Source organism: Castanea sativa, chromosome 5 (assembly GCF_040712315.1).
Source record: "Castanea sativa cultivar Marrone di Chiusa Pesio chromosome 5, ASM4071231v1".
NCBI classification, from domain to species: Eukaryota; Viridiplantae; Streptophyta; class Magnoliopsida; order Fagales; family Fagaceae; genus Castanea; species Castanea sativa.
This window is the reverse complement of record NC_134017.1, coordinates 7,735,221-7,807,309: the sequence shown is the minus strand read 5'-3', so window position 1 is coordinate 7,807,309 and position 72,089 is coordinate 7,735,221. Positions and strand designations below refer to the sequence as shown.

The 72,089-nt window shown below is 35.3% G+C and overlaps 2 protein-coding genes and 1 long non-coding RNA gene across 7 annotated transcripts; 2 read left to right on the top strand and 1 right to left on the bottom strand.

Annotated features, from left to right (window-relative positions):
* Positions 1–24,912: 24,912 nt before the first annotated feature.
* LOC142634661 (uncharacterized) lies at positions 24,913–27,363 on the bottom strand. Its single transcript, XM_075808950.1, has 2 exons — positions 25,834–27,363; positions 24,913–25,629 (listed from the first exon to the last, which is right to left on the bottom strand). Exons 1-2 carry the CDS (start codon positions 27,361–27,363, stop codon positions 24,913–24,915), a joined length of 2,247 nt encoding a protein of 748 aa, XP_075665065.1.
* A 2,077-nt stretch (positions 27,364–29,440) lies between these two features.
* LOC142633440 (uncharacterized) lies at positions 29,441–50,659 on the top strand. 3 transcript variants are annotated; one of them, XR_012843912.1, is made up of 8 exons: positions 29,441–29,650; positions 45,628–45,730; positions 49,088–49,156; positions 49,319–49,425; positions 49,561–49,657; positions 49,750–49,848; positions 50,185–50,262; positions 50,341–50,659. It is a non-coding gene; the product is annotated as an uncharacterized LOC142633440 (long non-coding RNA). The 3 variants fall into 3 exon arrangements; XR_012843911.1 differs by lacking the exon at positions 49,088–49,156; XR_012843913.1 differs by lacking the exon at positions 49,088–49,156 and having other exon boundaries at positions 49,747–49,848.
* Positions 50,660–58,432: 7,773 nt separating this feature from the next.
* Positions 58,433–68,930, top strand: LOC142634162 (receptor-like protein EIX2). Of its 3 annotated transcripts, XR_012844062.1 has the most exons (7): positions 61,144–61,168; positions 61,591–61,661; positions 62,691–62,949; positions 63,807–64,152; positions 65,179–65,240; positions 66,186–66,445; positions 67,883–68,930. XR_012844062.1 is itself a non-coding variant. In XM_075808448.1 (2 exons), exon 1 carries the CDS (start codon positions 58,468–58,470, stop codon positions 61,144–61,146), a length of 2,679 nt encoding a protein of 892 aa, XP_075664563.1. In that variant the 5' UTR covers positions 58,433–58,467; the 3' UTR covers positions 61,147–61,168; positions 61,591–61,958. The 3 variants fall into 3 exon arrangements, 1 of the variants encoding a protein (XP_075664563.1); XR_012844061.1 differs by lacking the exon at positions 65,179–65,240; XM_075808448.1 differs by lacking the exons at positions 62,691–62,949; positions 63,807–64,152; positions 65,179–65,240; positions 66,186–66,445; positions 67,883–68,930 and having other exon boundaries at positions 58,433–61,168; positions 61,591–61,958.
* The last annotated feature ends 3,159 nt before the right edge of the window (positions 68,931–72,089 follow it).

Here is a 72,089-nt window from a genome sequence, read left to right as displayed (position 1 = left end):
TTGGCTTAAAGCCTATGTTATCACTAAGTCAATCATGTAATTAAGAGTGCAAACTCATGATATTTTACTCAATCATGACTTCCACGCATGCAAATGTCCACGACATGAATCTTTGGCCTTACATGAAAATTATGCGACACTGTGGAAAATATGGCATAATGAATTAATAATTTAATGGTCAACAAGTCACCCAACAAAGAAACCAAATATGTCAGTAAATCAATTCTTGATTATTCTAATATTGATGAAAAATATCTATGCAGTTTCATGAAAGATGGTCATCAAATGAACCTATCACTACACCCCAACTCTTGTGTGTGGTGATATCTTAGTCAATTGTAAGCCTTAATTTCCACAAATATGCACAACGTGAATTTTTGACGTGTATTTCCTGTATGATCTCATTTTCTGACCTTTTAACAAGGCTCATTGCCTAATTATTGTATGAACAGCACTGTAAGGAAAATAGTTCCCCAAAAACCCAACCTTTATGTTAACTCCACCATCAGATCACAGGTTTTTTTTGAAAAACTGATTTTTCAATAAACTAACAAGAAATACATGGTCAATATGGATAAGGATCAACCTTTCTTTGATGGTCATGCAAACATCCAAAGACCATTGCTTATGTTCTAAACTATTGTAACAACAGCTTGCTTCTTTTCATGCCTGCCGAAAAATATAGTTCCTTCATATTCTTGCGTTTGTCGTATGAGGTCTAAGAATGTTCAAATTATCACAACCTGATAGATTGAGGCAGCCATTCCTCTTCAGTGGTGCCATGTACAAGCTGTCTTGAGCTGTTGGAGCCGAAATGTATAAACATTTTTAAAATTAAAGAACTCCATTCTCATAACGTACATAATCTCCACTTGCCTCTAGTTTTGCAAGATCTTGAGGATCCAAATTACACGTTGTAAAGACATAAAGGAAAATGGAGGGATGGAAGACAAGGGGGATTCCTTCTGGGGGATGGAATCCCCAAAGCAATGGTGTTGGTGCTGTTGAAATGCCGATACAGGTGTGGCAACAATAGCAGTAATTGGTTGGTCTGGAATATTATGGTTATCAGGAGAACTTTCTCACTGCTGGAAGTATTGGCCGTCTTTGATCCATTTAAACTTAGGGAGCAATAATCTAGTAGGTAGAATTCCCTACTCCATAGGAGCTTTAGTTAACTTCCAATCATTGCGTTTACAAAACAATAGCATCTATGGAAATATTCCTTCATCGTTGAAAAAATGCTCAAATCTGAGGCTTATTGATATGGGTGATAATCATTTGTCCATCGTACCACTATGGATTGGAGAAATGACAAATCTTTTAGTTCTCCGTCTAAGATCAAGTGAATTCAAGGGTTATATACCTCACCAAATATGCCAACTTTCTTCTGTTAGAGTATTGGATCTTGCCAATAATAGCCTATCAGGATCCATACCAAACTGCTTGAAAAATATTAGCGCCATGGCATTCCCAGATTTCTATGATATTTCATTTTTTTTCTATGTCTTTCTCATATTTATATATTTCTTTATTCTATGTTGAGAATGTTCAGTCGGTTCCCAAAGGGAAAGAAATGGAATACAAAGAGAACCTTAAATTACTTAGGCTCATAGACCTTTCAAGTAACAACTTGTCTGGATCAATCCCTATTGAGATTTCAGATCTTTTCAAATTACATTTTTTGAATTTATCTCGAAATCATTTGATGGGAAAGATACCAGAAAAAATTAGGAGTATGAAAGAGTTAGAGTCAGTTGATCTCTCATGAAATCATTTATCGGGTGAAATTCCTCCAAGCATGTCTAATTTGACATTTCTTAGTCTCTTGGACTTGTCATACAACAACCTCTCGAGTAGAATTCATTCAAGCACCCAGCTTCAATCATTTGATGCCCTTAGGTACATTGGAAATCCTCAGTTATGTGGTGATTCTCTTCCAAAAAGCTGCACAATTGAGGAACAATCTTTGAATAAATCACCAATTGGCATTGTTGAAGATGATTCTGAAAACTCCAGCTTTTACATTGGTATGGGAGTTGGATTTGCAACTGGCTTTTGGGCAATTTGTGGAGCTCTCTTTCTTTAATAGGACTTGGAGGCATGCTTATTTTAGATTTACAGATGAAATAAAAGATTGGATTTATGTGACTACAATGATAAAGATGAATTTACTAGAAAAGCTAAGAGTCTGCCTTAGTAAGTGAGGCATTGTTATCTAGCCAAAAGGTATTGCTTCAAGTTATATGTCCTTAATATTGTTTCTTTCATGCTAATGTTGTAGTCAGCTACTTTGAATATACAATTTATTTCATAGCTAAATGTGATAGTCTTTTGGATTTTTTTTCACAAATATGACATAACTTTGGCCTTGGTTTATGACATAACAGTTTTACTAATAATACTGTTCCCTATTTCAAAAATGGGTTTCTCATTTTGGAACCAACAAACTCTACTCAATTGAGCCAAAACTATGACTTTTATTGAATTGAGTTGGGTTTTTTATAACAATATTAGTCATAAAGATTAAAACTTTCTTTCATTTGTGCTATGCTTTTTTTTTTCGTGCATTTGTATGACCCTTTGCTCTTTTGCAAAAAATATTCAAGGGCTGTGAAAACTCTTGCAATCCAAGACAATTACAATTTGAAGCAAAAACAAATAAATTGTTTCTATATACTAGGTCAATGTAACTATGACTTTGTTGTCTAAATTATCTTGTTTGTTACCTCTGCATATGAACTGTATGCGGCAATTGGTATTGGCTAGTTTCACTAAGGATGTTTGTAGTGCTAGTCATTTAAAGAATAATTATTTCTCCATCAGCATAAATTCAGAGTTCAGGTCACTGAACAAAAAATAGTGCTTCCTGGACTTATTGATTTATTTCACAATAACTTTTCTATTCCACAAATTCCAAGAGGCCCCCCCCCCTCTCTCTCTCTCTCTCTCGTTTTTGTTTTACAGTTTTACTAAAAATACTATTCCCTATTTAAAAAATGGGTTTCCCATTTTGGAACCAACAAACTCTACTCAATTGAGCTAAATCTATGACTGTTAATGAATTGAGTTGGGTTTTTGATAACAATATTAGTCATAAGGATTAAAACTATCTTTCATTTATGCTATGTTTGCAATTTTGCTTTTTTTATTTATTTTTTATTCCTCGTGCTTTTGTATGACCCTTTTGCTCTTTTGCAAATGATATTCACAGGCTGTGAAAACTCTTGCATTCCAAGACAATTACAAATTGAAGCAAACATAAATAAATTGTTTCTATATACCAGGTCAGTGTAACTATGACTTTGTCATCTGAATTATCTATTTTGATACCTCTGCATATGAACTATATGTGGCTATTGCCCATTGGTACCGGCCAATTTCACTAAGGATGTTGTTTGTGTTAATGTTCTAAGATAGGGACCATATCAGTAGTGTAGACCATTAGATTGGTTTTTATTGACCTCTTGAATTAATTTTTTACCCAATTATGTTGATATACATGCTTATGTTTGATTCAAAACTTACTGAAGCATAATATGAAAATAATAATAATAATGAAAAAAAAGAATAGATGCTATGGTTCAACCCTATCAATTTCCATATAGTGTGTCAGATCTATTTGTAATAAGTGAATGCATTAGTTAAGGATTTTTATTTTATTTTATTTTATTTATTTATTTTAAATTTACTTAAAAAGAAGTGGTAAATTATCATTGAGATTGTGTTTGGATGACCTTCTTTTGATTGTCTTACTTTGTTTAAAAATACGATTGTGATTAAAAAAAATTGAGGCTTTAAAAGATTTACGTGAGTTGTTGGTGAAATTAAATTGACATTTTAATCTAAAACAAACAGAACCTTAGCATATAAAGTTCATGTTACGCATCGACTATTTTCTAGTTTCGGTCTCTATAGTATTTAAAGATAGAAGTGAATGTAGTATTATAATAATTGAGAAATTTAGGTTGAATCACCACTATTAAGTATACATTTTGTGCCTATTTTAGTTTCAAGACTTCTTAAATCATAATTACTGAAAAAGTTGTATTACTTGCATAGTGATTAAGCCAAAATTGAACTTATAAATCATGGTATTGCATTTTGAGTAGATGTTATTTTGTTTGTTCTCTCTACTTTACCACTTGGCTTCATGTGAATTTATGCTACCTTTGTCATCTAGTGTACTACTTCATTGGTTGTCCTTTAATCTCAATTTTTTTTCTCATGAACCGTTTGGGAAGGGATGCTGATGAGGCAAAAGCAAAGGAGTTCAATGAAATGGCTTGTAAAGCCTCTTTTGCTGATCAACAGAAGCAGCTCCAAGAAAACATTCATGCTCAGATTAAAAGTTTCTCCATGTGTATAAATGAAATTCTCCTACCTTATACTAAAAGGGTAGTTGAGGCACAAGAACTGCCTCCACAACCAATAGCTACTCCTTGCTTGAGTGGCCTTGGTTTTGATATTGGCAGGAATGGCCAACTTACAGACCGTCCTGGTAAGATTCTGTTTGTAAAAAAAAAAACCTTTTCCAATGTTGCATTATGAGCTTGAAGTTGTGTGAGTGCAGCTTGAGATGTTTGGGATCTTTGAATTTTCTTGTGACTCATCCTTGAAGTAGGGGGATTATCTTGATTCAAAGGAATGATCTTTTGATTTGTCCATTGATTACCCTAACTTCTTTAATTGTTTCCTTAAACAGATTTAGTTGTTTAAAATATTTAAAAGTTATTCAAGTAGAGTTGAAGTCAACATCCAATCATTTTTGAACTGAAGTGTCAACAAAAGAAGTCTACATTTAGGCAGCGAAGTGGAGGGGAAGATGCCTTGGGGATACTTAACTTGATTTTATTGAAGGCATCTTCAATGAGTATTTAATTACTGTTTCCAGAATACTCGTTTGGAGTTTGTTGGTGTATCTAATGCTCTATCTGTTATATCTAGCTTCTATAAGGTCTTTCTAGAAATCATATTTTTGTGTTTGTGATGTGATTCATAGGTAGTTCTATACTTTTTAACCTTTGTACTTCTAAATTAATATTCTTAGATGAACGGTTGATTATATATTTATTGGAATGATAATATGCTCTAGTTGTTAGATTTCTTGCAAACATCAATGTTGCGAATGAGTATTTTCCCCTGTTTTAAGAACAATGTGGCAGGTGAGATTGAGGGTTCAAGACCCGCCCATATGTGCAACTTACCAATAAAACAAAAAGATTACTTTCAAGCTTTGATAATATTAATACATTATAGAATATCTCTTGGCTTCTTTTTATTGAAGTTAAAGCTCTAAAATAGTATTCATTCTTTTTTGAATGCCATTCTTATTACAGCTAAACAAGAAATTCAACCAGTTTGTAACCTAAAACATGACATTATTTGGGTTGAAACCTTGGAAATCAAATTGATTATAAAGAATATGTGAAGTTCTCAGTTTTGATTGACATTCGTCAGGGCCTTGGTTGGAAGTGTATTGGAGGTAACACATATAGAGGTCCAGATTATTTTACAGCAAGAAAGTGCTAGATTGTGATCAATTCTCACTTTAGTAGTTGGATGGCATGTTGCTGGCTAACAATTACATGGATATGTGGGAAAAAAAAAGGGGATCAATATCTCTTGAAGTACAAGGATGTCCTCCAAGCTGGACTAATGCCCTCCAGTTTAATCTCCTTAAGTGGTTAGAACTAATTGTTTTTCTTTTAATTATATGGTTAATGTTTCAAACTTTTTCCTGAATATATTTCCCAATAACATCAAATCAACCCTTGCCGCATCATAGGTTGGATGAGAGGGTTCAACTGGGTGCTTGTTCCGTAATACATAGCTGTCAAATATGTTTGAATGTTACAAAATTCATTACAAGTGCGCATACAAGCAGTACCCCATATCATAGTCTCTGTACTGGAATCAAATTAGAATGTTTAAGCACTCAGATTTGATTACAAGACTATCAGTTTTTGCTTAATGTACTAGACTATATGTATTTGTTGAGCTTGGACATGATCATCTATCGCCACACTCTTCTGCATCTTGTGGTGCAGAGGCTCTCAACATTTCCATCATCTAACAGTTTCATTTGATTTTTCTTGTTGAACTTGCTGTCTTCAATAATTATTGAACTGCTCCTCATATTTAATATGTTTTTTTTTTTCTTATCAAATTGTCAACAATGAACTGTTTTTACTAATGCCACTATTAACATAGCTAAACAATGCCCTTTTTGGCCTACATGTAGAAAACACATGAAGTTAGAATGCAATTTATGTCATTTTAATTTTTACAATAAAACTTATGAATTTGTGAAGAGAATGGTTTATATGTACAACGCATATTTTTTTGACCACAATTGCACTATTTGGGATTTAAGTACCTATCTTCTGTTTAGGTACAGAAGAAGTCTCAATTAATTATTACAAAATTTCCACATTTGGTTCTGATTACTTAAGAGCTTGTGGGTGTGTCATGTGTGTTCTAGTTCTCTCATTAAAGTATCAATTACTAATGATTTGTCTGCATATCGTTGAATTGTGTTGAACTCCCTGACAGACTAAAGGACCTCATTGTTTACAAGCTTGATGGTGAAATACTTCACAAGGAAGCCAGCCAAGGTATATGTTTGGATGGTGTCATAGCCTTCTAGCCTGGTGTAACTTTGAGAATAACCCATTTTTAATAATCAAAATCATAAGCTCTTTTTGTCATAAGTGAATAAATTAGTTTTAAGGCCTTTGTTTTAATATAAATTATGTTTACAAAGTTAAAATTAAATAAATTTTCACGATTGTGTTTGGATGAGCTTATTTTGACTGCCTTGCTTTGATAAAAAATAAGCTGCAGAACAGTACAACTATTCTTAAGAAATTAATACAACTTTTGTTTGTTCCCTACTTTGCCACTTGGCTTCATGTGAATTTATGCTACCTTTGTTGCTCAGGGTATGACTTCATAGGGTGTGCTTTAATCACAATTTTTTTCTCATGACAGACTTGAACATCCAGCTACAACCATTTGGGAAGGAATGCTGAAGAGGCATATGCAGAGGAGATCATAGAATGGCTAGTAAAGCCTCTCTTGTTGATCAACAGAGCCAAGTCCAAGAAAATGTCCATGCTCAGGTTAAAATTTTCGCCATGTCTATGGATGAAATTCTTATTCCTGATAATAAAAGGACAGGTGATGCACATGAATTGCCTCCACAAGCAGCAGCTGCTCCTCGTTGGAATGGGGAACCTACTGACCGTCCTGGTAAGGTTCTATTTGCAATTTGGAAAGTTTTTCCAATGCTGCATTATGAGCTTGAAGTTGTGTGAGTGCAGCATGAGATGTTCAGGATCTTAGAATTTTCTTGTGACCCATCCTTTCTATGTTTGAAGTAGTGGGACTATCTTGATTCAAGGGAAAGATCTTTTTTTATATTTTTTGTTGATTACCTTAACTTCTTGACTAGTTTTCTTGAACAAATTTAATTATTTAAAAAGTTTAAAGTTATTCAAGTAGAGTTAATGTTAACATCCAATCACTTTTGAATTGAAGTGTTGGCAACAGTAATCTACAATTGGGCAGCAAAGTGTGGGAACTATTTCTTGGGGATGCTTAAATTGATTTTATGGAAGGCATATCAAGGAAAACTATTTCTTGGGGATACTTAAATTGATTTTATGCTAGGTAGTGCTAAAGATGACTGTAAAAATTCCAGCTTCTATATAGGTATGGGAGTTGGATTCACAACTGGCTTTTGGGCAATTTGTGGAGCTCTCTTCTTCAATAGGACTTGGAGGCATGCTTTTTTCAAATTTGCTGATGACATAAAAGATCGAATGCATGTGACTACAGTGATAAAGATGAATTGGTTATCTAAAAAGGCAAGAGTCTGCCTGAGTATGTGAAAGGCATCATTATCTACCTAAAGGTATTATTTCAAGTATTATGTCCTTAATATTGGTTGGTTCATGTTAATGTAGCTTTGAATATATGATTTAATTCGTAGCTAATGTTATAGTAATTTGGATTTTATTTCACAAATATAGATTATCTATAACTTTAGTCTATATTTGTTGTTAGCCCATTGCGTTTGAAATAAAGTTCATTTATGAATTTATACTTTGATAGGTAGATAGTGGAGGAGGGGAAGATGAGTTTCAACTATAGATGAATCATGCACCATAAAGGATACCATTACCACTATGCTACTATTGGACTTTGTCTAGAGATATTTGAAGTGGACAAAGAGGGAACTCATTGGAATACCCTCAATAGAACGAAAGCTGTACTATGACAGTAGAAATTGTTTCTCATATACATAATGCATCAAATAGGTGGTCTAGAGATATTTTTCTTAGTTGTTTTTTCTGTTGGGTTAGAAGAGACTGTAATGCAGTAACCCATAATGCTGCCAGGCTCTCCCTTTTGTATTATTAATAAAAAAAAACACTAAGAAAAATTAAATTTTGTTTTTAACAATTCCTAAGGACACAAGTCTTTTTTTTTTTTTTTGTGTAGATAACCGCTCACAAGTCTTAAACAATATGTTTAGAAAGGTTTTTTCTATTTTTATTTTTTTCTTCAAGTTTTAGTTTAAATTAGAAACTGGACTTTCTATATTTTACCCAAAAATTAATTCAGTTTTTTAGCCTTAGATTAAGTAAGTCCTACGCCTTTCGATTTATTTATTTTAATGTAGTCATTTTGTTTAGAGAAATGGTATGTTCACAATATTTTCATAACAAATCTTAAATGGTAGGTTGTTAATAGTTGTAATGGGCGGACAAAAAAGTAATTTCAATTTTGAACTCAAATTAGAACAAATAACAATGTACCATCTATAATTTGTTGTGAAATTATTATGAAAAACTATTGTGGATATAACACTTATCTTTTGTTTACTTCCTTTAAAGTGGTTGTCATTAAGGGTCCGTTTGGATAGAACTTATTGCTGAAAACTGAAAACTGAAAATTGAAAACACTGTAGCAAAATAATTTTTAAATGTGTGAATAGTGCCGTGGGACCCATTTTTAATGAAAAAGTTGCTGAAAAGTGAAATTTGTGGGTCTATGAACAGTGCACGGATGCATTGTTCATGAGGAATTAGTCAACAACTACGGCTTGAAAAAAAAAAAAAAAAAAAAAAATGAAAACGCGGGGCTTCAAAACGCAACGTGAAAACGTTGAATCCAAACGGGCAATAAGTATCCCAAAACAACATAATTTAGGTATTTTGAATTTCTAAAACAACGTCATTTTAGAATACTTAATGGCACAATGCCATGGAATTTGATGGAAGGAAAGTTATAAACATGAAATAAATAAATAAAAAATTACAAGATTGAATTGAACTATAAATAAAGTTAAATGGTGAAATTTATAATCTAGTTTTTTTTTTTCAATAAAAAAATCAATAATTTCAATATATTCTTTCATATTCTTGTTTTAGATCTTCAAGTTTTCAACTCATAAAATGCTGAAACTAATATAAATTGTATTATAAAATATTTACAAATTGACAAAAAAAATGATTAGTGAATTTAAAAAACATAATTAATGAATGACTGATTTATTTTTTATAATTAGTGATACATTAGTTTGTAAAAATTATATAGTAAAGTTTGTAGTATCTTTAAAGTTACTCTTTCAAGTTTTCAAAAAAATCATTTTCTTGAATGTAAATTTCTTTTAATATTGAATCTCAAGGATAAAAAAAAAAAAAAAAAAAAAAAAAAAAGTTTAGTTACTAAAGAATAATTATTATAAAGAATCTTGCTTATATAATAAAGGATAAAAGAAAATTATTGATGTCTTGAATAATTGCTAAAGAATAGTACTATTATAGAAAGGATGCCATAAGTTCCAATTCTATGGATATATAAATAACATTGTGTCATGTTTGAAATAAGTTGGTTTAATTACAAATCTAGCTCATCTTCTAACTACATTTATGCATGTTTCACTACCTTGATTGTTTCCTTTATTCCCTTCTTCCCTATGTGCATGGTTTACACGCCATTTCCTAAACTTCCTCAAATCATCTTTCTTTCTTTTTTATTTTATTTTATTTATTTTAATTTTTAAAATCAATAATGTGGCTCACACTTAACTAATTTTTGTATTCTTTAAATTAATTAAGATTAAACAAACACAATGCTCCACTAATTTCTTTTTTAAGGAAAATTATGGCCAAGATGTTGACAAGAACCTCTTAGTAAATATGCTCTTCTTATTTCTTATTTCATCTCAATAATTAAGATGAAAAAATGAAACGTTTTCCCACAGCTTAGGATCAGAAAGAAGATTATTTAAGTTAATACGAATTTTCTTAAAAAATGAATTTTGCATTACAAGTGATTTTATTATAAGAAATTTGTTTGTAGTGCTAGCAAAAGAATAAAGAGTAAACTATAAGTTCATTCAGTATATTCAACTTAGTTATTCAACTGTTACATTAATCATGTTTTACAAAGTATTCCGGTATTAATTTGTGCATATGCGTGTGTAAAAAATGTATCAAATAAATTCAACTAATTCAGCTAAAGACTATAGTAAACACTAAATAGACTTCTATTTTGAAAATGTGTGTTTTTAGAAAAAAAATAATGATTTTAAAATATGCCTTTTGAAAAGAAAATTTGAAAAATCACAATTATACATTTGACTTGGGCTTTTGGGATAATTTGCATTTGTTTGGGCAATTTTTGAGAAATGCTATGTCCACAAAATTTTCATAATACTTTTATAACAAATCCTAAATGGTAAGTTGTTATTCATTCTAACTGGAACCTACCAATGAAATTATCTTTTTTGTTCACTATAAATAGCCGCCAATAACAACCTGTCACTTAGGATTTATTTGTGAAATTGCTACAAACATAACATTTCTCACAATTTTTTGGTTCAATCTTCAATGAACCAAACTCTTGGAGTGATCAAATTTTTTTTTAATGGGCTCAAATTTTTATTTAGGGTGTTCAAGTCTTTTTTAGAGTGGTTTGGAATTTTTTCTAAGGTAGTCAACAACAACACATATTAATTTAAAATTTAATTTTTTTTAAGGTATATATAAAAATAATTTCAAGTCAAAGTGGTCATGTGACCACCCTAGTTAACAAGTATAGTCGCCTTTGACAGTGGAAAATATTGCATAATGGATTAATAGTCAACTAGTCCCCAAAAAAAAAAAAGATTCAAATTCTAGATGATTCTAAAATTGATGAACAATCTCTACACGGTTACTTGAAGGATGGTTGACAAATGAACTTAACGCAACATCTCATCACTTGTGTGTGGTGAGCATTGATCTTTGGAGGTTTTGCTTAAAGCCTTGTTATCACTAATTTAATCATGTTATTAAGAGCACGCACACATGATATTTTACTCCATCATGAACATTAGAATCCAAACAAATGTACTCAGCATGAACTTATGGTCTTAGATAAAAATTAATGGTCAACAAGTCACCCAACCAAAAAACAAAAGATGTCAATAAGTCAAATTCTTGATAATTTTGATATTGATAAAAAATCTCTACGCAGTTATGTGAGAGACGGTCGTCAAATTAACCTAACACTACATCTCATCACTTGTGTGTGGTGAGCATTGATCTTTGGGAGTTGGGCTTAAAGCCAATATTATCACTAATTTAATCATGTCATTAAGAGCACATTCACATGATATTCTACTCAATCATAAGGCTTAAAGTTCATGAATTTTCGGCCTTACATTACATGAAATTATGTCACATGGTGGAAAATATTGCATAATGGATTAATTGTCAACAAGTCATCTACACGATTACATGAAAGATGATTGTTGAATGAACCTAACACTAAATCTTATCACTTGTGTGTGGTGAGCATTGATCTCTAGGGGTTTGGCTTAAAGCATATATTATCACTAATTTAATCATGTCATTAAGAACATGTTCATGGTATTCTACTCAATCATGAGCCTTTAGTTCTTGACAAATTTTCTCAACACGAATTTATGGCCTTAGATCAAAATTATGCCACTTTGTAATTATTTAACTTTAGTATTTTTATGTAATTTTTGTTATTTTAGGTTTAGGTGATTTATTTCCTTATTTTAGGTGATTTAATGTTTTTTTTTAGTCAAATTAGGGTTTTATATACTTTCGTAGCCGCCTTAGGGTTTGCTAGCCGTCTTAGGGTTTCTAGCCACCCTAGGTTTTCTTTTTTGAAGAAAAAAAAATCTGGTTTTGCATCTCATGCAAAACCCACAGCGGAAGCGGCGAACAAGGATCTATTTCATTCATGATTGATAACGTGCACTACATAAATTTCAGAATTTAAGAACAAGATAGCGTACCTTGGTGTGGAGAAATTCAAAACAAAGACTATAAGCACTTGGGAACACTTTTAATCTTCACTCCAATTCCACTTTACGCCCAAGATGTGTGGTCTCTCAATCAGTTTTCAAGGGAGAATGAAAATGTGTCTCACACTCTCTCACACACAGTTTTTTTTTCTTTTCTAATCTCTTCTCCTAAAAATTCTGTATGTTTCTCCCTTTATAACTAACTGATTATCTAATTGGGTTGGCCTATTGGGCCTTTCCAATTGGGCTTTAGTGTGTGGCTTGAAGTGGGACCAAAAGGGACCAATGAGACACTAGCTCCAATGGGCCTTGGGCTTTTCCGTCAACTCTTAACAAGTCCAAAGTTACCATTAATTATATTTAATACCACTATATAAATATAATTGCACTCTAGGCCTTATTAATAAATTATATCCCAAGACTTTATTATACACGTAACCCCTTCATAAAATATTCGTAGTAACACAAAGTCATAAATGTAGACTGCCACTTTGTAAATTACTACATCTTATCCTTGAGTACCTGGTTTAATTCTTTAAAGTTATTCATTATATATTTATGAAATCCAATTTCATAAATATATACTTTAGCGATTTCTTACTAAAGTGGTTAGGCCTAACTCTCTGAATAACTGAAACCATTAAACTTATCTCAAGGGAATATTTTATATCTCTATCAAGAGACTATGAATTCCATCTTGAGAATATATGTTCCATCAACACTAAATGTGGCTGCCCAACATACTGAGGTTTTGACCGTCACTTCAGATCTCACTCCTGATATATCAAAGCAACCTACACTTCATGATCAGGTCCATTATTCTCTCAGGATTAAGAGTTCATGCAAATAGAAGTCATGAGATTTATTATTCATTTGACAGTCGTTAGAAGAATAGTAAATCTCACAGCAGTCCAGTTCAATATGTTTCAACTCTTAAAATATATCAACATATCAACTAGAAGTTTCCACTTCCATGATCAAGACAAATCATCTTAGTTGACATGTTATAGTCTTCGCAGAGGAAATGCCCAATTTCATCACCGATTACGAACTATAAATTCTGAGTTTACAAAGAACTTGTGATTTACATCTTCTGTGACTTTTCACATAAATCACATACAATGCATCTCATGGACTATATGATAATATCCCATATTCATGTTACCATTATTTTAGATAATAATAAAATAACTTTATCAACCACAATATTAAGTCATACATCATGTCTTACATAATATCATACATAGCATCATACAATAGGATTTAAGGGCACTAATCCTAACATTTTTACTATTTAAATTCATTGTAGCCTCCAAAGACAATTAATTTTTGACACTATTTTTCAATAAACACAGACTTTTGTTAAATTCTTTCTTTGGTAGATTCCAGTTTATCTCCTTGTGGATTTAGGGAAAACCCTCGTGGATTTGAGGTTTACTACCGAAAGCTAATAGTTTAGTTTCTTTTTCATCAAGAGAGCATCGTGTGTGCTTTCTTCAAGCTTCTGCGACATCACAGTGGATTATATTGCTTAATGGATTAATGGTCAATAAGTCACTCAACCAAAAAACAAAAGATATCAATAAGTCAAATAATTAATGATTCTAATATTGATGAAAAATCTCTACGAGGTTACGTGAAAGACCAACACTACATTTCATCAGTTGTGTATGGTGAGCATTAACCGATGGGGTTTTGGCTTAAAGCCTACATTATCACTAATTTAATTGTGTCATTCAGAGCACATACACATGATATTCTACTTAATAATGAGACTTAAGTTTCAAAAAAAATTCCTCAACATGAATTTTTGACCATGCATCAAAATCATGTCACATGGTGGAAAAATATTGCATAATGGCTTAATGGTCAACAAGTCACCCAACCAAAATTTTTTTTTAATAATTCAAATTCTTGGTGATTATGATATTGATGGAAAATCTCTATTTTGTTATGTGAAAGACAGACATCAAATGAACCGAACACCAAATCTCATCACTTGTGTGGTTAGCATTGATCCTTGTGGGCATTGCCACAGTTTGAAGTGCCCAAATTTGGCTCATGAGTAGATCTAAAATAAAAATTAGCACAGAACTCTCTCCAATTAATATCCAACAGCTAAATTTAAATACATCTTACTATTTATATTTACTACTAGTAAACTGAGCAGAAGAATCTATCTTGAAACAGTAATGAGCCTGCAATGCAATCATGTCATTAACGCCCCTAAACATATATGCATATGCATAACAGAGGAATATAAGAACACATGCACGAGATTTAACTTGATCATGGGCATTACTTTTGTGCAAAATAGTATGTGAAAACGAAAGAAGAGACCAAAGTGCGGATGGTTAGAAGTTAGAACAAAGCCATATCTGATCAAGGGAAAAAAGCCTATCTTGGTACAATTATCAAACAATTTACAGGCAAACATAGGTATAATTGGCAAACAAGTCTCCGAACGAACAAAAGTATTCAACAATTCGAATTTTGGATATAACTATCACTCCGTGGTTACGCGAGAGATAGGCATTGGTCTTTGTCGTTTGGCTTTAAGTCAACAAGTCAAAGTCTTCATAAAAAATAAAAAAAAAAGTGACCCTTTAAGAATCACTTATCACAAGCTCTATAAATCTCCAATTGAATCACCACCACTACTGACACTCAGCTTCTTTTCCTTCAAAGTTCTCTTTCAACCCTTTCTCTTATCTAAATTCAGGAAAAAAAAAAAAACATTCTCTTCTCTTCCACTGTTCTTGCTCTATCATGGTTGCCTCTTCTGCAATTCATGTGCATTTCTTACCATTGTTCTTTGTCATAACCTTCAGTTTATGTTTCTTCAAAGCAGAGTCAAACGTTTCTTGTTGTGAAAAAGAGAAAAACACACTTCTAGGCTTCCAACGAGGTTTAACTGATCCTTATAAACTGAGCCTAGTCTCGTCCTGGTCTGACCAAGAAGATTGCTGCAGGTGGGAAGGAGTTCACTGTGACAACAAAACTGCTCAAAGTCACAGAGCTATCAGTAAAATATGTAGGCGGTAAGATTAATCCTTCATTGGTTGAGTTAGAATTTTTGAATTACTTGGACTTGAGCGAGAATTTCTTTAATTGTACTTCTATTTCAAGTTTCCTTGGATCAATGGTCAGTTTGACACATCTTGACCTCAATGATGCCCAATTTTGTGGACACATTCCTCATCAGCGTGGGAACCTTTCAAGCCTTCTCTATCTAAATCTTAAAGAAAATAATGGCCTTTATGTTGATAACCTTCATTGGATGTTTCATCTCTCTTCCATGCAACACCTTGATCTAAGCCACACCGACCCTCATTGAGAGGTTGATTGGCTTCAAATTGTAAGTTCACTCTCATCTCTTTTGGAGCTAATCTTAAACAATTGTCAACTTGATAGTTTAACTCCATCGGTTGGAATTGTCAATTCCACGTCTCTTCGGGTCCTTGATCTTTCTGAAAATCTTTTCAATCAAGAGATACCTAGTTGGTTCTCTAATCGTAGTACAAGTCTCTTAGAATATCTCGATCTTAGGGATAATTCTTTGAGCGGAAAAATTCTAGATTTGCTAGGGCAGCTTAAGCATCTAACGGATCTCGATCTTAGCGATAATTCTTCAAGTGGTCCTATTAATCCTTCATCCCTTGGGAATTAATCTCAAATGCAAGCCTTACTCCTTGGTGTAAATAAATTAAATGGCACCATTCCAAAGAGTCTTGGACTTCTCTCAAATCTATTTGCGGTATCTATTTCACATAATTTCTTTACAGGCAGTCTTGATGAAGCACATTTCTCCAAATTAGGGAAATTAAAAGAACTGGAAATCTCTTATACACCTTTGTTCTTTAACGTGAATTCCAATTGGGTTCCTCCTTTTCAACTTGAATATGTTTCCATGATCTCCTGCAAGATAGGTCCCAACAAATTATATATATTTACTTTAAGCATGCTACAAAGTATTATTATATTTGAAATGTAATCAAACATTAAAGGAAAATTAAACAATTGTATACAATTATTGCAAAATATGTAGATGAACAAAAAATATATAATAAATGAATGCTTCCTCTGTACAAATCTTGATAGACAAATATATCATTATTTTTATGAGTATTACTATAATGTATGTAGTTCGTAAAACCTAACAAAATCCACATGACAATTGTTTCTTCTTTCAAAAACCATAATCTCATCGTATTTTGTGATTTTCCTTTTACTAAGGCATATTCAGAAACAATAAAACTTAAAGGGAGAAGGCAATGAAGATTCAGGTTCAAACAGATCTGACTATGGTTGCAAGGTATATCTAAGGCATAGGAAGATTGCTATTTCAAGCAATTCATGCAAATTTGACCATTAGAGAAAACTTACCATTATAATAGTGCATTCTTTTGCATCCTTCTGCTTTTCTAGTTACATCAATAGAGTCAATCTCTATTTCATGCAACTCAGCCTCAACATTGCAAGTAAAGATGTTGCCCACCCTCAGAAGATATTTCTGCAAGAGCAAGGGAATCGATTAAGATAGACGGTTCAATTGCACACATCCACACACACTACTGTCTCTGCATATTTGTAGATGTGATTTGCAGACATATAAATGTTCAACTTGTAGTATATTTATAACTATTCTGCATTTTAATCTTTCTGAACAAAATATAAAAGCAAGTGATGGTTCAATATTAATGGTTTGAAAGTATATTTACGTTTTCGGTGGCCTAACAATAAAAAAGTAGATAAAGGCTAGGTTGCACTGACACGCCATTTTTGGCGTCGTGTCGGACATCGGAACCTGTACGACTCGCCGGACTCCGGTATCCAAGCAGTGTCTCTTCTTTTTTTTTTTTGCATCTCCGACACGACTCCGACACGTCTGACATGCCAGCAATGAAAAAAAGAAGAAGAAGAAAATCACAGATTTTGAAACCCACATCTCAAATTCTCAACCCACCCTCCCTCTAACCTATGCCCGCTGCCGCTGGCCTCTGTCCCTCGCTGAAGCTAGATCGGGCCGATTGGCGAGCTCCATAGACGTTGATGCCGCCCTTGTCCCTTTCGATCTCTCTCTCTCTCTTCGCGTGGACAATAGGTTTGACAACTTCTCTTCTCTCTCTCTGTTTTTTTTTTCTTTCTTTCAGATATTTGGGTGAATCAGAATGGGTTACTATTTACTAACGTGTTTTGTGTTATAACTTATAACGCGTTTTGTGTGTGTGTGTGTGTGTGTGTGTTTTTTAATCCCACATATAAGTCACTATGTTATACTTATTATTATGATTTTTTTTTTCTTCACTCAACCTTTTATTTTTCCTTATAAATTATAATGTTTATAATGAATTTAGTGATTTTTTTTTTGTGTAGTCCTTACATAATTTAAATTCTAGACATAAACATATTTTTTGTCTAAAAATATTTAAAAATATGCATAAATATAAAATTTAATTAATTTTGTCGTGTCCACGCCGTTTCCTATCCTTATTTTTCAAAAATTGCCAAATCCCCGTGTCCGTGTCCATGTCTATGCATCATAGGATGAAGGTAATCACATGTCACATATCGATCTCTAGCATGCCAATATAGGCTCTAGTAGCGAAGCTTCTTGAATGGCAAATTGTCCACTTTGTAAATTGTAATGAATCAAATGTTGGCTTTGCAAACTAACCCACAATTCAACCAACCTGTAAAAACAACTATAATACAAAACTCACAACCCAAATCCAATACCCAAAAGTTTGAATTTTTGGGACCGTGAGAAGTGCTTTCGCAATGAAGAGAGACAAATCTAAATTAGACAAAAGAAAGAGCGGAGAGGAAGTGTTTTATCGACTATGAATTATATTAACAAACAAACACAATCTAATTTACAAATTTTTTGGGTGCATATCACACTCTTTAAATCCAAATTGACTTTAGAAATCAATAATACTCAAACTAAAAGTCAATTGACAACAGTTAATAAATTAAAATTGAAACTAAAACTAAACTGAATAAAAGTTAAAACGATTTACAAATATCTAATGTGTTGAACCTGTCGTGTTGTTCTAGCCTTGCAATTGCCATTATTTTTTTTTTTTTTCAAATAGAAGGCAATGCGCTGAGTAATTGAATTATCAAAAACCACTCTACCTCATTAATCTCTAGTAATTATTCAAAATAAAAGCACCCCCAAACGTGACCCTAAATTAAAATCAAGCCAATTGAAATGCCAAAAGCCTAAATCATATTTAACTGGAAGTAAAAACAAAAACAAAAAACAAAATTGGAAACATTACTGGTAAAGCTTTTGGAGAAAGACCGGTCTGATCATGGTAAACATGTTCTTGACATCAAACTATAAGGAAGTGACTTTGAAAAGATGGTAGTAGGACGCTATACAATGGGAGGAAGCAGTCCTAATGGTGAACTACAGTCCGATAAGCAAAGAGGAAAGCTTTTTGTGAGAAGTCAGCCTGATTTTTAGGGACCTAAGAAGACATGGATGCACCAGTTCAAAAAAAAAGAGCTAGATAGTGCTATGATTAGCAGACTTGATCACTTTCATACTATGATGCACGGACACGGGGATTCGGCAATTTTTGAAAAATAAGGATACGACACGGAGTGGATACTACAATTAAATAATTAATTAAATTTTATATTTATGCATATTTTTTAATATTTTTAGACAAAAAATATGTTTATGTCTAGAATTTAAATTATGTAAGGACTACACACAAAAAAATCACTAAATTCATAATAAACATTATAATTTATAAGGAAAAATAAAAGGCTGAGTGAAGAAACAAAAAAAATTTTAAAAAAAATTCATAATAATAAGTATATTACAGTGACTTATACGTGGGATTAAAAAAAAAAAAAAACACACACACACACACACACACACAAAACGCATTATAAGTTATAACACAAAACACATTAGTAAATAGTAACTCATTCAGATTCACCCAAATATCTGAAAGAAAGAAAAAACAGAGAGAGAGAAGAGAAGTGGTCGGACCTGTTGTCCACGCCGAGAGAGAGAGAAAGAGAGATCGGAAGGGACAAGGGCGGCGTCGACGTCTATGGAGCTCGCCGATCGGCCCGATCTAGCTCTAGCGAGGGACAGAGGCCAGCGGCAGCAGGCAGAGGTTAGAGGGAGGGTGGGTTGAGAATTTGAGATGTGGGTTTCAAAATCTGTGATTTTCTTCTTTTCTTTTTTTTCATTGTTGGCGTGTCAGATGTGTTGAAGCCGTGTTGGAGATGTGAAAAAAGAAAAGTAAAAAAAAGACACTGCTTGGACACCGAAGTCTGACGAGTCGTATCGGTTCCGGTGTCCGACACGTGTCGAACACCGACACGATGCCAAAAATGGCGTCTCAGTGCAACCTAGCTTTCATAAGCCATTACGAACAAAATATTGGGCGAGTTAACATGATTACAAAACTTGTGTAAAAAACTATATTGGCCAATCAAAAATTTCATTAGACTTCTAATACTTGTTTGAGCAAGAAAATAAACACATAAGGATGAAAACCAAGGTTTAAACCCTCCTATCATTGGCCTTGTCAACCAAAATTCCCAAAAAAGAAACAGTACTCAAGGCAGTTTCATACCCTTAAACACTTCTACCTTCTGCATAACATTATTTTTTTTTCTTTTTTGCTACTAAGCATGGTGCTCAAAAACTTTCAAAAACTACAACATGGCCGTACAACTGAACTGCAAGCAGTAGGAAAGGGCAATCACAAATTTAAAAATAGTTGATTTCTAAGGACCATGCTATCAACAACTTATCAAGGAAAACTCATAACAAAATGAATTGCATGGTTAACATTGGGAATAAGGGCCAAATCTAACACTAACCCTGGTCCCATAGGCCATAAATTCAATCATGCAGGCCATACTCTGTAATTATTGAATCAACACATGTAGCTGATTACATACATACTTTTAGATCAATCCTTACGTGTCGCAATTATACAATTATAAATAACCATATATCTTAGGCTACAAACTTAAGTGGACCTCGAGGCAACTTGTACAAAACTTGAACTTAAGGCCATTCTTAGGACCTAGCAGTTGCCATGCAAAAATGCCTATGTTGGATTATGTTGGATAAGTTTGATTGGATCAATTTCAATCTTAGCTTTTGTTCCAATTAAACACTAATAATCTATTATTAACCCAATAAGTAAGCAATTCATGCACATGCTAATCTGATTTCAAAAAAAGTTCTAGAGAATTACTACAATAAGTAAACCATTTAGCAAAATATTCTCAGATAATATAATCTTTTCGAGGCATTTTATCAAACACACATCATGCATTATTGTTGCAACAACTGCTGCATATAATCTTATCAAAGAACTACCCACAAATACATTCAAATCAAAACCCAGCAACTAAATCCTTTGATAGACTAAGTTTTCCAAACTCTTTCGCAATACCCAACTCCAAAAATTTTCTAGAAACAGCATTAGCTTAACTCTTCCCGTATTCTAATCAAAAGTGAATCAACCAAGTAAAAACTATAAGGTAGCTTATCAAAATCATAACTCAGCCCACTTCATGATTATTAAAAAATCTAAGAAAAAAAAAACCCAATCTTGGAGTGCCTGACTTGACCTTGTTACCAGAGCATAGTCGGGAATGGAGGAGTATACTCGTTGCCGTAGAGGAAAAAGTCGCAATATTAGGAGAGGAAGGAAGTGAGAATTGGCGAGAGACATTTGTGGGTCTGCGTTTGATAGTAATATATCAAAAAGCACTCGAATGGTTTGGTTTGGCTTATGAGGGACAGAGAGGTTATCGGGTTTTGTTTGTAAATTAGAGAAAAGAAAGAGAGGGGAGAAGCAGATTCGGTGAGGGTAGCAAATTGATGACTGAATGCAGTAACAGGGGAGGGTTGGTGGAAACGATGGAGACTGGATAAATATTGGGGGTCGAAGGTTGAGAAAAGGAGAAAAATTTGTTATTAAAAGAGAGTCAAATAAGAGTGGCTTTTTATCATAAATATATATAAATGAATGTTGCGAAGCCGAAAGAGAGAGCGAAAGCAAGCCTGCCTTAAAGAACAGTAATAAAACCACCCTTTCGTAAACAAAAAGACCGGCAAAGGTAGAAGTTTTGGAGATAGCAACTGGATGGAGAGAGAAGAGAGCAATTGAGCAATAGGGTTTTTCAGTCGAGAGAACCTTCGGTCAGGAGTTGGCATAAAGAGCCTTCTTTATGCCACCAATGAATAAATACCACATCATATTTCTATTGAAAACGCAATACACTCCAGCACACATAATTATAACTCAATTAAACTCAAAATCCTCAAACACAATCAGGCCTAAAGAACTAAATAGCTCTAACGTCTAAACCCATTTCATCTCCTCCTCTCCTCTCCTTGTTAGGAACCTAGAGGTTCCTAATGGGGATGAGTATGAATTGTAGGGGGATTGATGAGAATTGTAGGGAAATTGACTTAATTCGAGGTAGTCACCTGCCATAAAGAAATAGAGAGATTAAAAGAAAGAGAGAGATGCACTAATACACTAAGAAGTTGGTTTGTTCTTCAATTGATATCTCATATTGGATTACAATCATGTATTTATAGGAGATTATCTCTAATCTCATTGGCCCACATGGCCTCATTCTATTGGTTCTATTATTCCCCATGTGCATTAATAATTCCAACATGTGCTAAATGTGATTAACATTGGTTCTATTATTTCCCATGTGTATTAATAATTCGAACATGTGCTATATGTGATTAACATGCTTGGAATTGTAACTAACTAACTAACTAAATCTCCATACACTCCTTACAATCTTATATTTGCTTTGTGGGCTATATACCAAGCAACATAAAGCAAATAAAACACCCACAACAAAAAATAGAAAAGCCACAAAATAGGAAAGAAAGACTCAAAATTTTCCCCTTCTATTCTAGATAACACACTCATATAATACATTCATGTCAAAACAAGAACAAGTAGTCAATATATGACCAAGAATCGCCCAAAATCAAGAACCATATTGCCAAACCAGCATCGTAGGTAGAGAAACAAGCCCTAAAGTAAACAAAAAGAACAATCACAAATTGATAACAAATATACACCCACATTAGAAATCAACGTTTAGAAGAGAAAAATCAATAACTAATCAATACCCAGATGAGAAAAAGGCAAACCTATAATGTTAACAACAAGTATAGAGCCAAAAGAATCAAAATAACGAAGACCCATTAAGTAAGAAACCTTGAACGACGAGGTGGAGCTCCGGTGCGGCGGTGCTAGCTCCTAACCAACATGTGCGGCAGCTTCAACGGCGGGGTGGAGGTCCGATGGTATAAGGAGAGGAGGTGGAATGGGTTTAGGCGTTGGAGCTGTTTAGTTCTTCAGGTCTAATACATGTTTGAGATTGGGTTATAATTGTGTGTGTTCGAGTGCATTGGGTTTTCAATAGAAATATGATGTGGCGTTTATTCATTGGTGGCGTAAAGAAGGCTCTTTACGCTAGCTCCTTACCGAAGGTTTTCTCTTTTCAGTTTGGGGGTTTTATGCATATTGGTGTTGTAGCCAGGTTTTTTCCAGAGTGTTTGAGGATTTTAGTTTTTTTTTTTTTAAGCTATAGAAATTTTTTTGGGTCAGGCATAATAAGTTTTTTTAAATAATACTGATTTGTAAAAATGTGGAAGTTAAAATTAAAAAAAGAAGAAGTCAAAACTAAGTCAAAGCCTTAAGTTATATAATAATAATAATAATAATAATAATAATAATAATAATCTATATATATATATATCTATATATATATATATAATCGAAACCTCTGAAACTCTCACAATTTTTCACGTCAGTATAATATTTAAATAAAATTATCATTTTATTTAAATAAAATCATTATTTTTTAAATAAAATTATTATTTTTAGTTTAAAATTAACCAGGAATGAAACTCTATTTCTTTAATAAGCCCAACTTAAACTCAAACTCAACATTATCATTTTTTTAAATAAAATTATTTTTGTTTAATAAAAACTTAAAAATGAGTGAAACTCTATCTTAAACGTTGATAATCTATATAAAAACAAAAATTATGATAGGACTCAACAAAAAAGAAAAAAGACTAACTTTGAAAAAAAAAAAAAAAGACTCACGTTAATAATCGGGGGTTGGGTTTTTGGGTTGAAATTTCTACTAATTATTTTTTTTTATTGTACATAGCAGATAGCCTAAGGAACAATAAATTTTTATTGGGTATGTTAGACTCACGTTGATAATCGTGGGTTTGGTTTTTGAGTTGAAATTTCTACTAATTATTTTTTTTTAATTATACATGGCAGATAAAGCATCTCTATTTTTTGGAGAATGGATAATTACACTTTACTCACCTGTGGTTTGCCTTTAATTTGATGTGTTTACCCGTGGTTTAAATTTTGACACTTTACCCACCTGTGATTCCCACCGTTATTGTGCCATAACTCACCTCTCCCTCAGCCGTTACTCTAACACTGAATATGTAAAAAACAAAAGCCCAAACAGATCAAAACACACTCACTCCCATCCAACCCAACTTACTCACCAAACGAAGATCCTACACAATGCAATGCGCTTCGCTTGAGACTCTAGACCGAGAACCATCTGGGCTTTGATTGTGCAAGTAACCCGAGGAAGAAAGAGCTTTGATTATGGGTTCATCTGTTGCTTAGGTGAGCTTCAAGTTTTGCTTTTTTACTTTCATATGCTCTGTTCATCTGATTTTTTGAAACCTAGGGTTTAAAAAAAAATTTTGAAATTGGGTTGTTGCAAGGATGATTTAAATGCAAAGCTATGTTTTTTTTTTTTTTTTGTATTCATCAATGTGAGACTGCTGGACCCTTCCTTCATCAATGTGGGGCTGCATGAACCTAAGTCTCTTTATCTTGTACTTGTACTGTGAGGGAACTTGTTTTAGTTAAAGTTAATACCTTTGCTATTTTAGTTGGGATTATCCTTCCTTCTAAGAGGTAATGATGCAGGTTACATACCACTTTCATAAATAGTGACTGGAAGATCCTTTTGAGCATGATTAATTGATGATGAAGAGAACCAATTTGCCCTAGATCTAGTTGGAGGTTGAGTTGTTGCCTCAGATCTATTGTTTGGTGCAGGTTGAGATGCAGTTTGACCAAAAGCTCTGTATGCAAGCTGAGATCTAGTACTTGGTGGCTGAGATGCAGTTTGAGATGTTGCAGTCTGCTTTGTTTTTATAGATTTACTGCCTTGTGCCTACAAAGAGGGTTGTACAAGTTACATACACATGAAATACTTGAGGAAATAAATATAGTTCAAAGCATGGAAATACTTACAACTTTTGATTTAGTAAGTCTATCTCTTCTCTGCCATGGAGTTTCACCAGTAATGTTTGCCTTGCACTCTCTTGCATTATGTCCTTCTTTCTAGCACTTCCCACGCTTGATTGTCTTGTTCATCCTAGAAACTCTATAAGGGTTCCTTGGCTCTCCAAGATCTCTTTTTCTTTGCTTTGGTGGTTTGCCAGGTGGCTTATACACATGAGGAGCAACAGGAGCAGATTGGTTAGTCTCAACCCACTCAGATTAGCCAGACATTGGCTGTATTATCTCTTTGTAAGTTTCAACAAATGTCTCTTTCAAGTAACAAGGATGCACATAGTTCTCCACTTTCTCCAGGTTCTTAACAATAGTAGAGATCCTATGTTTGCAAGGGAGTCCTGTCAAATCCCAAATCCTACAGCTGCATGCTTTCCTAGCCAAGTCAACCACATGTCTCTCACGACCATTATCAACCTCATACATGAAGCTACCTACTGGAGTAGCACTGAAAGGTATAGATTCATGTTTTAACTTCTCTAATTTGTCTTGAAGATTAGGACACACATTTCTAGTGTATTTTGCTATACCTTTCATCTTTTTGTATTGTTTGGTCATGAGCCTAACTCTGATCCACTCCAACATTGCTAACATTGGCTTATCCCTAGCTTCTAAGATCATGGCATTAAAAGACTCACTTAAGTTATTAGGTAAATAGTCACACAAAGCTCCACTACTAAAGTGAGGCTTAGACCATTGTGCAGGGTTGATGTCAGCAAGATACTCCCATGCCTTGACATCCAAATCCTTCAGTTCCTGCATTCTTCTCTCAAACTCCCTGATTGTTGTGGCTCCAGCACATCTCCATAGTGCATCCTTCAACTCCAAGCCCTTATAATTCACTTTAAAATTATTATAGATATGCTTCACACAATACCTATGTTCACAAGTTGGGAACAACATCTCAATTGCAGGTATAAGGCCCTAATTTATATACAAAATAGATCAAGTAAATATGTTAGTTAAACATATTGAAATGAACTGAGGCATGTATTATTGAACTTTAAATATATGGGTTAAATATGTTAGTACAATTGTAGGTCATACCTTTTGTCTATCAATGATGAAGACCAGATTAAGTTGCTTTGGATTCCCAATGTCATCTGAAAACTACTGCAGAAACCATACCCATGAATCTTTGTTCTCTTGCTCAACAACAGCAAATGCAACTGGAAAAATGTTATCATTTTCATCTCTAGCTATGGCAGAAAGTATATGCCCCTCAAATCTCTCTTTCAGGTGGCACCCATCTAAACCAATGATTAGTCTACAGCCTCCCAAAAAACCAACTTTTTGTGCATTATACTTGATATACATTCTCTTAAATTTGGGCTGTGCATTTTCATCTTTCATTTCAATTTGCAAAATAACCCTACTTCTTTTATCATTCAATGTTATCATCTCTGCATAATCCCTAAGCTTCCTATATTGTAGCTGTTCATCCCCAGTAATCAAGTCAGTAGCTTTCCTTTTTGCCTTATACACCTGATTGTAACTTATGTCAATTTCAAGTGCTTGCTTCACATGATGTTGAATACCAGCCACTTTCCAATTGAGATTTTTTTCAAACTCCTGCATAAACTTCTTTGCAACATAACTTGAAGTCATTTGGCTGTGTTTGAAGGATCTAGGGTAGGTGCACTCTAGATTGAATGTTTTTATTTGGAATGTCAACTCCCCAGATAGTTGAGATGCATAACACCTCCATCCACATTCATTTATGCAATAAACTGATATCTTCTTCTTCTCATTCAGCTTGAACTTGATATCTACTGGCTTCTTTATAGCATATTCCCTCAATGCCTCCCTAAATACCTCAGAGTTTGGAAATTTCATTCCTTTCTTTAACTTTGGTTTTCTCATGTCAGTTTGGACATTAAACTCAGGTTCTTTTGCAGCAGTTGGTGCTGGTTGATCATCATCAAACCCTACTGGACTTTCCATGTCATTTTCAAGAGGTGGGTCATTGTTAGCTGCAGTAGTCCTATGTGGGGCTGCATACACAGGTAGATCCTCATGTGTAGATGGCCCATCATCTCCCTCAGAGGGCCTATGTAGGGCTGCTGCATTGACACTAACTCCATTACGTGTAGATGACCCATCATCTACATTTCCAAATACATCATCATCAAAATCTAACCCCTCAAACCCTTCCTCCAACCAATCAAAATCTTGTCCACCATCTCCTTCAGCATCCACATTAGCTCCCTTATGCATCTCATGCACATCATCATCATTCTGACCCACCTCATGCACATCATCACCATTTTGAGGTGCCTCATGCACATCATCATCATTTGCTACTTCCTCATTACCAAATGGTTGTTCAACTGCAGGTGGCTCCTCACCACCCTCAACATATAGTGTTATCTTATCTGTAGGGCATGCAGCATGACTCTCACACATATAAACTACATTATCATCTCCATTTATAAGCCTTAACCCTTGCTCCAAATTACCTCTAGGAATAAGATAATGAAATCTACTTGTATTAACTGCCCCCACATAAGAACAAATAGCTTGTATTTTAAAATAACTAAGTTTATCTGAGTCAACATTATCAATAAAAGAAGTACTACCTCCTAAATATACCAAATCTGGGTTCCACACAAACTGGCCACCATGATGAATCTCAAAATTGAATGTCAAGTTAGCCATTTGCATATAAAATACAATAGAATAAAGTATGAGATGGGCTTGCATGTGGAAAAGTATCTTGTGGTCCTGTGGTCCACACAAAGCACAACACAGAAACAGACAATATTATTAAAAGTTTTTGTTCTGTTCTTGGGAGACAAACCCATGGAAAGGGAAAGCAGAAAAGCAATAATCAATACTATGGTCCAGCAGCTCCACATTGAAGAATAGAAGCAAAAACCCAATTTCATGAGAAAACATAGCTTAGAATTGAACCTATCTGCATTGCCCCTTTTTTTTCTCTTTTTAAAATTTTTTTTTTTATGACAAACATATTCCTTTGCTGGTGGCTCAAAATGGATGTTATTGGCACAGAACATATTTTTATGACAAGCATATTCCTTTTTTTCACATTTGGTTTGAAAATCAGAGTATATATGTTGGCACAGAACATATTCATAGTATGTAAAACATAGTAATCCTCAGGTTTAATAGAACAAAAAGCTTGTACTTTAGGAAGCAAAAACCCAGTTTGATGAAATTGAAACATAGTTGTTCAACAAGCACTACTAGTTCAATCACAGCACTACCAATTAGATCACAAGCAGTACTAGTTCCATGGTTAAGCAAAAACCCAATTTGGAAGAAAGAATTTTAAAACCCAATTTAAAACCCTAGGTTTCAAAAATTAAAAAGTAATAATCCTGATCTACCTGCAACAACTGAACAGAGGAGCAACTGTGTGTCCTTCTTCCTCGGCTCAGTTTGCATGCACGATCAAACCCCAGTTATCTCAAGCGAAGCAAAGCACATTGCATTGTCTTAGGTGATTCTGATCTACCTGCCACAGTTGAACAAAGGAGCAACTGTGTCTTCTTCTTCCTCGACTCGATTTGCATGCACGATCAAAACCCAATTATCTCAAGCGAAGCCCATTGTAGGATCTTAGTTTGGTGAGCAAGCCGGATGGGAGTGAGTGAGTTTTGATTTGTTTGGGCTTTTGTTTTTTACATATTTGTGTTAGAGTAATGGCAAAGTGAGAGGTGAGTTACGGCACAGTAACGGTGAGAATCACAAATGGGTAAAGTATCAAAATTTAAACCATGGGTAGACACATCAAATTAGAGGCAAACTACAGATAGATAAAGTGCAATTATCCAAAAAACTAAAGATGCAATATGTCTTCCAACTTAAGGAAAAATAAATTTTTATTGAGAATGACCGTAGGTACCATATTAGTAGCTGCGTTTATAAAACATGGCCATAGGCCTTATCTGGAAAAAGGGGAAAAAAAGAATTTGCCTATAGCTGCTATAGGATTGGCATAAATATAAAATAAAAAACTGATCCTTTTTTATTTTTGTTCACCATCAATCTCTTGCTATAGTCACGCTCGTGCTTCTCTAAACAGTCACCAAAACACGCGACAACACTCTCATCCGATCTCCGATCTCTTCACGCCTCGAGCATCCGATCTCCGATCCATGCCGTCGAGTACTGCAAGAAGCACGTCGAGGCCGCCGACCTATTGTATACAGCCTGGGTAAGAAAATGTCATTTAAAAAATCTCCCCCAAAATCAAAGCCCAGCCCAGCCCATTAAAAACTTAAAAGCCCAGCCCATTAAAAACTTAAAAATGTCATTTAAAATCTCCCCCAAAATCAAAGCCCCTAGTCTGAAATTTTCTCGATACAGAAACAGAGAGACTCGCCGTGTAAAAAAATAGTAGACTATAATAAGAAACCCTTGAGCTAAATAACAGAAAGGAGTTTAAAACTTGAGAAAAATAGCCTTTTAAATTTTTGCATATTTTTCCTGTAAACTTATGAGACTTCTGATGTGTGCTAAACTTGACAAATTTAAACTTTTAGGTTTTGGCTTTCTCCTATTGTGGTTGTTGAACCTTTTGTCTTCTTACTAATCATGATATACGCGATCAAGCATGTATTGCTAGTTTGCTTATGTGTTTCGTTTTTAAATTAAAATTATAATTGAGTATTGTTTTAATTACCATAACAATGATTGCAGCTTTTGAAGCCTGCTTTCGCATTTATATGAGATAAAGACTCAAAATGGTTCCTTCTATTGATTCGTGGTACTCATAGCATTAAAGATACACTAACAGCAGCAACTGGAGCGGTGGTCCCTTTTCACCACTCAGTTTTACATGATCGTGGAATAAGCAATTTAGTTTTAGCATATGCTCATTGTGGAATGGTAATGGTTGCTGCTGCTCGTTGGATTGCAAAGCTTAGCGCTCCTTTTTCTGCTCAAAGCTCTTGATAAATATCCTGACTACAAAGTTAAGGTATGGGCTGTTAGTTATAATTTGATATTATAAATCACTATTTAATTGTGCTAATTCTGCTGATAACTTTTCTTTCTGTCAAACAAATTAAAACGGCATACTTTTTGACTTCTTTGTCCTCCTTTGCATGAAGAAGCTTTATTTATACTGTTTTTTCTTACTTTTCAAAAAATAAAATAGAATAAAATGGCATCTTGTGGTAGATCTTAATCTTTTCTTTTTGGATGGATAATAAAGGGATAAAAAGCATAAATTAATTTCTTGATGTTTTCCTATTAAAAATTTCATTTTTATTTTTTCATGTTTCTGCTTGTATTTCCGTGAATATTACATTCAATATTATCTTTTCTAGTTCAACCTATGAAGGAATCTCGTGTTACCAAGCATCTTATGATTGTATGATTGTTGGGTAGAGAAGAATAAGTTGCAGATTGCTATTATCTGTGATTAGTTTCATGGAACTCGTGTGATACATGAATCAAACTGACTAAATTTTTTTTCTTTGGAGTACTTCAGTAAGGTAGATTTATGGGGGGTTTTCACAATTTCGTCATCGAATCCAAGTTTTTTCAATTAGTTGTAGAGGAAGGGGGGCGTTATTTCTTGTTACAGATTTATGAGAGGGGCAAATATTCTATGAGATCAGTCTTCAAGGGTAAGAATGCAGCACTATGGCTGATGAAGAATATTGAACACACTGTTGTTGGGACAAGCTCTCAACAGTTCTTTACATTCAGGGACGGTGACACTGCTTATACTCTCCAGCGTAGCACCAACTCCTTTGGTCAGTTTTTACTTCTGATTGAACTAAAAGTTGGCGGGTGTAGGAGGTCGATCATTATCCCTGAAGGCAAAGAGAGATATGGTTGGAGGGCTTTTGGCCTTGAACTAAGAGAGGTGTTGTACCCCTCCCAATATGCAGTGGGTGGAACGGGTCTTCCAACTCTTATTCCTCAGGTGCATAGGCAATATCTGGAGACTCAACACCCTAGAACTTTTGCTGAAGCTGTGCAAGGCATTCATGGAAGAGTAGAGGATAGAAAGCAGCCAAAGCAGGTAGGTTCCATTGCCAAGGGGATGAAGATGCATTTAGGAGGGGAGAAGATGGAGGGAAACCGGATTTTCACAGGTGCTAAGGTGGGAGTTTTTCCGGTAGGTAAGTCTGATAAGATGGTGGTGGGAGGAGGTGATAGGAGGAGAAGTGCATTAATGAGAAGTCAGTGGTAGAAAGTAGGATACACTTCCCAAGTTTCAGTTTGAATGCAAAAGCCTATGACAATAGGAAAAGGAGTGATGTAAGGAGACCATGCTGGACAGGGAGAAGTCTTATCGTGGAGGTTGATGTGATGGGGAGGAGGCGGGTTTCCTGGGATAGGAAGAAAGGGAGAGATCAGAAGCACAGATGGGTTTCACGGGCTGGTAAGGAGTTGCCTCAGGGTAAGTTGGGTCTGGGTTTGGGCCCAAACAAGATGGTAGCCCAAATGACAGTTAGTGAGAATTGTTTAGGCCCACAGCTCACAAGCCCATTATCCTTTGAGCCTGGGGAGTGTTCTGATAAGTGGGTTGAGCCCTTACCCTCAGCCGATAATCACGAGAAGACTGGGGAATGTCTAGGGGTGAGGCCGACGTGTTTTGAGACGCCATCGTAGGTGGCCAGAGGTCGTGTGTGGTCTCCGAAGGTACGGGCTCAGGCCGATAAGGGTGGCCTGTGCCTCTCGGTGTCTCAAGAGTCTCCGACGAGCCCTGCTTTGCTGTTACTGGCGACGCGGCGCATCGGGGATCTGGTGGGTTCGCCTCATCGGCGTCGCGCGCCACCGGTAGGGGTGGCGGAGTGTGCCTAGTCCCCTCCGGCGATGGTTTTCAGGCTGAGCTGTGGTCGGAATTACTTTTTCGGTTCCACTTCACACTCGAGGGGGTTGTTTTTTGAAGGTACGAGGTTAGTGAATCTCAATTTTGTGCCACGGTCGTTAGGACCTTTTCTCCCTGACCTCTTTCTGGAGTTGGTGCGAGCTGGACCAAGGGGCTTGGGGGTAGTGGGTCAAGAGGTTAATTCTTTTTATGGTAAGGAAATTTGCCTTCCAGGGAAGGTTATGATTGTGGAGGAAGCAGCTGTTGTGGGTGAGGTTGCCTTTCCTCTGCAAATCTTTGATCTGAGTGGTTCAACAACCTTGGCAGAGTTGGAGGACGTTGATGAGGTTTTTAGTATTGAAACTAACATAGATATTTCTGGGTGGGTGAAACACAAAATTCCTGGCTTTAGTAAATTGGTTGGTTTATCTATGACTCGACATGAGAAATTGTGCATTGCTCTCTTACAGAGGCTTGAATCAGAGATGGAGGTAGCCAATGTGTTACACAGGAAAGTAATGGGCAGCAATAAGGTGGTTAAGTCCAAAAATAAGGGTTGCAGAGAGCTGCAAAACTTGTTTTCTTCGGTGAATTATGACAGAAGATAGAGGGTGGTCTCGTGATGGTGTTTGTAGTTGGGGATATTTTAGTTTTTATGAAGATAAAAATGATTTCGTGGAATGTTAGAGGTTTCAATGACCCTCGGAAACGTCTTGTGGTGAAGAACTTGTTGCGGGATTAGAAGTGTGATGTTGTTTGTTTACAAGAGACAAAGATAGCTAGTATGAATAGATAGCTGGTTTGTAGTTTGTGGGGTTGCCCATATGTGGACTGTGCTGTCTTGGAGGCTGATCAGACTGCTGGTGGTATTTTGCTTATGTGGGACAAAAGGGTTTTGGATAAGGTGGAGATTATGGTTGGTTTATTCTCAGTGTCGGTAAAGTGAAAAGGGGTGGGGGATGGGTTTATTTGGGCTTGCTCTGGCGTTTATGGCCCAAATGAGAATGTTGAGAGGGGTCTCATGTGGGATGAGCTAGTGGGAGTTCAGCAGTGTTGGAGGATTCCATGGTGTTGCTTTGGGGACTTTAATATAGTTCGCTTTCCTAGCGAGCGTAGGGGAGAGACTCGTTTGTCCACGGCTATGGAAAAATTTTCTGAATTTGTTGAGAATCTCAATTTGGTTGATTTGCCTTTGGAAGGAGGTAGCTTTACTTGGTCCAATGGTTCTGATCAACCAATGATGTCTAAGATTGATAGAGCTTTGGTCACTCCTGATTGGGAGGATCATTTCCCAGATGTTACTCAAAGGATCTTACCCCCTACGGTCTCAGATCACAGTCCAATTCTCTTGGAGGCAGGGGGAATGGCAAGGGGGAAGAGTCCATTCAGATTTGAAAATATGTGGTTGAAGTCGGAGGGATTTGTGGATAGAGTTCAAACCTGGTGGAATCGACATTCCTTTGTAGGTACTCCTAGTTTTGTGCTTGCGAAAAAATTAAAGGCTCTAAAAGAGGACATTGTGCAATGGAATCGCCGAGAGTTTGGTAATGTAGTGCGTCAAAAGAAGCAATTACTGGAGGAGTTGATAACCCTAGACGCTAAGGAGGGGGATTTAGGTCTCTCTGATGGGGAGATAGTTCATAGGGTTGGTTTGAGATCCCAAGTGGAGCATCTTCTTTCCTTAGAAGAAATTTCTTGGAGACAAAAGTTTAGGATGTTATGTGTCAAGGAAGGGGATAATAACACCAAGTTTTTTCACAAAATGGCTAACTCCCATAGATGTTCTAATCATCTAAGGACCTTGGAGGTGGATGGGGTGGTCTTTGAAGAGGCCTCTGAGATAACTTTTCAAGTTGTACAATTTTATAAAAATTTGTACAAGGAGACTGAGGAGTGGAGGCCTTTTGTGGAGGGTTTGGAGTTTGATCGCATTGAGAACAGGGAAAGGGTTTGGCTTGAAAGCAAGTTTGAGAGAGAGGAGATTCTTTAAGTTGTTGGGGATCTGGAAGGGGACAAAGCTCCAGGTCCGGATGGGTTCACTAAGGCGTTCTATCATCATTGCTGGAAGGTAGTGGAGAAAGATGTCCTAGCGGTCTTTGAAGAGTTTTTCCATCATTGCAAGTTTGAAAAATCCCTTAATGCGACTTTTATTGCTTTAATTCCTAAAAGGAATGATGCTTCCAATATTAGAGATTTTCGTCCTATTAGTTTGGTGGGGAGTGTGTATAAAATCCTGGCTAAGGTCTTGGCTAATTGCTTGAGAGTGGTTTTAGATCAATTGATTTCTGAGAATCAGAATAGCTTTGTGGGTGGGAGACAAATCCTTGACTCGGTTCTCATTGCGAATGAGTGTGTGGATAGTCGTGGGAAGAGTAGGGTTCCTGGAGTCATTTGTAAGCTCGATATGGAGAAAGCCTACGATCATGTGAATTGGGAGGCTTTGTTGTATCTTCTAAATAGGATGGGTTTTGAAGTGAAGTGGTGTAAGTGGATCCGTTCTTGTGTATCTACAATTCAGTTCTCTGTTTTGATTAATGGGTCCCCAGCTGATTTCTTTGGCAGCTCAAGGGGTTTAAGACAAGGAGATCCGCTATCTCCTATGCTGTTTTTGATCTTGATGGAAGTGCTTAGTAGGATGTTGAGAAGAATGGAGGGAGCTGGCTTGATTCGAGGTTTTAATTTTGAGGGTAGGAGGGATGGTGGGGAACGTGTTTCACATCTATTATTTGCAGATGATACTATCCTCTTTTGTGATGCAGATGTAGAGCAAATTCTTCATATTCGGTTGTTGCTCCTTAGTTTTCAGGCGGTAACAGGTTTGAAGGTCAATGTGCATAAGAGCGAAATGGTTCCTATAGGGGAGGTTGGTGATGTGCATGCTCTGGCGGATATATTGGGCTGCAGAGTTGGATCTTTACCTATGTTGTATCTTGGCATGCCGCTGGGGGCTCCTCACAACTCCCCTTCAATCTGGAATACAATTTTGGAAAATATTAACCGGAAATTATCTGGATGGAAGAAGTTGTACTTGTCTAAGGGGGGTCGTTTGATGTTACTCAAGAGTACGCTTTCTAGTCTTCCGACTTACTTTCGATCGTTGTTCTCAATTCCTACTCATGTGGCTAATAAAATTGAAAAGATGCAAAGGGATTTCCTGTGAGGAGATAGCAAGATTCATTTGGTAGGATGGGACAAAGTTTGTGCGCCTATAGCCAATGGTGGCTTAGGGATAAGGAAACTTACTACCTTTAATAAGGCTTTGTTGGGAAAATGGTTGTGGTGGTTTGGTAAGGAAGAGGGTCGTTTATGGAGGCGGGTAGTAGCTTCAAAATATGGGGAAGATTGGGGTGGATGGACCTCAAAGCTGGGTAGGGGAGCTCATGGGTGTGGTTTGTGGAGAAGCATCCGTATGGGTTGGGAGGATTTCAGCAAAAATTGTCAGTTTGTGGTTGGGTTGGGGAATAGGGTGAGGTTTTGGCAGGATGGGTGGTATGGGGATCAACCTTTTCAATTGGCTTTTCCTAGGCTGTATGGCATTGCCATTGATAAGGAGGCTTCTGTTGAAGCTTCTTTGCATAGGCAGGGGGCGGAGGATAGAAGATTTTGGAATGTTCGGTTTAGTAGATTTTTTAATGATTGGGAGATGGATGAAGGGTTGCAGTTTCTTCGTATGTTGGGTGCTATAATCCCTCCTATGGATTTTGGAGACCGGATGAGTTGGAAATTGAAGCCTAATGGGGCTTTTGACATCCGGTTGTACTATAACAAATTAAGAAATTCTCCTTCAACTATCTTTCCTTGGAAAGCTATTTGGAGAGTAAAGGCCCTTAGGCGAGTTTCTTTTTTTGTTTGGTGTGTAGCTTGGAATAAGATCCTAACGGGAGACAATCTGAGATTGAGGAGATTGGTTTTTGTGGATTGGTGCATTATGTGCCGTCATTGTGGAGAGATGGTAGATCACCTTCTTCTTCATTGTGAGGTGGCCTATCGGTTATGGAGTTTTGTTTTTATAACTTTTGGCTTGGCTTGGGTTATGCCTAGTTCGATTCCAGACTTGCTTTTTGGATGGTGGAATTGGCTGGGGAAGCATTCGTCTCAGATCTGGAATTTAGTCCCGTTGTGCATCCTTTGGTGTATTTCGGAGGAGCGGAACCGGAGGACTTTTGAGGACTTGGATAGCTCTAGTGATCAGTTACTTGCTTCTTTTTGTGGAACTCTATTTGATTGGTCTCGGGCGTGGGGACTCACGTCTAGTGATTCCCTCCCCTCCCCTCTTTTCTTTGTTCCCTTCTCCTATTGTAATTTCTTTGTTGTTTGGTTTTCTCTCTTGTTTCTCTTTGTTTTCTTTTTCTTGTATTTCTGGGTTGCTATGTGTTTTTCAGGCATAGAGTAACCTTCGTATATATATCATTCTTACTTATAAAAAAAAAAAAAAGACAGTACCCCACTACCCCTTCCCTGAAGCTTACCTTGTGCGGTTAATCCCTCTCTAATAGCCTGCCACAGCGTAGTTAGAATGACGAATAAAACCATTCTTCACTATTATTTAAAGCACCTACCATGAGGTTCAAAATATCACTATTATTTACAAAGTTCTGTAAATAAGGCTTATCAAATATCAACTACCGTTGAAAAATCTGACCTCAACCTATCTGGCATGCTCTCATCCGCCCTTGCCCACATTCACCTCCTCTACAATCTCTGTTGCCACCAATAGTCTCTGGCCCTATCCCCCTAACCTCTCCCCTCTCTACCAATGCTAAAATGTCCAATGCATCAGCAAAAAATTCCTCATAGATCAGATTTCACCCCAATACATCTAAACAACAAGATCAACTTTGACCCTATCATGGGTCAGCTTGAGTACATCTCAAGTTCTTTCTCAGGTTGTTGTTCACTCGTTTGTCCAATTGCATCTATTTCCACCACAGATATAACAAATGCAGTGAGCTTGTTGACCCATCTCTTCAATTTAGAAATTGATTACATGGGTGAAAAGGAGGTTTAAAGATAAGAGTTTTAGAGAGAGGGAGAGAGTGAGTCGTTCTAAATAAGACTGAATACCCCAGCAGCAAAGTAGTTTCTAGATTCAAGAACTTAAGGCAGGACAAACCCACCATAGCTCCTACTCCGTCAAGTTTTACCAGGCAATTTGGAGACCTTGAATTGTATTGTCACATTACTTCTTTTATATACTTAATGGTACTGTATCCTCCTTTTATAGACAATGGTCCTATCGGTGTGGATATATTGCTTTAGTATATATTTGTGTGGAATGCTTTAAGATTTAATCATTCTAAAGATTAAGCTTGATTTGAAAATTTTAAAAAATGATTTTTAAAGTCTAATTAGCTTGATGGTAGATGGGATGAGTTTCTAATCAACTATGGATGTTTTGTCAATTTTTGTGTGGATTTAGATAAATGGAATTTCCAACTTAAATCCAAACAATGGAAATTATTATGTTTTTTAATAAGACAAAACAGTGGAATTAATAATTGATGGGATTTTAAATGATGAGATTATAAATCCATTCATTTTAGATTTTCCTTGTAAATATCAATTACTTCATCCAAACACAAGGTAAGTGATCTGACTTAGTTAAAGAAATATTTCTAAGGGGACAATAGCAGAAATTAGAGAAGATCCAAAGATTAAGAAAGGAGGATTGGGAGGGGGGTGGGGGGAGAAAAGAACCGTCTAGTATAGAAGACATGTTTCCCAATATGCTTTAAATAATGTCACAGCAATAGTGAACTCATAGAAGTCACAGAAAAGCAATCCATCCAAATGCATCGATATAATGAGCTCAATCAGAGCTCAATCAAAGGAAGGTATGATAACCACACTCATCTCCCAGACCAAATACATAAGAAATTATTGATTAGATGTAAATTTTATATCTTAATAAGCTGGATAAATTGAAATTAAAATCAACAACTTCAGGTGTTGATTCAAGAACTAGTACTACTAGACATTGGTGCCAGTAGGTTTTCTTCTTCTCTTGTCTTGGTGGTCAGGTTATGATTTTTTTTTTCCTTTGTATTTCTATCCTACTTTATGGTGTTGTTCAATTAGTAATTAATAAATGACTCACCCCCTCCCCCCTCCCTCCGCCAACTATCCCCCTCCACCTTACCCCTTCCCTCCACCACAACCACTACCATCTCTCTCCTTCCCTGCCAACCCAGCCTCCACTGGTGACATATCCAATTCTACCCCTTGCCTCCCAAAATTTTTTCCCTACTCCACAACAAGTCCTTCCCCCATATCCTTGCCCTCTCACACAACCCTTCTATTGGCCAATTCAGTTCAGTCAGTACATTCCTCATTATACCCAAACCTAGACCTCCTTACCCTTAAATCCCAAGCCTACACAGCACTCGCCAAAACCCACTCCCAAGCCTTTTTCAGCCAAACCAGGGGTACCAGAGGTGAAACACTCTTTTTCTTTTCGTATTGATTCAAAGTCATTTCTCTTGGCTTTTGATGGGGGACGTATGGATGCTTATGCCATTACTGAAAAAAGGGGTAGGCATCATGGCTCTATCCGGGTTGGTAGATCGGGGTTGGATTGGACCATTGCTTGTTTGGTAGAGCTGTGCTGGTGGGACTTCAGCAAGAAACACTTTTTCAAACGGTTTCATGAGCAATATAAAATCTTGGAGTTTTCTAGTAGGTTGAACAAGAGTGGTCTTTTTGTTGAAATCTTTGAGTATCATAATGGGGCAAGACGTGGTTGTTTGTGTGTCCCGGAAGGGAGGAACAAGGGCGGTTGGGCTTTCCTAGAAATGAAGCTACGTGAATTCTTTTTGGGAAAATCAGCTTCTAGGCTGGGGAAGGAGGCGGTTGCTGGCGGTGGTGGGCTAGAAAAATCCACCGGAAATTCAAGGAATCAAGTTTGGAAAAATCTTAATGGAGACGTGAAATTAGGAAGGGAGTTATGTCTGGAGAATCAGTTTCCAAATATTCATGGGAATTTAAATCAGAAGGAGAGTTTTGGGGGGATTTGACTTTCTTCAAAATTCAAATAAGCATCCCATAAATAGTCGCCCCTTACGTGGCCCTTCTGCCAAATGGATCCAGGCCCACTTCTCCTTAAAAATTACTGCTGCTTTTGATGGGAATACACAATGTAAGGTCCGCTGGAGTACTTTTGTCAAACCAATAGGAGCTAAGTTGGGCCCAGTAATATTTGATCAAGCTTAGCGGGCTAAACCAACTAAAGCCCAAAATGAGTTTATTAAAAATCTGGAAAGGTTGACTGAAAGAAGTTCATGGGAGGTGGGCGAAGGGTCGGGGTCACATGCCTCAACTGAGAAGGTTCTGAAGCTGTCACCGAGCACCGACTAGTTGGGTGAGGACCTCCCAAGGGTCGATGGGTGTGTCGATGAGATTTTGACTCGCGATTCTTCGGCGGGATCCTAGTGTAGTGAAGGACCGGACCCCCATGGCTTAGCCGAGAAGCTTCTGATGGTGTTTCCAGGTTCCGGTGAGACGGGTGGAGTCCTTCCAAGGTCTGATGGGTATGGTGATGAGGTTGGGGCTGTCGGTGGTCTTTCGGTAGGCCCTAAATCAAGCGGGGCTGAGGTGAGTTGTTTGGGTGACACTGTGCTTGTCGCCGATAGTCCAGCGGAGGACTTCCCAAACTCCGGGGCTGTTCTAAACTCTAATGGGTAGTTTGTCAACGCTGAGCCCATTGCTTCCCCATCTCTTTCGGTTTTTGAATTCTCTGATATGATCCGCCACCACAAGCTGCTGGGTAAAAATTGTTTCTCTCCTCTTTCTGAGCTGGGTTTTAATTCTTAGGAAGATGAACTTTTGTTGTTGGATTGGGTCAACCCCACGAGGTCTGGTAAGGATGAGGAGGGTAGGAATGCTTTGGATTGTGTACCTTTGGCTAAGTGGGATCCTCATGGGGGTTTGGAAATAGTATCAGAGGCTACACTGGATGATTTTCTTGTGGGGGAGGATCTGGAACCTTCAGTGTGGGTGAAGAGAAAGATTAAAGGCTTTAGTAAATTTGTGGGATTTCCTATTGATTCGTGTGAGTAGCAGTGCATTGCCTTCTTTCAAAAGCTTGAGAAAGTGTGGGAAAATCAAGCTACGGCAGGTAGTCTTTGCCACAATACCTCTTCAACTAAAAAAAGGTATGATGGAATTGAGGAATTTAGTTTCTTCAGTCAACTATGAGGGGCAATCTGGTCGACAAACCAGAGGGATTGAGAATTTTTGTGGGGTGGGTTCAGTTCGTTGTCCATGAATTTGAAAATCTTATCTTGGAATGTGAGATGATTAAACAATCCTCAAAAGAGAGATATGGTGAAGAATTTACTCAAGGAGTGGAAGTGTGATATAGTGTGTTTCCAAGAAACTAAATTGGATTCTGTCAATTCTGCTGTTGTGAAAAGTCTTTGGAGTAGCCCTTTTGTTGATTGGGTAGCTTTGGATGCCATTCATACAGCAGGGGGGTTATTTTGGCATGGGACACGAGGGTATATAAAAAAATGGATTGTCTAGTTGGGTGCTTTTCTGTTTCTATTTTGTAAGAGGGTGTGGCAAACGGTTTTGCTTGGATATGTACAGGGGTGTATGGTCCGAATGCTGATGGTCTTAGGGATGCTTTGTGGACTTAACTTGATAGTGTGAGAAGTAGGTGGATTGCAGTTTGGCATGTTTTTGGTGATTTTAATATCATCAGATATCTAGTAGAGCCTAGGTTGCACCGACACGGCATTTTTGCCAACGTACCGGTAAGACTCGCCGGACACCGGTGTCTGAGCAGTGTCTTTTTTCTTTTCTTTTTTTTTTTTTTTTTTTTTTTTTTTTTTTTTTTTTTTTTTTTTTTTTTTTTTTTTTTTTTTTTTTTTTTCGCTTCTCCGACACGGCACCGACGTGGCGCCGACACAGCGCCAACGCGGTGGACACGCCAGCAATGGAAAAAAAAAAAAAAACAAAAACCCACACAGCCCATAAGTGAGAAGTGAAATATTAGAAACCCACACAGCCCAACCTTTGATTTCCCTCTGCCCGCTGCCTTCTGTCCCTCGCTGGAGCTACATCGAGCCGATCGGCGAGCTCCCTCTCTCCCTTTGTTCCTTCCGATCTCTCTCTCTCTTGGCGTGGACAAGTTCGAGCTTCTTCTCCTCTCTTTCTGTTTCGCGATTTCTTTTTTTCTTTTTTCTTTTTTCTTTCTTTTATTTGTTGACTGCTTAGGACCTTTGGTTTGGTGTATTGTGGTGTGTTATATTTATAACACCCAAAGCTTTTTTTTTTTTAATCCCACTCACTGTGTTATACTTTACTGTGTGTGTGTATATATATATATATATATATTTTTTTTTTTTTTCTTCTTTACTCAACCTTGCCTTATAAATTATAATGTTAATTATGAATTTAGTGATTTTTGTTTTTGTGTGTCCTGTTATAGTTTTATTTATTTATTAAAGTTAAATATTGTAGGTGATTTTACTAAAGCTTGTTTTTGTGATTTTTGTTTTTGTGTGTCCCGCTTATTTCCTTTCATGTTTTTTGTTTGATATTGAATGTAGCCTATTTAAACTTTGGTTTGTACTCTAAACATTTTATGTGTATTATTGTACTTCTTTGGGTGTTAGTTTACTTATTTGTAGTTTGTACATAATTTAAATTCTAGATATAAACGTATTTTATGTCTAAAAATATTAAAAAATATGCCTAAATATAAAATTTAATTAATTATTTAATTACCGTATCGCCGTATCCGTGTCCGTGTCTGTGTCCGTGTCCGTGTCCGTGCATCATAGAGTAGAGCGTCTTGGTTGCACTTCTTTTAGTCCAGCCATTTTCAATTCTCAAACTTTATTGAGAGGAATTTTTTGGTTGATATACCTTTGGTGGGGGGCGAGTATACATGGTTCCATGACTCAGTGAACCCTTCTATGTCTAGAATTGATAGAGTGTTGGTATCCGCTGATTGGGAGGATCACTTTTTGGATATAACTCAAAGGCCTCTTCCTCAAGTGATTTTGGACCACTGTCCTCTTCTAGTGGAGGCAGGTGGAATGTTGAGGGTAAAGACTTCTTTCAAATTTGAGAATATGTGGCTTAAGGTGGAGGGATTTGTGGATCTAGTGTGAGGTTGGTGGAACGAATACCATTTTGTGGGTCTCCTAGTTATGTTCTAGCTTGCAAATTAAAGGCTCTTAAGGGAGATTTGAAACATTAAAATAAACATCTATTTGGGGATGTGTCTTTTAGGAAAAAATGCTTGCTGTCTGAGCTTTTGGACTTAGATTTGAGAGAAGGGATGCAATCTTTTTCACCTGCAGATAGTGCAAGAAGAGCTGAGATAAAGGCTGATATTGAGTATTTAGCTTCTTTGGAGGAGATTTCTTGGAGGCAGAAATCGAAGGCTTTGTACTTAAAAGAAGGGGATAATAATATTGGGTTTTTTCATAGGCTTGCTAATTCTCATAGACGTACAAATACTATGAGAGCTGTGGAGGTTGAGGGCATTTTGTATGAGGATGAGTTTGCAATTCAGGATCAAGTGGTGGATTTTATAAGTCTTTGTAGTAGGAGACTGAATCTTGGAGGCCCACTATTGATGGTTTAGAGTTTGCAAATCTGGATGAAATCGAGAGGCTTACTTTAGAAAGGGAGATTGAGAAAGAGATCATTGCAGCCCTACGGGAGGCTAAGGGTGATAAGGCTCCCGGTCCAGATGACTTTAATATGGCTTTATTTCAAAATTGCTGGTGTGTTCTTGAGAAGGAGATCTTGGCTTTTTTTGCAGACTTCCACAAAGAATGTATCTTTGAAAAATCTCTCAATGCCACCTTTTTGTGTTTGATATCCAAGAAGCTTAGTGTAGTCAATATTAGAGATTTTTGCCTTATCAGCCTTGTGGGTAGTTTGTACAAGCTACTTTCAAAGGTCTTGGCACATAGACTACGTTGTGTTTTGGATAAACTTATTTCCAACTCCCAGAATTCTTTTGTTGGGGGTATCAGGTTAATGTTGTCTAGGTTTGTTGCACACAATGTTGTAAAGGAGAAGACTACAGTAGATCTGATGAAGGCTTTGTCTGGTATGTATGAAAAGCCATCAGTAAACAATAAGGTGCATTTGATGAAGAAACTGTTCAATCTGAAGATGGCAGAGAACGCATCAGTAGCACAACATCTGAATGAATTCTACACTATCACAAATCAATTGTCGTCTGTAGAAATTGATTTTGATGATGAGATCTGTGCACTGATCGTTCTAGCTTCTTTGCCAAACAGTTGGGAGGCAAATTACCAAACCACGTAAATATTGTCTTGTGCGTGTGAGTACTTTTTCTTTGGCGTGTGTTTTTCTCTATATTCTTTGTTCTCACAGGTTTAGGAATTCGTGGAAACTCCCTACAGGAAGAAGACAGATTCTTGACTCTGTTCTTATCGCAAATGAATGCTTGGACATTAGATTGAAGAGTGGTATTTGGGGTGTGAATATTAAATTGGATATTGAGAAGGCTTATGATCATGTGAGTTGGAGTGACTTATTTTACCTTATGGAGAGGATGAGTTTTGGGGAGAAGTGGGGGAGATGGATGAAGATGTGTATTTCTACCGCCCGTTGTTCAGTGCTTATTAATGGGTCTCCAGCTGGCTTCTTTGGCAACTCTCGTGGTCTTCGCCAAGGGGATCATTTATCTCCACTCCTATTCTTGTTGGTAATGGAGGTGTTGAGTAGGTTGTTGAAAAGGACAAAAGATGGAGGCTTTCTCAGTGGATTCCAAGCAAGTCTCAATACAAGTGGAGGTTTGCATATCTCTCACCTTTTGTTTGTTGATGATACTATTCTCTTTTGTGATGCATCCAAGGAACAATTACTACATATTCATATGGTTCTAATTTTCTTTGAAGCTATCACAAGATTGAAAGTAAATGTTAGTAAGAGTGAGATTGTGCCGGTTGGTGAGGTTGGGAATTTGGATGCCTTATCTTGTATTTTATGTTGTAAGGTAGTATGTTTACCCATGTCTTATTTGGGTATGCATTTGGGGGCACATTATAAGGATTCCTCAATATGGAACCCTATCATTGAACAGATGGAAAAAAAGCTTGCAGGTTGGAAGCAGTTATATTTGTCAAAAGGGGGTAGACTTACTTTATTGAAGAGTACCTTATCAAGTCTCTCTACTTATTTTTTATCTTTGTTCACTATTCCACAACATGTGGCGGATAGATTAGAGAGGATTCAGAGGAATTTCTTTTGGGGGAGATCTAATGATGTTTTTAAATTCTCACTTGTTGCTTGGGAGAAAGTTGTGTGGCCAGTGGAGGCTTGGGGATTCGGAAGATTGAGCTGTTTACCAAGCTTTTCTTGGGAAGTGGCTATGGCGATTTGGGAATGAGGTCACAAGTTTATGGAGGCAAGTTATAGCTTCCAAATATGGGGAGGCCAGTGGGGGATGGTGTACTAGAGTTGTTAGAGGAACGCATGGATGTGGTATGTGGAAGAACATTAGGAAGTGGGCTGAGAGCTTCTTTGGTCATGTGTTGTATGCGGCGGGTGAGGATTTTCGTATCAGATTCTGGTATGACCCTTAGAGTAGCCCTACTGCCTTGAAAGATTTATATCTGGCAATGTTTGCTATTGCTGTGGATAAGGAAGCTACAATTTTTGATATGGTTGAGTTTGCTATGGATGGGGGTGGTAGAAGCTAGAACTTACGCTTCCGTCATGCTTTTCAAGATTGGGAGACAGGGATCTTTTATGATTTTTTTGCGCATATCTCATCCAAGTTACCTAGAGGGGGTGATGATACCATGATATGACAATTTAATTGTAGTGGTGTTTTTGATGTGTGCTCTTTCTATTTTTCATTGCTAGCAGCCCCGTTGGTGTCTTTTCCTTGGAAGAGGATTTGGTGTGTTAAGGTACCTAACAGGGTGACTTTCTTCTTATGGACAGCTGCTAAGGGTGAGATTCTTACTATAGACAACCTCGTTAAGAAGAATTTACCTCTTGTTAATTGGTGCTGCCTTTGTCGATGTGAAGAGGAAACTATGGATCACTTATTGATCCATTGTAAGTATGCTCATACCTTGTGGAGTGAAGTCCTTCGTTTGTTTGGGGTTAAGTGGGTGATGCCGAAGAATGTTGTTTCTCTTCTCTCTGCATGGTGGAATTGGTTGGGGCGTCACACTTCAAAAGTGTGGAATATGGTTTCAGCATGTCTTATGTGGTTAATTTGGAAGGAGCGCAATGCCCAAACTTTTGAGAAAATTGAGAGACTTGTAGACTGTGTGAAGTCTTTGCTACTTAGGACTTTGTTTGAGTGGTCCCGTATTTGGGGATTTACGCATTGTCATTCTTTGTTTGAATTACTTAATTCTGTTAGTATTTCTTTTTGATTGGTTTGTATTCTTTTCAGTGCTGTGAGTTTACGATCGTAAATTCATTGTACTTTTATTACCAATAAAGTTTGTTATTACATATCAAGAAAAAGACATTGGTGCCAGTGACAACTTCACCTTGAGCCTGAAGCAAAAGACTAGATCCTCAGAAATTCTGTTCTTTATATAAAATTAATCTCCTTAATATGAGATGAAAGACTGTAGAATTGCAAATCTCAAGTCACAAGGAAATCTCAAGAAAAGGCTCAAGTTTAGTTTGTGAGCTACAGATTCAACTAGAAATGCTCTTGTTCAAGTTGATAGCAAATGGGAAATATGGAGTTTAACAATTGGAACAAGTAGCAACAATTAATCGTAATCAACAGGAGGACCATAATTACAAATTACGAACAGGGGCATTGAATTTCAATACATGAGATAAATTTAACACTCTGATACAAACTACATTGCTTTGCTAGGATATGATATTTGCAGGTACTTTGCTTTGCTAGATCTTCTCTGTAACATATAGGGATAAGATCCACTCCATTTATATCCTCCAATTCCTTCCAATTTTTAGCTAGATGGGAGAGGATCCTTTCCCTAAGATATAAACCTCTAATTCTTTGTTACTCTCTACCATGCTATGTTATCATCCAGTCAGTTTTGAAATTTAAATTACTGTACTGAATTAGTTCAAGCAATATATGCTTTCATATATATAATTTTTTTTGCCTTAGTTTTTCATTTTGTCATTTTCAGATTGTTGGGCATTCACTTGGTGGTGGTACTGCTTCGCTGTTGACATATATTTTACGAGAACAAAAAGAATTATCCTCGACGACTTGTGTCACATTTGCCCTAGGTATGTCCTGATCAAGCCTGTTGCCTATGTTTGCTTTCTATTTCTACTGATAGCTTTGTTTTTAGTTGTTTTACAAAGTCTTCATAAACTTTTGTAACTAGATTTACCTATAAAGGATTAAGAAGGTTATGGGGACAAAGGATTATCAATGTGTGCACCTGCCTTTTTTCCTCATTTTGTGGCATCTTACTTGATGATTATCTTCAGTGAAGTCAGAATGATGTGGATTTCCAAATTAAAAATGACTTTATCCCCTAGTTTGCAGCTTTTGTTTCCGTTGTATGTTCCTTCTATCAGTTAGGTTTCAGATGGTAGTGGAAATTGTGAATTATTTCTATGGAGAAACAGAAAAGGCTCTGATAGATATGATGGCTAATTTATCTAATTATCAAGTGAACACTCAAGGATGAAGAAGATGCTCTATAACATTAGGAATACAAGATATGACATAACTAAGGACACCGGATAAAGTTTATTTGCATGGCATAAAAGCCTGAGAAACTTAATCTGGAAACTAGATCACGAATATGACAGTTGCTTTTAAACCATAAGCTGGAAACTTAATCCGAAGGTTCAAGAAAATGAAAACCAAATAATCACATAATGTTATCAACCATGTGCTGATTGCTTGATCAGATATTTCTTCCATATATCTAACAGTCAACCAACGAATGTCTCTCCCTCTTATTGTTCTTTGTTTCCTTTTTTTTTTTTTTTTTTTTTGCTGGGCATCAAATTAATTATATAAGTCTGCACCATTTAGCTACAAAATTTCACGTTTACATTAGCTAGATCACAAAAGATTGTGACTTTTTTTTTTGATAGGTAAAAAAGATATATATTCAAGAACACTACCTTATGCTGATAAACATAAGGCAGAGAGAAAAATACATAGGGAAAAGAAAGAGTAAAAAGGAAAGGAAAGGAAAAGAAACTAAGTACACAGAAGATAGCTAAGAAACATGGGGAGAGAATCACTAGAGGTGAGTCCCCAAGCCCTAGACCAATCAAATAGAGTGCCACTAAAAGAGGCCAATAGCTGGTCATCCGAACTTTCCATGTCCTCGAACGTCCTCTTATTGTACTCCCTCCAGAGACACCACATCAAGCATAAAGGAGCTAAATTCCAAATGCTAGACAAATGCTTTCCAGGCCAATTCCACCAACTGAATAGAGTATCCGCAACTGATCTAGGCAAGACTCAAGAAAACCCAAAGGATCTAAATAACAAACTCCATAGTCGAGAAGCCTTTTCACAATGTAGTAACAAATAATCCGCCGTCTCCTCATTACTGCGGCACATGATACACCAATCGACAAAATCTAATCCTCTACCCCTCAAATTATCCCCTGTAAGGATCCTATCCCATATTGCAGTCCACACAAAGAAGGAAACACGCCGAGGTGCCTTAACCTTCCAAACACCTTTCCAAGGGAAAATAATGGGCTAGGGGCTTCTTATCTTATTGTAAAATGAACGAATATCAAAGTCTCTATTCTTTGTCAACTTCCATCGCATACGATTTCCATTCTCTGTAGGAGGAAGATTAGAACCCAAGGTACGGAGAAAATCATTCACCCCACCCATTTCCCAATCATTTGGTCTCCAAATAAAATGAACATTCCAGCTTCTCCGCTCCTCAATCCCCAACCGTTCAAGAAAAGAGGCCACCGATGCCTCTTTATTGAATGCAATCCCATACATGCTCGGAAAAGATAGTTGAAATGGAGACTCCCCACACAATTGATCAGTCTAAAGCTTCACTCTATCCCCCACCCCTACCTCAAAGCGAGTATTCTTGCTAAAATCCTCCCATCCCATGCGGATACTTCTTCACAAGCCACACCATGCTCCCCTCTACCTAGCTTGGACTTCCATCCCCCCCATTCTTCCCCAAACTTGAGGGCTATAACCCTTCTCCAAAGTCTTGTCTCCTCAATTCCAAACCTCCATAACCACTTCCCTAGTAAAGCTGGATTTTATGAAAGTCAACTGAAACTGAACCGCTTGTCCAAGTACCTTTCGCTTGCCAATATCCTGCCTACTCTAATAGTTAAAACACATTAGAAAGTAGTCCATGTAAAAGAACTAAAAAAGCATATATATATATATATATATATATATATATATATATATATAAGCTTACCTTCTTGAAATGAAGGTCTACCTTATCCAGGCTGCTTGTAAAAGTTTCTTTATACAGTAGTAAACTTATACAGTAGTAAACATCAGATTCTCAACTTCAGAGCTTAGAATGTGTGAAAATAAGGTCATAACAAATATATATATATATATATATATATATATATATATATATATATATTATACACCTATTGTACAGATAAAAAGTGAAAGCCAAGCAAATGGTACTCCTAAAGTGATTCTTTCCTAAAGGACTCTATAGTCCATACAACAACCAAGCATTAGTACTGAATTATTTGATTTCAAGTTCTTCCCTTTTTATGGTCTTCAGGAAGTTTATCTCTAATTTATAATAGTTCATAAAATTCTGTTTTTAATTTTATATTATAAGGTTTAATTTGAAATCTCTTCTAAAATATGTTGGTAAAAATAATTACTTTTCACATTTTTACATCCCTATAGTTGGCCCGTAGTTGAGTAGACTCTAACACCAACCTCCTTGTGGTTTTCTAAAATGACACTTCCCCTAAACAGTTTATGAAAGGAAACTTCATTCATTAAGGTTTGTATAAATGCAACATGTAACTTTCCATTAACATAATATTTCATTTTTAAAAAGATTCCTATAAATTATACTTCTAAAAACTACTCCAAAAACTATTCCAAAGAATCCAAACATAAAAACTACATGGACAGCTTTTCTTCTTGACCCACAACGCTGAATAACAACTATACTGGGAAATTTTGACAACTAATTGAACTTGGGTTAACCATTTTTTATTTACCAACATGGGGCATCCTTTTGTTGCTACTTGCTAGATATGATTGTTGCCAGTAAGACAGAAAATTACTATTAAAAAAAATCAACTTAGTTAATTATAAAACTTACTTGGAAGAAGATGAAATCTTACTTAGTTCTAACCTTGCTGGCTGCATTGCAGTCTTTGGCCTCTTTAGATATATGCAAATATAACTATAATGGCTGGCCATTTTGCCTCCTACTTTTGCGAGTTCCACATGTAGTCTGGGACGACCTAGACTACAAACAATGGGGATTGTGAAACAAATTGTTATAATTTATATGATGTTGTTTCACATGTGATTTTTCACCTTGTTTAACACTTCTATTATTATTATTATTTATTTTTTTTTTTTTCTTTCTGTTAAACCTGCTTGAATTTGATGAACCCTTGCTGACACTAATATGTGTCAAGGAAATTTTGTGGATTGCCGGTTGGGGAAGAACGTTTTTCCATTGAGTTAGATGAGAACAACCAAGTGTGGTATGAACTACTTTCCTTTTCGAAACCTGCCCACTTTTCTGAGCTCACTATAACATAATGGCTTAATTGTTTATATTCTTTTATTTTCTTCTATTTTTAGGCACTTATTCATGGGTTGATGGTTTTTCTAACTTGAAGAATTTTTGTTAAACAAATTTGCAGCCTGAAGAATCAGAGATATTCTCGAGCCTACATAGACTTCAAGAAACTGGAAGATGTTTTCGACTTTGCAGAGTTTTTTGTTGGACATGTCTTTGTTAATGAGAAGGGTAACTAATAATGACATGCCTTATTCTTTACATTACAAGTTTACAAACAGATGTGTTTTATGTTGTTGAAGTGGTTTGATTCAGTGAATATCATTGTATGAATTAATTAAGTTAATATCATTGTATGAATCTCAGGTGCTTAGTATAAGGTTTAAGTTGAATATGCTCCTTCACAGAAGGCTCCAAAGTCAACTACTAAAAAGGATGGTTGTGATTGGGACCATATATAAATGTATTTTTTCAGTTTGCATTCACATTTACTTAGAATACCATTGTACTAGATTTTGTTATTAATACCTACCTTTTTCTTTTATGAAAAAGTAGATCCTGATTATCTAGGGTTCCTCAAAATTATTGCAAGGCCGGCTGAGCATCTACCTAGTGCAGAAATACAGTTGGAGTGAAAAGAATCAGAGCAAGCTGGTTTGTAATTATTTTTAATGACTTTGAATGTGTGTGTGTGTATATATATTAGTTAGATAATCTCATATCGGAATATAGTCGTGTATAATTTTGGCCCAAAATTATAACTTTGTTGCACCCAAGCTCCCTTTATTTATTAATTTTTGGGCCACCGTGGGGCCTATTGTATGTAATGATTTGAGTTTCCTATTTTGGTGCCACCCTGGTGCCGCATAAGGTTGTGTCCAAATGTTGTGGAGTGTCATAACGAAAAGTGGACACAACTTATTAATTATTTGTGTTTAAGAGACATATTTTTTCCTATAGATTTATTAGTTTCTCCATACTTATTTCTAGGTGCTGCAAAAGAAGCTCATATCATTACACCACTTATGGAATATGTTCGTCAGAAACGAGCCATTGAGTGGAGTCCAGGTAATGTGCTATATATTTTCGTATCTTCTCTTCATTACCTTGCGGTCTATCTTAAAGAAAAATGTTTTTTTATTGCAGTTTAGTTCGACAGAGTTGTTTGTTGCTGATTTTGTGATGTAATTAGATTATTATTGTCGTTCTTTTTGCTTGGCTGCCTTCTTTGGGTTTTTATTCTTTTTCTTCTCTTTTAGATTTCATTGATCATTGTACTCTACACCATGATTGATGGTCTCTAGTATAAGTCCTGTATATGTTGTGTTTTTTTTTTCTTTTCAATGAATTGCGTTATTTATCAAAAAAAAAAATATATTATGAAATAGAACACTGGATTGTTAGGAAACCCCCTTGTATCTCATCATTCATACTGTGCTTATACTTATTGTGTATGGGTTAGTGCTTATTCTATTTTGTTTTCTAAATAAATTTAGAGTTAGTGTTTGCTTGGTAATGTTAAGGCCCTGAAAATCAATGAATAATATCAAAAGAAAGGAATGTTGAGATTGACAGTCAGTGTAGTCACCACCACTTGGAAGGTTTAAAAAAAAAAAAAATTGCATGTGCGTGGGGAAAGGAATAAAAGGTGGGTGTGGACTATTGGTGGAAAGGAATACAAGGTGGGTGTGGACTGCATGAACATTGGAGAACTGTGAAGGCCAAGAAAAGAAATAGACCACTAGAATATGTGACTTGCGGTATTGGTAATTCTGTAAACGGAAAATAATTTGATTCTCTACTAGTATTGCAAGTTGATTGTGATAAACCTGTTATTGTTGTTGAAGAGTTAGTTTAAGTATTATGAGTAGTAGTTTTTTTTTTTTTTTTTTGTGAAAATAAACAATGGAATGCCTTCTTTGAAAGGGTAAATATTGAAAGGTTGATGATTTTATAGTCGCATTTGTAAAACCTATTAAAAAATTCTATAGCTGCGTTTTCAAAATGAGGCTGTAGGCTGAGGATCTATAGTCGCGTTTTAAAAACGTGGCTATAGAAAATTCAAACAAATAAATAAAAACCCATAGCTGCATTTTCAAAATGTGGCTGTTATAGACTGAATTGACTTATAGCCATGTTTTTAGGAGCTATAGCTATAACCCATTTTTTTTTTTTTTGGTAGTATGGTCTTGAATTCAGAACTTGTTGGCTGTTTATCTCACCAATATTAATAAAAAGGAGTCAATGCTTAGATTCCAACCCTATCAATTTTCATTAAATAATCCCTAACACAGCAATTTAATAACTACTACTACTATGGATTCCAGTTAGCTCAACTGGTAAAGTCTTTGATGGTTGTATAAGAGATCGGGGGTTCAATCTTCACCTATACAAAAAACTGATTGGTGTTTTGGTCTGATGATAAAGAGTTATCATCAAGAATGGACGCTACAGGTTTGAAACTCTAAAAAAAAAAAAAAAAAAAAAAAAAAAAAAAAACTGCTACTACTGAACATGGATCACACATTGGGACCACCATTTAATTACTACTACTAATGAATATAGATCACACATTGGGATTTAAATCAACAGCCAATCATTTGCAAAACCAAACCTAAAATCTAATAAGTCCCATAAAATGCTACATTAATCAAAGCCCAAAATAGCAAACATATCATAGGTCCATAAACTTAACTCTTGGTTGAGTTTTCGTCACAAACATTGCCGAATATTGACTAACACAACCAATATGATTCTCATCATTTGGAGCTAAAACAACCCCCATCATGTCCAATTAAAGCCTCCTACCAACTGCCACAAGATCCTAAATTGATCAAAACCTTAAACTGGATAACGTTTCATAGTCAAATAAGCCTAACACAGCCAATCTGATCCCCACCACCTAAATTACTATGACTAATCCACACAGTTCACACATTCTGAACCCAAATCAACCACCCATCATTTCCAAAACCAATCCTAAACTCTCCTATAGCTGCCACGACATCCTACATTGATCAAAACCCCAAAAATGGCTAAAATTTCATAGTCAAATAATTATAACACAAAAATGTGATCCCCTCCATCTAATCACAACAGCTATTACACATAAATCACACAATTTGGATATAAATCAAACCCCAATCATTCCCAGAATGAATCCTATAGTCTCCCAACAACTGCTACAAGATCCAACACTGATCAAAACCCCAAAGTGGATAACATTTCACAGCCAATGCGACACATAGATCACAAAATTTGAACCCAAATCAACCACCCATCAATTCTAAAACCAATCCCAAGCTTATCCAAAAAGGAAACCATTCTTAAATTTGACCATTGAATGTCTCCTTTCATGTTTATGAGGTGTACACTCATTTTTATTGTCACTTTGTTTGGACTATCTTTTGAACGGTTTGCCATTTAAGATTTAACCATTTTTTCCTTTACCAGTTTGTGTGGAGTCAACTATCCTTCGTTGTATTGATATCATCAACATCTAGAAAAATTATCATCATATAATTGTCGGGGACGTTTTTGCGACAAGGGCAAAAAATGCGAGAATGACCTAAATCTTCCCTTTAGTTATTTAAAAGTGATTATTTGTGGAGAATCAAGCCCAAAATTTCAAATGTATAATAAACAAAGGCTAATGGTGCTTTAACAAGAGAGAAATCAAAATGCTAATAACAAAAATGCTGAAAAATGCATAGAAACACAACAGGTCTGAAATTTTGACCCATAGTCAGCGAGAAGAGGAAATTGAAAGAAGTTGTGAGGAAGAGAGGGAAGGTTCTCCTGTACCCATATTTCCATTCCTAAGCTTCGGAATTGTGAGAATGTTGGTTGATTGAATGGGTTTTTGCTCTAAAGTTTCAGCTACGTGGGTAAAACGTGGTTCGTTCATTTAAGCTGAAGAAAGAGTTTTGTATTGAGTTTGGGGTGTTGCTAATGACTGGTTTTTTGGTAGTAGTAGAGACTTTTATCCACCATGATACTAATTTGATGTCTTGGCTTGGGTTGCTTTTGTTTAGGGAATAGCTTGCATGCATTTAACATGATTTGGGAAATAAATGGGGTTTGCTTTAATTGGCTGCCTTTCGTCAGCCATTTTAGATTATTGGAATACTCACCTAAGTAAGGGCTAGCAGCTGGAGTTGGCGAATAAGAGTCAACTATATTTTAAAGGAAAAAATGGTTTAGGGCAGAAACTTTGGGTTACAAATAGCCAAAGAATAAAAACTCTTTTGGGGTGGAAATTTTGGGTATAAAACCTCGTCGATGAACCTGAGGTGCTACTATTATCCCTTACCCACTTGGTAGCCACACTTCCTCAATTTTCCCAATAAATCATATGGGATTGGGCTATACTTAAAAAAAAAATAATATAATACATTAATTGAGCCCACAAGGAAGTCGGGCTTGGTTGAATCAGGCTTATACAAAATGTGTCACGAAAATGGGTATCAACAATAACCACAATAATATTTTGTTTCACAATTACAACAATATCAAGTAAATCTACCTCCACTTCCTTTAGTTTAGGTTAGTGTAAATAAATAAAATTTCAAGGCAAAAGAAGGTGAAAAAAAAAAATCAACTATTATGCAGACAAAGTTTTCAATATTACTAGTGGGATTCAACTTTATTTGGCTCATTAATGATTATTGTTTAAAAAATATAATAGAAAGAACACGGCATCTAGAAGTTGGATATTTGACATATGGTCTTACATGAAAATTATGTTACACGGTAGAAAATGTGTAATGGTTGAAAAGTCACCTCTCACCCCAGGATGGGGTGGGAGTTAAAGAAAAAGAAGCTAGAAAGTTGATAACATTGATATTGATGAAGAAAATCTATGCGGTTTATGTGAAAAATTATCGTTAAGTGAAATGATAGTCATTTGTTCCACTATGAGTATTCAATTTTATGCACCACAAATGTAATATACTATGGGTCTTATTTCTTTCCACTTTGATTATTTTATTAGAAAACGTGGCGTGTAGTAATTTGCAATAAACGAAGGATAAAAGTGGAACATGGAACTTTTATTTTGTCCAATAAACCTAGCACATCTCATCACTTGTCTTTGGCAAATATTGATCTAGCAGGGTTTGGTTTACTATCACTAAAAGAATTATGCCATTAAGAGCACACGTGCATACGCATAAGATTTTTCACCATCACGAACCTTAGGTTCTGGACAAATGTCCTCCACATGAATTTCTGAATGTGTATTCTTGACCTAACAAGTATATTGCTTAATTATTGTATCGAATATGAACTCAACTGGAAGAAGAGAATGTAGGGAATAATGATCCCATATTTTGAAAAAACACCCCACAAGCACTTATATTTATGGAGTGACCTTCATGCTAAGGGTGCGTGGTGGTGACCATCTTTTAAAATGGTGTCCATTTAACCATTATTCCATTTGCCAGTTTGTGTGGAGTCACCATTCCTTCGTTGCAATGATATCACTAGCAGAAAAATTATCATTATATAACAATAATAAGTTTTCTTTAAATCTTCCTCCACTTCCTTTAGTTCAAAGTTAAATAAATAAAAGTTCAAGGCAAAAGAAGGTGAAAAAAGGAATCAACTATTAGGTAGACAAAGTTTTCAATATTACTAGTGGGAGCCAACTTTATTTGGCTCATCAATGATTGTTTTTGAAAAAATATAATAAAAAGAACACGGCATCTAGAAGTTGGACATTTGACATATGATTTTACATGGAAATTATGCCACATGATAGAAAATGTGTAGTGGTTAACAACTCATCTCCCACCCCAGGATTGGAGTGGGGGTTAAGGCAAAAGAAGTCAAAAAGTTTTTTTTTTTTAAATTTTTAGAAACAAGTCAGAAAGTTGATAACATTGATACTAATAAAGAAAATCTGTGGTTTATATAAAAACTAATAGTCCTTTGTTTCACTATGAATATTCAATTTTATGCTCCACCAATTGTAATACTATGGGTCTTATTCCACTTTGATTAATTTATTAGGAAAAGTGGCATGTGGCAAATTGCAATAAGAGCATAGCAATAATAAATGCTATGTTTTAACTTTACATATATAAATGTAGATTTGAGAGGAGATAATTGCATTGTATTAATTTAATGTGTTTTATATATTATTACATTTATAAAGTGTAGATTCCATTAAATAGTAAGTCTTTGTATACATCTTATACGTCATAAAAAGTGATATAGAAAAAAAGCTACCTACAATAGATCGTTTGAAACCATTTGTTCTTTGGATGACTTGGTTAGTTGGTTATGCTCAATCCATCACCACTTACCAATTAGGTGGTGTTTCATTTGCGTAATGCTAGATTCCATGGAATCACATACATGGGAATGTTAAGGTTGGTTATTGAACACATGGGGTTCCACTGTATCTACCCCGAAATGGTAATTATACTGCAATCGTGTCTTTCTTTAAGGGTGCAATCATGTTAGTAAGGCCACTAAACAGTAACACTTGCATAAATGAAGAATTGGAAAGCACATAAATGAGATTTTAATCAACCATGGGCATTACTCTTTTGCTAAACGTGCGGAAGGTTAGAACAAAGCTATATATATACACTATGCTCATGGGAAAAAGCCTTTCTTCAAACAATTTTATCAAACACCTTACAGGCTTAATCATTATTAGAGTATTTTTTAATTATTTTTTAAAAAATACCTTACAAGTAAACTGTGAGATGTCCATTGGCAAATAAAAGTCACTGAACCAAAAAAAGAAGAAGAAGCAATTAAGGGTATGTTTGGTAGTGACTTTTAAACAACAGTTTTAGTGTTCATTGGTAAACAACTTACAGGTAAACTGTGAGATGTCCATTGGTACTCTCATTTTCTAATATTCCGTCAAGGTTCATTGCTTGTTAGAATTGTGTTGCTAAATAATTAAAATTTTCATATTTTAATACTGAAAACTAAATAACAATACTTAAACACTACTACCAATTGAGCCCTAAGTCACTAAACACAAAAAAGAAAACAAAAAGTAGTCAACAAATCAAAGTCTTGAACTGCAATTCCTACGCAATTTCGTGAAACATGAGGATTGGTCTTTGGCATTTGGTTGAAGTCATCCGGTCAAAAGTCTTCATTAAAATTAAAAGGGTAACAACACTTTCTTCTAGGGAGAAATGACACTCCATTGATACCCAATTGCATTTTATTAAATTAATATTAAAAATGTTGTGTACTATCATACCATATTTCTAAAATTATCTTATTTTCAAAGTTTTGAATTTATGTTTTTGATATACTCTCATTTTCTAATATTCCGTCAAGGCTCATTGCTTGTTAGAATTATGTTGCTAAATAATTAAAATTTTCATATTTTAATACTGAAAACTAAATAACAATACTTAAACACTACTACCAATTGAGCCCTAAGTCACTGAACACCAAAAAGAAAACAAAAAGTAGTCAACAAATCAAAGTCTTGAACTGCAATTCCTACGCAATTTCGTGAAACATGAGGATTGGTCTTTGGCATTTGGTTGAAGTCATCCAGTCAAAAGCCTTCATTAAAATTAAAAGGGTAACTGCACTTTCTTCTAGGGAGAAATGACACTCTTGATATCCAATTGCATTTTATTAAATTAATATTAAAAATGTTGTGTACTATCATATCATATTTCTAAAATTATCTTATTTTCAAAATTTTGAATTTGTGTTTCTGATATACTCTCATTTTCTAATATTCCGACAAGGCTCATTGCTTGTTAGAATTGTGTTGCTAAATAATTAAAATTTTCATATTTTAATAAATTAAACTTTTGAGACCATCGATAATTTAACCTTGCTTAATTATTGTATCAACAACACTGTAATGGAAATTCTTCACCAAAAACCAACCTTTAGCGTGAAAATTTTGAATGAAATGTTAATTCCACCGTCGTATCATAGGCCACTAAATAGTGTTTCACATGCACATCGGATGAATTTAAAAGCACAAGTCAACAAGTCAAGTTCTTTATTAAAATAATATAATAATAAGGAAAAGGAGAAAATTATGTCACATGGTGGAAAATATTGCATAATAGATTAATGGTCAACAAGTTACCCAATAAAAACAAAAATTCAATAATTCACATTCTAGATGATTATGATAATGATATTAATGGAAGGGCAAGACTTAGGTATAGTACTTAAGTGGTATTCCTTAGGTTCCCCTGTTAAGATTCTGCCATGTGGATTTTTTCTTATGGAATGGAATTGTATTTTTTAATTAAGTGGTCACATGGCTAAATCTTAAGAGATGAACCTAAGGAACAGGATCTAAGGTACTATACCTAAGTTTTGTCCTCAATGTAAAATCTCTACATTATTATGTGAAAGATGGTTCTGAAATGAATCTAATACTACAGGTCCGTTTAAGAATAGTTTATTTAGTTGAAACTGAAATTTTTTTACTAAAAATGTAAAAAAGAAGAAGTTAAAAACTAGTTGAATAATACAATGAGACCTATAAATAATACTAATTATACAATGAGACCCATAAATAGTAAAAAAAAACTACAAAATTAAATAAATTTCTTCCCAGATTCTCAAAAAAAAGAAAGAAAAAAAAATCTTCCCAGACGGACTATACATCTCATCACCTGAGTGGTTAGTGTTGATCCTTGTGGGTTTGGCTTAAAATAATATAAAAGCACAAGTCAACAAATCAAGGTCTTTATTAAAATAATATAATAATAAGAAAAATAAGAAATGGTTTGAAAAATCACTATATACATGGCCGCCTCTTTTGAAAAATTTTTATTTTTATTTTTGTGACAAGTAAAATATTTAGAAGTCTAAAATTAATTAAATTATATATATATATATATATATAATGAAAAATCATTACAAAATTTATAAAAATGTAAAGATAAAAAAATATAAATTAATACCATAAATAATTTGAATTTCTTCTAAATTTTTTGATTATCCTCGTGCATTTACACCAGACTACAACAATAATATATAAATTTAGGAGGGAACCAAAACATCAACTTGCACTGGCCACACATGATTAGGTAAGAAACTAATGAACCTTACCTAATCATGAAACAAACAAGAGTATTGGTAATTGGTGTTTGGCATTTGGCTTAAGTCAACAAGTCAAAGTCTTGTTTAAAATAATATAATAATAATGAAGAATCCCTATATATTATCACGAGCTGTAGTAACATTCAATTACATCACCTCCACTACTCATATTTCAGCTTTTCTTCCTTCAAACTTCCCTTCCTTCAATTCGTTACCATGGCCGCCTCTTTTGCAACTCTTCATCATGTGCTTTTTTTAGTATGGTTCCTTCCCATTGCCTTCAGTCTAAGCTTCTTCTTCTTCAAAGCAGAGTCAATCTCAAATGTCTCTTGCAATGAAAAAGACAAGCAAGCCCTTCTAACCCTCAAACGTGGTCTCACTGATCAAGAACACGTCCTCTCATCCTGGTCTGACCATAAAGATTGCTGTATTTGGGACGGAGTTTTCTGCGACAAGAAAATTGGCCGAGTCTCTGAGCTCCACCTCAATTATTCGAGGTTAGGCGGTGAGATTAGTGGTTCGTTGCTCCAATTAGAACATTTGAACTACTTGGATTTGAGTTACAATAACTTTAATTGTACTCCGATTCCAACTTTCCTTGGTTCAATGTTCAGTCTCACACATCTTGATCTCTCAGGCGCCAACTTCTGTGGACTCATTCCTCATCAGCTTGGGAACCTTTCAAGCCTTCGCCATCTGTCACTTGGAGTTAATTCTAACCTCTATGTAGATAACCTTCGTTGGATGTCTGGTCTCTCTGCCATTCAATACCTTGACCTGAACTCAGTTGACCTTCACAGAGAAGTTGATTGGCTTCAAATAATGAGTAAGTTCCCATCTCTTTCAGAGCTATCCTTGAACTATTGTCAGCTTGATAGCCTGAATCCATCTCTTGGATTTGTCAATTTCACGTCTCTTCGAGTCCTTTCTCTTTTTGGAAATCATTTCAATCATGAGATACCTAATTGGTTCTCTAATCTCAGTACAAGCCTCTTAAGGCTTGGCCTGACCCAAAGTTCTTTGAAAGGCAATATACCGCCTAGCATTTTCAATTTAGAGAAATTAGAACTTCTATCCTTGTATATCAATAAGCTAACTGAACAAATTCCAGAGCTGTTAGGCCAACTTAAGCATCTAATGTATCTTGATCTCGGATATAATTCTTTAAATGGTCCTATACCTTCTTCCTTTGGGAATTTATCTCATATAAGATCATTATACCTTGACCAAAATCAGTTGAATGGCACCATTCCAAAGAGTCTTGGGCTTCTCTCTAAGTTAGAGACGTTGTATGTCGGAAAAAATTCTTTAACAGGTACTGTAGATGAAAGGCATTTCAGAAAACTCTCAAAGTTAAAGAATCTTTATATGACTGAAACACCTTTGTTCTTTAATGTCAATTCCAATTGGGTTCCCCCCTTCCAACTTGGCTATGCCTCCATGGGCTCAATCAAGATAGGTCCTAATTTTCCTTCATGGCTACAATCACAAAGATCCCTCAGTTTTTTAGATGTGTCCATGACAGGAATTTCAGGCAAAGCTCCGGGTTGGTTCTGGAATTGGACTTCAAACATTACATTTATCAATCTCTCTAACAACCACATAGAATGTGATGTATCAGACATTTTTCTGGGTTCTACTGTCCAAGTGCTCAATATAGCTAACAACTCATTTTATGGACCCATTTCTCGTTTCTTATGCCAAAAGAAAATTAGAAAGAATAAATTAAAAGTTTTAGATGCATCAAACAATCTCTTATCAGGAGAACTTTCTCACTGCTGGAAGTATTGGCAATCTTTGATCCATTTAAACTTAGGGAGCAATAATCTAGTAGGTGGAATTCCCTACTCCATGGGGGCTTTAGTTAACCTCCAATCATTGCGTTTACAAAAAAATAGCATCTGTGGAGATATTCCTTCATCGTTGAAAAAGTGCTCAAATCTGAGGCTCATTGATATGGGTGATAATCATTTGTCCATCATACCACTATGGATTGGAGAAATGAAAAATGTTTCAGTTCTCCGTCTAAGATCAAGTGAATTCAAGGGTTATATACCTCAACAAATATGCCAAATTTCTTCTCTTATAGTATTAGATCTTGCCAATAATAGCCTATCTGGATCCATACCAAACTGCTTGAAAAATATTAGTGCCATGGCATTCCCAAACTCCTATGATATTTCATCTTTTTCTATGTCTTTGCTGTATTTGTACGCATATAAATATGATGTTGAGAATGTTCAGCTGGTTCCCAAAGGGAAAGAAATGGAATACAACAAGAACCTTAAATTAGTTAGGCTCATAGACCTTTCAAGTAACAACTTGTCTGGATCAATCCCTACTGAGATTTCAGATCTTTTCGAATTACGTTTTTTGAATTTATCTCGAAATCATTTGATGGGAAAGATACCAGAAAAAATTGGGAGTATGAAAGAGTTAGAGTCAGTTGATCTCTCACGAAATCATTTATCGGGTGAAATTCCTCCAAGCATGTCTAATTTGTCATTTCTTAGTCTCTTGGACTTGTCATACAACAACCTCTCGGGTAGAATTCCTTCAAGCACCCAGCTTCAATCATTTGATGCCCTTAGGTACATTGGAAATCTTCAGTTATGTGGTGATCCTCTTCCAAAAAGCTGCACAATTGAGGAACAATCTTTGAATAAATCACCAATTGGCAGTGTTGAAGATGATTATGAAAACTCTAGCTTCTACATTGGTATGGGAGTTGGATTCGCAACTGGCTTTTGGGTAATTTGTGGAGCTCTCTTCTTTAATAGGACTTGGAGGCATGCTTATTTTAGATTTGCGGATGAAATAAAAGATTGGATTTATGTGACTACAATGATAAAGATGAATTTACTGGAAAAGCTAAGACTCTGCCTTAGTAAGTGAGGCATTGTTATCTAGCCAAAAGGTATTGCTTCAAGTTATGTCTTGAATATTGTTTCTTTCATGTTATTGTTGTAGTCAAATACTTTTAATATACAATTTAATTCATAGCTAAATGTGATAGTCATTTGGTTTTTATTTCACAAATATGACATAACTTTAGCCTTGGTTTATGACATAATAGTTTTACTAAAAATATTGTTCCCTATTTTAAAAATGGGTTTCTCATTTTGGAACTAACAAACTCTACTCAATTGAACCAAATCTATGATTGACTTTGAATTGAGTTGGGTTTTGATAACAATATTAGTCAATAAACTCTACTCAATAAAGTTTAAAACTTTCTTTCACTTATGCTATACTTTCTTATCTTCTTCTTCTTCTTCTTCTTCTTCTTTTTCGTGCTTTTGTATGACCGTTTTGCTCTTTTGCAAAAAATATTCACAGGTTGTGAAAACTCTTGCAATCCAAGACAATTACAATTAGAAGCAGATATAAATAAATTGTTTCTATACCAGGTCAGTGTAACTATGACTTTGTCATCTGAATTATCTTGTTTGTTACCTCTGCATACGAACTATATGCGGCTATTGGTACTGGCCAGTTTCACTAAGGATATTGTATGTGTGTGAAAAGATAGGGACCATATCAATAGTGTAGACCATTTGATATTGGTTTTTATTAACCTCTTGAATGAATGTTTTACCCAATTATGTTGATATACATGATTATGTTTGAAGTAGAAATTGTATGGATTTTGATGTTATGGTCAAATTAATTAAAGCAAATTTACCATAACAATGAGATCTACCTCAAATGACTTCCTCTTCCATAATAATGAGATAGAGGGTAAGGTTTTGAATTTGATTCAAAACTTTATGAATGCATAATATACCAATAATAATAATAATGATAAAAAAAGACTATTCCCTAAGTTTCAACCCTATCAATTGTCATATATTGTGTCATATCTATTTGTAATAGGTGAATGCATTAGTTAAGGATTTTTATTTTTATTTATTTTTTAATTTTAAATTTACTTGAAAGAAGTGATAAATTATCATTGAGATTGTGTTTGGATGACCCTATTTTGACTAACTTACGTTGTTTAAAAATACAACTATAGTTAAAAAAAGTGAGGCTTCAAAAAACTTTTCATAAGTTGTTTGTTGAAATTAAATTTACATTTTAATCTAAAACAAACAGAACCTTAGCATATAAAGTTCATGGTTAGGCATCAACTATTTTCTAGTTCCTGTCTCTATGGTATTTAAGGATAGAAGTGAATGTAGTATTATAATGATTAAGAATTTTAGGTTAGATCACCACTATTAATTATATATTTTGTGCCTATTTTAGTTTCAAAACTTCTTAAATCTTAATTACTGAAAAAGTTGAATTACTTGCAAGGTGATAATAGACAAATAATAGTAGATGTGACATAACTTAGCTTCATGTGAATTTATGCTACCTTTGTCATTCAGTGTACTACTTCATTGGTTGTCCTTTAATCTCAATTTTTTTTTTCTCTATGACCGTTTGGGAAGGGATGATGCTGATGAGGCAAAAGTAGAGGAGTTCAATGAAATGGCTTGTAAAGCCTCTCTTGCTGATCAACAGAAGCAGGTCTGAGAAAACATTCATGCTTAGATTAAAAGTTTCTCCACGTGTATAGATGAAATTCTTTTGCCTTATACTAAAAGGATAGGTGAGGCACAAGAACTGCCTCCACATCCAATAGCTGCTCCTTTTCAGAGTGGCCTTGATTTTGCTGTTGGCGGAATGGCCAACCTACTAACCGTCCTGGTAAGATTCTTTTTGTAATAAATAAAAAAAACCCTTTTCCAATGTTGCATTATTGAGCTTGAAGTTGTTTGAGTGCAGCTTGAGATGTTCAGGATCTTTGAATTATCTTTGGTTCAAAGGAATAAGATCTGCTTGTATTGATTCTATTATTTACTCTCACTTGAAGTAGGGGGATTATCTTGATTCAAAGGAATGATCTTTTGATTTGTCATTGATTACCCTAACTTCTTTAATTATTTCCTTAAACAAATTTAGCTATTTAAAGCTATTCAAGTATAGTTGAAGTCAACATCCAATCACTTTTGAATTGAAGTGTCAACAAAATAAATCTACATTTGGGCAGCAAAGTGGAGGGAAAGATGCCTTGGGGATACTTAAATTGATTTTATGGAAAGACATCTTCAATGAGTATTTAATTACTGTTTCCAGGATACCTATTGGGAGTTTGTTATCTCTAGCTTCTAGAAGGTCTTTCTTGAAATCATGTTTTTGTGTTTGTGATGTGATTTGTTCTATAATTTTTAACCTTTTTACTTCTAAATTAATATTCTTAAATGAACTGTTGATTTTATATATTTTTTTGGAATAATAATATGCTCTAGGTTTTAGATTTCTTGCAAACTTCAATGTTGCGAATGAGCATTTCACCCTCTTTTAAAAACAAGGTGGCAGGTGAGATTGAGAGTTCATGACCCACCAATATGTGTAACTTACCAATAAAAACAAAAAGATTACTTGCAAGCTTTGGCGCGGTTAATACCTTCTAGAGTATCTCTTGGCTTCTTTTCATTGAAGTTAAAGCTCTAAAATAGGTTTTTTTTTTTAATTTTTTTTTTTTAATGCCATTCTTATTACAGCTAAACGAGGAATTCAACCAGTTTGTAACCTAAAACATGCCATTATTCGAGTTGAAGCCTTGGAAACCAAATTGATTTTAAAGGTTATGTGAAGTTCTCAGTTTTGATTGATATTCGACAGGGCCTTGATTGGAAGTTGTTGTATTGGAGGTAACACATATAGAGGTCCAGATTTTACTGCAAGAAAGTGTAGATTGTGATCAATTCTTATCTTAGTATTTGGATGGCATGTTGCTGGCTAACAAATACATGGATTTGTGGAATAAAGTAGGGGATTTCTATCTCTAGAAGTACAAGGATGTCCACCAAGCTGGACTTATGCCCTTCACCTTAATCTCCTTAAGTGGTAAGAACTAATTGGTTTTCTTTCAGTTATATGGTTAATGTTTCCAACTTTTTCCTGAATATATTTCCCAAAACATAGCTATCAAATAAGTGGGATGAGAGGGCTTCAACTGGGTGCCTGTTCCACAATACATAACTGTCAAATATGTTTGATTGTTACAAAATTAATTACAATTGCGCATATAAGTAGTACCCTATATCATAGTCTCTGTACTGGACTCAAATTAGAATGTTTCTGCACCCAGATTTGATTGCAAGACTATCAATTTTTGCTTAATGTACCGGAGTATATGTACTTGTTGAGCTTGGATAAATTTCGTATTACAAGAAAGCATCAAAATCCAGAAATCTGCATTGTTGTCTTCTGCTGAGTTGCTTGTCCAACAATTGTGAAATTCCTTAGGTTTCCTTTGGTGGCAACATTGCTTTGCATTGTCTGCTGCACTTAGTTTGATATACATGATCATGTATCACCACTCTCTTTTGCATCTTGTGGTGCAGAGGCTCTCGATATTTCCATCTGACACTTTCATTTGATTTTCCTTGTTGACCTTGCTGTCTTCAATAATTATTGAACTGCTCCTCCTTGTATTTAATAAGTTGCTTTTTTTCATGGTTAGTTTCTTTATCAAATTGTCAACAATAAACTGTTTTTACTTATGCCACTATAAACATAGCTAAGCAATGCCCTTTTTGGCTTACATGTAGAAAACACATGAAGTTAGAATGCAATTTATGGCATTTTAATTTTTCTATTAAAACTTATGAATTTGTGAAGAGAATAAAAGAGGAAGGTTTATATGTACAACACATTTTTTTTAACATAACTGCATTATTTGGGTTTTTAGTACCTATCTTCTGTCTAGGTACAGAAGAAGTCTCAATTAACTATTACAAAATTTCCACATTTGGTTCTGATTACTTAAGAGCTTGTGGGTGTGTCATGTGTGTTCTAGTTCTCCCATTAAAGTACCAATTACTAATGATTTTTCTGCACATCATTGAATTGTGCTGAACTCTCTGAAAGACTAAAGGACCTCATTGTTTACAAGCTTGATGGTGAAATACTTCACAAGGAAGCCAGCCAAGGTATATGTTTAAACGGTGAAGCTGATGTTGGTACTGTCATAGCCTTCTAGCCTGGTGTAACTTTGAGGATAACCCATTTTTAATAATCAAAATCCTAAGCTCCTTTTGTTATAAGTGAATAAATTAGTTGTTAAGGCCTTTGTTTTATAATAAATTATACAAGAGTCTGTTTGAATGAGCTCATTTTGACTGTCTTACTTTGTTAAAAAATAAGCTGTATAACAGTACAACTATTCTTAGAAAAAGTGAGGCATTAAAAAGATTTACATAAGATGATGGTGAAAAGAAGCTGATGTTTTTAAGCCAAAACAAACAGAACCTTAGTGTATAACATTCATAGAGGCACCTACTATTTTTTAGTTCCTATGTTAATGGTTTTTAAAGTTAGAAGTGAGTGCAGTACTATAATAATTAGGTATTTTATGTTGAAATCACCACTAATTGATTCATATATTGAGCCTACTTTTGGATTTCAATCTTCTAAAAATCAATCCAAAAGTTGTATTATTTGCGTGGTGATACAACTCAAATAGTAGTAGAAGTTCAAAACTTGACATAACTTGATTTTAATTATTGCCTAACTTCCATCCAAAGTTTTAGCTTCTTTGATCTTGTGTATCTACGTCAAGTACTTTAACAAAGCTAAATTTCTTTTGACTAGTTAATAGATAATGCCAAGAGTGAACTTTTAAATCATGTCTTACATTTTGTGTAGATGCACAAGATCAAAGAAGCTAAAACTTGGATGGAAGTCAGGCAAACATTGAAAAAATTATGTTGAGTTTTGAGCTTCTACTATCATTTGATTTTATCACCACGCAAATAAGACAACTTTTGTTTGTTCCCTACTTTGCCACTTGGCTTCATGTGAATTTATGCTACCTTTGTCGCTCAGGGTACAGCTTCATTGGGTGTCCTCTAATCCCAAAATTTTTCTCATGACAGACTTGAACATCCAGCTACAACTGTTTGGGAAGGAATGCTGATGAGGCAGATGCAAAGGAGATCATAGAATGGCTAGTAAAGTTTCTCCAAGAAAATGTCCATGCTCAAATTAAAAGTTTCTCCATGACTATGGATGAAATTCTTATTCCTGATACTAAAAGGATAGGTGATACACATGAAATGCCTCAACAACCAATAGCTGCTTCTCATTGGAGTGGCCTTGGTTTTGCTGTTCGCAGGAATGGCCAACCTACTGACCGGTAAGGTTCTATTTGCAATCCGGAAACTTTTTCCAATGTTGCATTATGAGCTTGAAGTTGTGTGAGTGTGTCTTGAGATGTTCAGGATCTTAGAATTTTTTTGTGACCCATCCTTTCTATGTTTGAAGTTGTGGGATTATCTTGATTCGAGGGAAAGATCTTTTGATTTGCTTGATTACCTTAGCTTCTTTACTAGTTTCCTTGAACAAATTTAGCTATTTAAAAATTTAAAGTTATTCAAGTAGAGTTAATGTCAACATCCAATCACTTTTGAATTGAAGTGTTGGCAAAAGAAATCTACAATTGGGCAGCAAAGTGTGGGAAATGGGATGGTGGCCTTCAAGGGTGCGAGAGGGGAGGGGAGGGGAAGATTTCTTGGGGATACTTAAATTGATTTCTTGGGGATACTTAAATTGATTTTATGGAAGGCATATTCAAGGAGTATTTAATTATTGTCCAGAATGCCTGCTGGGAGTTTGTTGGGGTATCTAATGCTATATCCATTATCTCTAGCTTCTATAAGGTCTTTCTTGAAATCCTGTTTTTGTTTGTGATGTGATTCATAGGTAGTTCTACACTTTTTAACTTTTTTTCTTCTAAAATAATATTCTTAGATGAACTGTTGATTTTATATTATTGTAATGATAATAGCTCTAGTTAGAATCAAATAAGTAGTGCTTCTGCACCCAGATTTTCTACAAGATTATCAGTTTGTTTGTGCTGGCTTATAGGTATATGTTGAGTTTGGATAAATTTCATATTACAGGAAAACATCAAAATCAAGAAATCTGTGTTGTTGTCTTCTGCTGAGCTGCTTGCTTGTCCTACAATTGTGAAATGCCATAGATATCCTTTGGTAGCAACGTTTTTGTGTCTTGTCTGCCACACTTAGTTTGATATACATGACCATGTATCGTGCTCTCTTCTGCATCTTGTAGTGCAGAGGCTCTCTTGACATTTCCTTCATCTGACACTTTCATTTGATTTTTCTTGTTGACCTCACTTCTTCAATAATACTTGAACTGCTCTTCCTTGTATTTGATATGTTCTTTTTATTATTATTGTAATTATTTTTTTCATGGTTACTTTTTCATCAAATTGCCAACAATGAACTGTTTTTACTTATGTCACTATTAACATAGCTAAGCAATGCCATTTTTGGCCTAATTAAACATAGAAAACACATGAAGTTAGAATGCAATTTATGGCATTTTAATTTTTATGATAACAACTTGAAAATTTGTGAATAGAAAAAAGAGAATGGACTACGTACAACACATTGTTTTGGGTTTTCTGTACCCATCTTATGTTTTGGTACAGCAGAAGTTTCAATTAGTGATTCAAAATGTCCACTGTTTGGTTCTGATTATATAAAAGATTGTGTGATGTGTGTTCTAGTTCTCCCATTTTAAGTACTAACTATTAATGATTGTTCAGCACAGTTGTACCTGAAACAAAGCCATTGAATTGTGCTGAACTCTCCGAAAGACTACAGGAGCTGATTGTTACAAGCTTGATATCAAGCCATCTCAAATGCCACACAAGGAAGCTAGGCGCCAGCCAAGGATTATATTTGGATGGTTAAAGTGAAACTGATGTTGATGCTGTCATGGCCTTCTAGCCTGGTGTAGACTCTACCAGCATACTATACATTACATTCCTGGATACCCGAGTTGATGTGCAGAACACATATACGATAACAAGGTATGATGGACCTGTGATCAATGCCCAACATTGGGGTTTTGGTGGCTACTAGGGTACTTCATAATGAAGAAGCGCTGTTACTACAGAATGAGCAACTTAAAGCGACGACGCATGATATACTCCAATGTATGAAGAGGACCAAAGGAGATGGAGCTTCGTGTATGTTGATTAGCTATAATTTTATTCCACACCTTCTCACCCTGGTGTACTTTTTCCATGTTTATTAGTTAGCAATCATATTTTTTATTTAATTGTTTTGAAGCTGCAATCTCCAACCTCTGTAAATTACAGAGTTATGGCATCTAGATGGAGATTGTACTGCTTTATGCTCAAGTTTTCTTCATATTCATAGAGTCACGAGTAACATAGGTATGTACTACTCTATGCTCAAGTTTTCTTTCAAGTTTACTTTATGCTAAGGGGTTGGCTTAGTAGTTCTGAAGGCTTCAAGATATCCTTTTGCTAGCATCTTGGGGCCACTTCAAAGTGATTACTCCCTGTAATTACCGTGTGTGTGTGGGATGGAAGGACTGTACATGCTCAAGGGAATAGTTAAATACTTAAAGATGTCAGAACACCCTTGTTACCAAAAAATGAAAAAAACGTAGTTCCGTATGCTTGAGTTTTCTTCATATACAAAGTTTGGATTAGCAACTATTTTGAGGGATTGGTTGTGGTTGCTTTCCTTTTGCAATTAATTCTTTTATGAAATGATCAAGATGGAAAGATATTATTAAACAAATGATGACATATTCGGACGTTTACTGTGAGATGTGATACTATCTTACTTGCTATGTTAAGGTGGAAACCTGCTTGGAAACCTGCTTTTGTAGTTTTTAGTATCATTGAGATCATGTAAACAATAATGCACCATTCAGATGCAACATATTTTAAACCAAAGGACTGGATTTTGTACCGTGGTGCGGACACCAAGCTAATGCCAATTGATTCCACTAGTCCATATTATGGGATGCGAATTTGTTTGAGGGTTTTAACTTTTAAGGGTTTAATCGCAATCTTAATTATGATTTTTTTATAATAGTTTTTGCTACAATTATGAATTATGAATTGATTTCCCTTATTTCATGTACTTTGGTACCTTATTTATAGACCCTAGAGTAATCCCAAGCTCTCCAAACAAGGCTATTTTGCATAGTTCGAGACTATACTCCCTCTCTCTTACAATGGGATGGGTCCCACCCACCATGGGGCCCACCTCTCTGTGAGAGGTAGGGAGTATAGTCCCAGACTATGCAATAATTTTTCCCCCAAATAGCCACCACTAGATCCTACATTAACATTACATTGTACTCCAAAGTGAAGTCTTGGTTCAGTTGTAACAACAAACACCTTATAAACATTCGACATTAACATCAAATGCACACTCTTTTTTCTAATATGTGAGCCCTCTTATGACTAAAATGTAAATGAATTCACACATTGCACAGATCTAAACCAAAAATAAAAGTAAAAATTGTAGGAAACTTTAGACCCAAATGTAATAACACGGGAGAAATTTTTTAAAATAGACTAATAAAAAAGTTAGAATCTGCTTCATTTCTAGGGATCTATTCCAATGAAAGTGTTGAGAAATGAGAATCAAGATACAGAGTACGTTTTTTTTGGCAACGAGCCATGTGAGTGGTGGAGATTTTTGGGATTTAGTCCTCTGGAGTTGTGCAAGTCCACATTACAAGTGTTAGATATGGCGGTATCTAGCCCTCCAACAACGGTGATTTTTTTTTTTTTTTGTTTTGTCAAATCAACAATTCTACCAATTTTTTTATATTCCTGCCATACTATTTTCAAGTCAACTTTAAATATTCCTGAGATAAAAAGGGGAAAAAAAAACGTTTATGTAAGTACATATATTGATGAAAAATATCATTGTTTTAATCATTTTATTGAATGTAAAGTTTTATTTTATCAAATAGTAGACATCGTATTGAATCTTGCCTATATATATTTAAAAGAAAAAAAAACATTATTGATGCATTTGCGGGAATAATAATAATTATTATTATTATTTAATGATCACTATAAATTAAAATTCCATGTAGTGAATTGGGCAATGCACCAACTGATGTTTTGTAGCATGCATATTGATAATTGCTTTAGCTTTTGCAGGTTGACTTGAGTTGCTTACTCAATGAAGCCTCGAACCTCCTTCCAGCTTTATATGCTTTTGTGCAAGATGGACACAAGATTTCAAGTTAGGGAGCCGGAGTACAAGAAAAAAAAAACTTTAAATAAGTATCTATATAGTATTAACAAACTATGACAAATACACAAAATTATTGTTTTATAATACATTTAGATGCAATCATCTACTAAAAAAAAAAATTACAAAATACCATTGTTTTTAAATATATTATAGTGCAATCATCTATGTAATCTCAATTTATAGATTTACTAGTTTTCAATTTATAAATTTATCTAATTTAGTGAGCTAATAATCTTGGAGGACAGGGGGCCCAACTAAATTTTTTTTTTATTTTTTTAAAAAGGTCTAGTTAATGTATGCTCTTAGGGCACACATTAATCATCTATTTTAGAAAATTTTTTAGGAAAAAACTTTCCCATAAAAAATTTTCTAAAATGGTTTTCTAATGTATGTCCTAAGGGCATACGATAGTAAAACTCATAAAAAAAATTATACTTAGAAAAAAAAAAAAGTCTTCTTAGGGTTTGGAGGGACTCAGGCCCCTATGCCCCCCCCCCCCCCCTTAGGTCGGTCCATATTTTGTGGAAGAAGATGAAGATTGTATTTCTACAATTTGTCTCACACTTTTTTCGAGTTCATGCCACCTTCAACATTCAAATTTTTCTTTTATTTTATTTGAGAAACAAACTAACTGCTACACACACACACACACACACACACTCAATTACACTTTCTCACCAAATGTCCTCACCAAATGTTCTCAACATGATTTTCTGGCCTTACATGAAAATTATGCCACACAGTGGAAAATATTGCATAATGGATTAATAGTCAACAAAGTCACCCAACAAAAAAACAAAAGTTGTCAACAAGTCAAATTTTTGATGATTTTGACATTGATGAAAAATCTCTACGTGGTTACATGAAAGACAGTCATCAAATGAATCCAACACTAATCTTATCACTTGGGTGTGGTGAGCATTGATCTTTGGGGGTTTGGCTTAAAGTCTATGTTATCACTAAGTCAATCATGTCATTAAGAGCACAAGCACATGATATTTTACTCAATCATGACTTCCACACAAGTATCCACAACATGAATCTCTGGCCATACATGAAAATTATGTTGCACAGTGAAAATATTGCATAATGGATTAATGGTCAACAAGTCAGCCAACAAAAAAAAAAAAAAGATGTTAGTAAGTCAAATTCTTGATAACCTTGATATTGATGAAAAATCTCTACGCAGCTACGTGAAAGATGGTCGCTAAATGAACCCAACACTGCATCTTTTCACTTGTGTGTGGTGAGCATTGATCTTTGGGGGTTTGGCTTAATGCCTATGTTATCACTAAGTCAATCATGTAATTAAGAGTGCAAACTCATGATATTTTACTTGATCATGACTTCCACGAATGCAAATGTCCTAGACATGAATCTTTGGCCTTACATAAAATATTGCATAATGAATTAATAATTTAATGGTCAACAAGTCACCCGAAAAAGAAACCAAATATGTTAGTAAATCAATTCTTGATGAAAATATCTATGCAGTCTCGTGAAAGATGGTCATCAAATGAACCTATCACTACATCCCATCTCTTGTGTGTGGTGATATCTTACTCAATTGTGAGCCTTAATTTCCACAAATATCCACAACGTGAATTTTGGACGTTTATTTCCTGTATAATCTCATTTTCTAATATTCTAACAAGGCTCATTGCCTAATTATTGTATGAACAACACTATAACGGAAAATAGTTCCCAAAAACCTAA

Bases quoted from the DNA above. Each gene is read 5' to 3' on its own strand.
- LOC142634661 (XM_075808950.1), bottom strand. From the start codon at position 27,363: ATGGCTAACTTGACATTCAATTTTGAGATTCATCATGGTGGCCAGTTT. The intron at 25,630-25,833 runs GTATGGTTTCTG...TATATAAATTAG, and splicing joins AAGAGAACAAAGATTCATGG to GGCCTTATACCTGCAATTGA.
- LOC142634162 (XM_075808448.1), top strand. From the start codon at position 58,468: ATGGCCGCCTCTTTTGCAACTCTTCATCATGTGCTTTTTTTAGTATGG.